Source organism: Triturus cristatus, chromosome 5_1, assembly GCF_964204655.1.
Source record: "Triturus cristatus chromosome 5_1, aTriCri1.1, whole genome shotgun sequence".
In the NCBI taxonomy this organism is placed as follows: domain Eukaryota; kingdom Metazoa; phylum Chordata; class Amphibia; order Caudata; family Salamandridae; genus Triturus; species Triturus cristatus.
The window spans coordinates 499922477-499994565 of NC_140587.1; positions in this window are offsets into that span (position 1 = coordinate 499922477).

A 72089-nucleotide genomic window follows, 5' to 3' on the forward strand; every position below is an offset into this window, starting at 1 on the left:
GGGCAGCAGCAATGTGCAACAGACCATACACACAGCAGGAGCAGCCTGACGTGTTTCAGAAACCTCCTTCCTCATAGGCTCAGTCCCACAGATTAAAACAGCATTTGGGCCACACTACATTTATTGCCTAAACTGCCTTCTGATAGGCTGCTTCAGAAGCCACAACATGATTGGCTCACAGGCCCCTCTCGAATTCTGGGATGTGTAGTGCAGCAATCTCACCCTGATGGGTACCGTGTCCTCTGGGTCCTTAATGCATAGCCCTCCAATGGGCCACAATGTGCGCGCAGTCTGAATTCCTGGCGCTGCTTGCCCCATAACTGGAAGTATTTGCTTTGAAAATCCTAGTGGTGGTGCTCCCTCCACAGCTGCGCAGCCGCGAAAATATGTTGCTATAAAGTTACCCACAGGTTGAGGAAGCACTCGGGCAGCAGCAATGCACAGCAGACCACACACGCAGCAGGAGCAGCCTGACACGGAAATCTCCTTCCTCATAGGTTCAGTCCCACAGATTAAAACAGCATTTGGGCCACACTCCATTTATTGCCTTCTGATATGCTGCTTCATAAGCCACAACATGATTGGTTCACAGGCTCCTCTGGAATTCTGGGACATGTAGAGCGGCAATCTCACCCTGATGGGTGCCGTGTCCTCTGGGTCCTTAATGCAGTCCGACTTCATGGGGCAGCAACGGATTTAGCATATCCACCGGCACACCGAGCCCCATCTGGGGGCTATGAATTTTACAGCAGCAACATTGCACACTCCATCTGGAGACAAAGGACACTATAAGGCCCATAATGCTCTGCTAGTCGCGGCAGAGTGTCCCATCCAGGGCATGCATTGAAGCATTAAAATGAGGGCGGTGTCCTATGCACCTTCAATTGCCAAAGCCTCTGAAGAGAAGTCGGGACACTTCGAAATGCGTCAGGCATCCACGGCAAATTGAACTGCTTAAATTTATCGACATTGTCTTAGTGGACTGTATACCATAAAGGCTCTTCATGAGCATGCTGCCGTTCGAGTGCTCCTTGCACGTTGGGTACTTTGGAGCTTGGATATAAACGTGGCACACCCTGCCGCGTAGGAGCACCACCCCAGGATGTGGGGGCCACAAGGTCTGTTATCAAATATGTGACGTTATCAGCAGTGCATTGCGGGTGCGCGAGTTATAGTTAACTAACTATGACGGGGGAACTTCAATGGTTTTGTATCAAAGAAATGACCAACTAACTAAAACGCACCTGAAACCTATGGTTTTTTCAGTGAATTTCTAAGGTTTTTTAAATGCTAAATCCTAACTATAATGTGCCTGAAACCTATGTTTTTTTCAGTGAATTTCAAAGGTCTTGTAAATGACAATTTTTAAATGTATAATTGTTATATTGATATTTTTGATACTGATTTCCTACATTTTTTTAAACTATTTATTTTTAGATATTTGATTTTTTAAATTACATTATAATTACATTATAAATTACATTACAAAATATACTTTCTCAGAATGAATTACTTTAGTTTAAATACTTTGCAAATAGGCAATAGACTTTTAAGTACAGTAGTTACAGTTGTTGCAATGGGCAACACAATTTCAAACACAATGCACCATTGAGCTCAATGTGAATTTCTAGTTAAATGCAATTAGTTACTTTATGGATTACTTTTCTAACCACAGGACTCAATGCTAGATTCAGTCCTTGGACATTTCCTGTAAACAGTTGAGTAAAAGCGTTTTGGTTACAGTGGTGATTTTTAAGGAATATTATTGTATTTTAAAAGTTGACACAAATGTTTTCACACAGAATCACCAATGCTATCCTATGGCAGGAAATTTACTTAGCAGGTAAGTAGTGTTATCGTCACTTTTTCTTGCTCAGTGGTGGATCCTGGATCCAGCACTGGTGCATCTCCTGTAATCAGTTGAAAGAATGCATTTAAGTCATACAGGCGATTTTTAAGGAATATGTTTAGTTTGTGAAAATAGACACTTTGAACATTTTCTGCTGAAAACCAGACAATGGATTCCTATGGAAGGGAATACAAGTTACTGGTAAGTACGGTTAGAATTACTTTTCAGGGTCAGTGCTGGGCTAAAAGATGCAGCACTGAGGTCTCTCCTGATAACAGGAATTCGTAGTTCTGCTGATTTTATAGTAATATTTTAAAGTTCCACAACTCCACACTTAGAAGAATTTTCAAGTTAAACCAGTCAATGTTACCCTATGGAAGGAAATTCACTTAGCAGGTAAGTAGTGTGATCGTCACTTTTTCTTACTTAGTGGTGGATCCTGGATCCAGCACTGGTGCATCTCCTGTAAACAGTTGAAAGAATGCGTTTAAGTCATATAGGCGATTTTTAAGGAATATTTTAGTTTGTGAAAATAGACACTGCTGAAAACCAGACAATGGATTCCTATGGAAGGAAATACAAGTTACTGGTAAGTACGGTTAGAATTACTTTTCAGGGTCAGTGCTGGGCTAAAAGATGCAGCACTAAGGTCTCTCCTGATAACAGAAATTCGTAGTTCTGCTGATTTTATAGTAAAATTTTAAAGTTCCAAAACTCCACATTTAGAAGAATTTTCAAGTGAAACCAGTCAATGTTACCCTATGGAAGGAAATTCACTTAGCAGGTAAGTAGTGTGATCGTCACTTTTTCTTGCTCAGTGGTGGATCCTCGATCCAGCGCTGGTGCATCTCCTGTAAACAGTTGAAAGAATGTGTTTAAGTCATATAGGCGATTTTTAAGGAATATTTTTAGTTTGTGGAAATAGACACTTTGAAACTTTTCTGCTGAAAACCAGACAATGGATTCCTATGGAAGGAAATACAAGTTAATGGTAAGTACAGTTAGAATTACTTTTCAGGGTCAGTGCTGGGCTAAAAGATGGAGCACTGGGTTCTCTCCTGATAACAGGGGAGTAAATCGGAATTCGTTCTTCGGATGATTTTAGGTGAAAATTTTAAGGTTCCAAAACTCCACACTTAGAAGAATTTTCAAGTGAAACAAGTCAATGTTAGCCTATAGAAGGAAATTCAAGTTACTTGTAAGTATGGTTAGAATTACTTTTCAGGATCAGTACTGGGCTCAAAGATGCAGCACTGAGTTCTCTCCTGATAACAGGTGAGTAAATCGGAATTCGTAGTACATCCAGTAAGCGCCACAGAGCTGCGTAGCAGAGAGATGTCAAAGGGGGCATGGCCTGCACCACCTCTCTGCAACGCAGTGCAGTGGCGCTTCCTGGAAGCACCTGGTGGGCTACTTGGCCCCCATGGTCCCTCAGGTTTGAAATGGAGTGGAGTGTTTTCCCTAACTTAAAACGCGCCACAGGGCGTGTTTGCACACATCACGTAAGGCCCCGTCCCCTCGCTTCACCACTGTGTAAAAGCGCCCTGTCACTGTTCTAAGTTGAGAGATTAAGTCCCCTTCAATCCTAAGGGTCCCTAGGGTCAAACTAGCCCACTAGGTACCTCCAGTAAGTGCCACAGAGCTGTGTTGCAGAGAGGTGTAAAAAGGGCGTAGCCTCTGAACACCTGTCTGCAACACAGCTACCTGGTGCATACTGGAGGTACCTGGTGGCTGGCCCACTCCGTTGGGAGCGTGGGGGGTCCCCAATCTCCCCACGATCCCAGCCGGCTCCCCGCATCCTGCGGGAGCCGGCATTGGTTTTCCACATTGGGAGCAGCTAACATGCTGCTCCCCATGTGGAAAAACAATCTGCTTTGCTATTTGGAAGAGAGAGCAGGTTTCCTTCTCTCTCTTCCAAATAGCAAAGCAGTTTGCAATGAGAGGGTGGGAGCCGCGAGGCTCCCACCTTGTCATTGCAAACGGCAGTGTCCCGGGGGTGGGCACCCCGGGACACTGCAGGAGCCGGCCCTGGGGGGTAGCGGTCCCCAGTGCCATCAAGGGCTCCAGGAGGGGGGCCGCGCGCCCCCCTCCCATCATTTGAAAAGCCCCGGGGGGTGGTGGTCCCCAAGGCTTGGGGGTCCATAACGGACCCTCAAATTTAATATTTAGTGCGCCAGGGCGTGTGGTGGGGGCTTAAGCCCCCCACAAAGGTTTTTTTATTAAAAAAAAGCCCCGGGGGTAGCGGTCCCCGGGGCTGGGGGGGCTATGAGTCCCCCGCATAATTTATAATAAAGCCCTGGGGGTGGCATTCCCCGGGGAAGGGGGGCTCCTTTGGGCCCCCCACTTAAACTGTTATTGCCCCTGGGATTTGGCTCCCCGGAGGCTAATAAGTAATACAGCGTAGGCTTTTTTTTTTCATCGGCAAGATCCGCGAACCCTGAGCGGATTTTGCCTATTTCTGTTTTTTCTTTAATTTGTAGAGGTCCTGGGGGTCCTTGAGGGACCCCCTGAGCAGGCCTAGGGGGTCAGGGTGTTTCTACCCTGCCCCCTTTTCGCGTTTTGCGCGTTTGTTTTTTAGGTTTCTTGTGCCTCGGTTCTACCGAGGCAGAAGATGGCTGCCAACACTTCCTGATTTGGAGTGTTGACAGCCAATTAGAATACAGCTTGTGCACGGCAGGGTGATCTTACGGTACAAGGATCCTCCGAGGCCATAGATATATATGTACTTTTAAATGTCATTTTCTCAGGAACTACTGAACGGATTTACACCATTTGAGCAAAAGGCACGAGTCTGAACTGAGGACTACCTCTTATCCAAATTTGGTGTGATGCAGTTCAGCGGTTCGGGCTGTAGTTGCGGCTAAATGTCCTATGTGAAATTGCATGGCGAAAATACGTTTTGGGACCCCCTTTTTTCTCAGCCCCCCCTACACGAATCATCCCGAGACTTTCAGGATAGGAGCGGACCGGAGCTGGCCAAAAGTTTTGAGAATTTCGTGAAGATTCGTCAACGGGTGCCAAAGTTATTCCAAATAGAATGTTGCAGATTTCCTATGGAAAATAGGTCCTAACTATAACTACCTACTGGCAACCGCCAATAGGTAATATATATATATATATATATATATATATATATATATATATATTCACTTAAAAAACCATAGGTTTCAAACATGTTATAGTTAGGTGGATATTTCACTCGTAAAAAACCAATGAAATTCCCCCGTTATAGTTAGTTCAGATAACTGTAACTCGCGCGCCCGCAATCCACTGCTCATGACGTCACATATTACATCACTCATGACATGGTCAGTGGCATCACTCATGACATCACTGATGACATCATCCTTGTGATAGAGTGACGGTCGCGCGAGTTATAGTTATCTGAACTAACTATAACGGGTGAATTTCATTGGTTTTTTACGAGTGAAATATCCACCTAACTATAACATGTGTGAAACCTATGGTTTTTTAAGTGAATTTGCAAGGTTTTTTAAATGCTAATTCCTAACTATAACGTGTGTGAAACCTATGGTTTATTCAGTGAATTTGTACGTTTTATTAAATGCTAATTTATTTATATATTATTTTTTTTATATATTTATTTTACAATAAACTACGTATTAAAATTTATTTTGATTTTCTTTGGTTTTCACGGGGGTGCGCACGGTGTGCGCACCCCCGTGATTTAAAAAAAAAAAAAAAAAAAAACATTTCTGCCTTCGGGGTCCTTCAGGGACCCCCTGACAAAGGCTAGGGGGTCAGGAACTCTCTACCCTGCCCCCTTTTCACGTTCGCCACCTTCCTTTTTCACTCTCGCACTGAAAGCAAACAAAATGGCGGCAGACACTTCCTGATTTCGACCGATTCGAACGTTGAATAACATGTAACCACCAATCAGAATTACGCTCGCGCACGTCAGGGTGCTCGCACGGAGCGCACGGTGCGTGCACGGTGCGCGCGTATAGATATTAATATGCTTTTCAATCCTATTTTCTCAGGAAATACTGAACAGATTTACACCAGACCTGCAAAAGGCACTTCCTTGACCTTATGGCTACCTCTCTGCCAAATTTCAAGCAATTCTGTTCAGCCGTTCGGGCTGTAGCTGCGTCTAAAGGTCCTCTGGAAAAATGCATGGGGAAAACGCGTTTTGGGACCCCCCTCTTTTCTCGGCCCCTGCTTGACGAATCACCCCGAGACTTTCAGGGTAGGAGCTGAACGGAGCGCCCCATTAGTTTTGAAAATTTCGTGAGGATTCGTCAACCGGCGCCAAAGTTATTCAAAATAGAATTTTGAGATTTCCTATGGAAACACGGTCCTAACTATAACTATCTACTGGCGACCGCCAGTAGATAATATATATATATATATATATATATATATATATATATATATATATATATATATATATATATATATATATATATATATTCACTGAAAAAACCATGGGTTTCACACACGTTACAGTTAGGAATTAGCATTTAAAAAACCTTGCAAATTCAGTGAAAAAACCATAGGTTTCACACACGTTATAGTTAGGAATTAGCATTTAAAAAACCTTGCAAATTCAGTGAAAAAACCATAGGTTTCACACACGTTATAGTTAGCTGGACATTTCACTCGTAAAAAACCAATGAAATTCCCCCGTTATAGTTAGTTAAGCTAACTATAACTCGCGCACCCGCAATCCACTGCTGATGACGTCACATATTACATCACTCATGACATGGTCAGTGACATCACTCATGACATCACTGATGACATCTCAAATGACATCACTGATGACATCATCCAGTGAATGTGTATTTTTCTGAAAATTAAATATGTTTTATATATGTATATCTCACGGACGATGGAAGAATAAATGGGTATATAAGTGTCTAAATGGATGATTTGTCTTTGAAAAATTGATTGTATAACTGACTGATTAAGTGTATCATAGTGAATACATGGCTTAGTGAGTAATGTTTAAATATGTAAATATCTGTATCAGTCTCTCACTTTGGTGCCGATCACGATCCGGTAAAAAATTCCCCCGTGCGACTCGTATCGGGTCTTTTTACCGTACGAATCGTACAAGTGCCGTACGAACTGGCAATCACGATTCGCATGGTAAAAAGTCCATACGAACCGCACTGGGAATCATTCCCCACACGTCCTCAGGTCGGAAAATGTGTCCGACACGTCCTCGGACGATTTACCTTACAAACGTGAAAAGCCAAGTCCGACCGAGGAATCACGATCCATCCCGTGCGTCCGAGGTTACAACCGTATGGAAAAAACACCGTCCGCACCGAACTCCTACAGCAACCATGGAGACATGTGCCCGCATACGCGCCCAACACTCCCCCCAGCCCCCGTACGTCCGACACGTACCCCCCGTATATGTATACCCCCACCCGTCTAGGTACACCCCAGTACGTTCCAGTCGTACCCCCACCCCAGTACGTGTCGTACCACCGTCAATGTACACCCCCCACCCCTGTACGTGTCGTACCACCGTCTATGTACACCCCAGTACGTTCCAGTCGTACCCCCACCCCAGTACGTGTCGTACCACCGTGAACCTACACCCCAGTACGTTCGAGCCCCACCCCCACCCCAGTACGTGTCATAGCCCCGTCTACCCACACCCCAGTACGTTCCAGTCGTACCCCCACCCCAGTACGTGTCGTACCACCGTGTACCTACACCCCAGTACGTTCGAGCCACACCCCCACCCCAGTACGTGTCATACCCCCCGTGTACCTACACCCCAGTACGTTCCAGTCGTACCCCCACCCCAGTACGTGTCGTACCCCCCGTGTACCTACACCCCAGTACGTTCGAGCCCCACCCCCACCCCAGTACGTGTCATACCCCCGTGTACCTACACCCCAGTACGTTCCAGTCGTACCCCCACCCCTGGACGTGTCGTACCACCGTGAACCTACACCCCAGTACGTTCGAGTCGTACCCCCACCCCAGTACGTGTCGTACCACCGTCAATGTACACCCCCCCACCCCAGTACGTGTCGTACCACCGTCCATGTACACCCCAGTACGTTCCAGTCGTACCCCCACCCCAGTACGTGTCATACCCCCCGTGTACCTACACCCCAGTACGTTCCAGTCGTACCCCCACCCCAGTACGTGTCGTACCACCGTCAATGTACACCCCCCCACCCCTGTACGTGTCGTACCACCGTCTATGTACACCCCAGTACGTTCCAGTCGTACCCCCACCCCAGTACGTGTCGTACCACCGTGTACCTACACCCCAGTACGTTCCAGTCGTACCCCCACCCCAGTACGTGTCGTACCACCGTCAATGTACACCCCCCCACCCCAGTACGTGTCGTACCACCGTCCATGTACACCCCAGTACGTTCCAGTCGTACCCCCACCCCAGTACGTGTCATACCCCCCGTGTACCTACACCCCAGTACGTTCCTGGCGCACCCCCAACACAACCTCCTAAGTACGGAGCGCACCCCATGCCCCAACATCACAACCGCATGTACGAGTCGTACAAAGCCACACACAAGGACATAATCGTACAACCAAATGGCCCATGTACACACCGTACACACGCTCAAAACGCACGTACACAACAAGGACAAAACAAAACAACACAAGAATACACCATTCGAAAGGCACACAGCCACTAAACATGGCCAACAACCACTAAAATAACACAATCACTGACCTGCAACTGTCAAAAACAAACAGAGGCCCAATACACCACCACTCCTTATAACACACCCACCCAAAATTCAAACACTGCCACACCCACCCATGGACCAATAAAAAGGGCCCACACACACAAACCATGAGCCTTTGCAACAGACTCACTGCTGCCAGACACCACAGAACCAGACTACAAGCTACACCACACCTTACACTTGCACACCTTCACACGACCACCCTCACAAACACCCTCTCATCACATTCACACACACACACAACCATCCACACCCCCCCCCAACATCCACACACCCCCCACACCCACACCATCCCCACCCACACCCCTCACCATGCCCACTACCAAGAATCCAAAGTTCAGTCACCGAGAGTTGGAGGTCCTTGTTGATCAAATCCTCAGAGTTGAGCCACAGATCTTTGGAACATTGGTCAGAAGCACCAGCCAGGCAGCCAAAACAGCCATGTGGCAGACCATCGTCGATGCTGTGAATGCCGTTGCGGACACCAGGAGGACCAAGCAGGATTGCCAGAACAGGTGGTACGATCTGCGGAGGAGGGTCAGAGCCAAGAGGCAGGAGGAACACGACCAGGCCAACGCCACCGGAGGAGGGCCCTCCCGCAGACCCGTACAGTACCATCCCTGGGAGGAGAGGGTGATGGCCATACTGCCGGTGGAGGCAGTTGAAGGAGTAGAAGGACTCCGAGACCCGGGTGAGTACACAAACAACGCACCTCACATGGGGGGAACTGCAACCACAACCAAAATTACTAACAGGCACGCAACCACCACAAGCCATAGCATGACTCAACCACACTCCATGAGCAGGCACATGCCACTGCTGCCACCATGCCCCATGCACCCAGCTGGACAATGTCAAGTCACAGGCCACAGAAGACAACAACACATGACACGGTAACCCGGATGGCGGGAGGCTGGGCACCAAAAATCACATAGTGCGACTTCAAAGCAGACAACAATGCCCTCTGCCCATATGGCCTAGGTCACAGCCAGACAAACACTGTGTCCCAACACAGGAATGACTTGCCAGCAAATGGCGGACGCCTTGCATCAACACATGGGGGTGAAGGCACTGTTTTGCACATGACAGCAGCTAATGAACAGCCAACATTGTGAAAGAGTGGCAGCACACACCACCACAGCAGCAGCGCACAGACACACAGCAGACAAAATGGGTGCCTGGAGATCAGAAACAAACTCACATCAACAGGCCAAGGGCCACTCAAAGATCTGCCAACAGTGTGTGCCCAGGAAGCTGGGCCAAGGTGACAGAGGGTGACACACGGAGGGAGGGAGAGGGGGACAGAGAGGGAGGGAGAGGGGGACAGAGGGAGGGAGAGGGGGACAGAGATGGAGGGAGAGGGGGACAGAGAGGGAGGGAGAGGGGGACAGAGAAGGAGGGAGACACAGGGAGAGCAAATCAGTCCTTTGGTGTGTGGGAATGTCTGCTCGTCAGCAGGTGGACTGCGTGCATGTAGACAAGGGTGGCCAGTGCCAGAACCCCCCCTCTTCATCATGGCAAAACGCAGGGCCATGTCATAACCTGTACACGAGCACAAGGACAGCCACCTGCATCATATAAGTGTGTGGATCCACTCCATGTGCACATGTACAGTGCTACAAGGAAGGCGCAAATGCATGGCTCGCCACACATGCACACTCCACTGCTGACTGCAGTCACACTTGACGCAGCAAGTAAGACTGTGCCACACATAGTTAAAGGGGCCAAATTGGTGCCCAAGGGACACACCCATGCACAAGTGCACTGTGAGTGGAATGCAAGACAGATCCTAATTCCAAGAGGAAATGTGCCAACTTTGTAACGGATGAAACATGGATGTTGCATGGATCAAAATTAACATTTTCTCTCTCACACACAGGTCAACGTCGTGCTGCACCCCCCAACACTGGGGGGGAACACTCACAGGACCCGGATCTGCAGGAGACCGATCCCACCGGCAGCGACCACTCTCACCACTCTGCGGACGACCCCGACCGACCTGGCCCCTCTGGTGTCCAACCACCTGCAGCACCTGCGTCAGGTACAACCGTGCCAACCACCACCCCCACTCCTGCCACATCCCAGGAGACACCCAGGATCCCTGCCCCAACACCACAATGCAGCCAGGCTCGCCAGGAGGGACACGGTGTCCCGGGCACCCAGGAGGAGGCAGGCGACAACGCCAATGCCACCCCTCAGGGGTCCCGGAGACCCGATGTTCCCACAAGTGCAGGCCAGACGCAAGTGGGCAGGGGTGGTGGGAGTGGAGGACGGCGGAGGCGCGAGCCTGACCAGTTGGCTGGGGATCCGGTATTTTCCCATGTCCGTAACATCCTGGACTCATACCGGCAGGACACCACGGGCATGGCCCAGGTTGTGTCCGTCCTCGAGGGGATCAAGGTCCAGCAGGCCCAGCAACATGCGGAGCTAATAGCCTGTCTACAGGTACACCAACGGAGGATGGAGGACAGACAGGCTGAGCAAGTGACGGCGTCCCAGGGGATTCACGCTGAACTCCGTTGGATGGCCGACACCATGGCCGACCCTCCCTGTGCCAGAAGGCGGAGAACATCACCACCCACAGGGAGGGATCATGAGGAGGAGGAGGAAACATCCGACGGAGCATCCCAGACGTCGTCACGGCCTGCTGCTGAGGTTCCCCGCAGGAAGCCGGGTCGTCCACGGAAAGGACCGTGAGGGTGGCTGCTACATCACCATCTCCCAGGACACCTGGCCTGGCACCTGGCCCACTGGAGCAACAGCATCACAGCATCAAGAGACATTCTCTGCCACATGGCCCTGCTGGTCACTGGCTGACCAATGTTGACAAAGACTGTGGCATGGACTCTGAGGATTTCCAATGGCAAGGACACCAACTCCCCTACTGAACTTTGGATTCCCTAATCCCGGAAAGCCCCTCACTTTGTCCCCCCCCCCCCAATAATAAATCACACTATTAAGAGTAGATGCCTGCTGGTAGCATTATTACCTAACATGTGTCTTGTACAGTCTAAACATGCCTGAGTCATCTGTTCACTTCAACCATCCACACCCTGGGGCCTGAGTCTGGCACAGGACACATGGGTCACAGTTTATTAGGCAAGACAGACATGGAGCACCATACACACCCGTGATGGTCAGAACCAGCTGAGGGGGTGGCCGAACAACCGTGCTGACAGACACATTGAGTACAGCAACAGTCATGCGCAGAGGTCAGGGATCCTGGCCCGTGTCCTGGGGGGCACCCAGGTATGTGTAGACAGGTGGCAGAACCATGTCCTGCAAGCTTGAGTCCGGTGGATGCAGAGAATGGGGTCATGGACAACGTTGGATGCATGGGGATGGCACATGTCACAATACCCACACAGTCATGGACATCATGCCCAATACACAGTCTCAGCACACACACACAGCTTGCATCTTGCCACTCGACACATTGACACAGAGCCACAATCAGGGAATACCATGCCAGACATGCAGGATGCACCGTGCCAACACACCAGCATTGACTGAGAAGAGGCACCTTGGAGGCATAGGGACACCTTTATTAGTCATGTTTTTGGGATTGCAGAGGCAACTTGAAGTACACATGAACACATCATGTGGAGTAACATGTGGCTCCAACACTGGCACCCCCCTTCTGCAGCACAAATGCGTGATAGCCATGGAACTGGCACACAAGCGTCGGCTAACAGCTAAACACCCACAGCTGCTCACGGAGAGCCTGCCATACACCATACATCCGCTGATGTGGAAGTCCCACGCCATGTCAAGACAATGTTAACCGTATGTGTCCGAGGGCAGTGTCACACACATTGATGCCATCATCACAATCCACTATCCCATCACTGATGACTGACAACCAGGCAGCCCATCTATTCAGGTGTACCCAGCTGCATGTCGTGTCCCATGGGGATGCCACATGTCTGCAGAGGAACCAAACCCCGACCGGGGCAGTGTGCACACATCGTGAACAACTGCCACACCCAATACACCCCAGATGCATCCCTTACCCCATGGAGACTTCCAAACGTGTCCGTGCCTGTAACGCTGAGTCAGCCCACGATGTCATGTCCATGAGGAATAGCAGTGCCACAACAATGCAACCAGCAAACGGCATGCGCAGGTACCTGGGGAAGAGAGACACACAAGAAGTCAGCCACAAAAAGCACAGCCACTTGCATGTGCAGTTACTCGACACATGTATGGATGACAACATGCTAGGTCACAATTATGACTGGGGAAATACTACCATCACTGCCACCATCACTCCAGTGACACACCCACACACACCTCTGACCCACGTGCCATACATGCAGGTGGAGACACACATCACAACGCATGCCACACGGGGACCAATGCGTGCACACTCAGACCCTGGTACTCACCACTAAGCAAAGAAGTCGCGTATGAGCCGAGTCCAGATGTCCTCTTGCGGCTCCACATCCTCCACATCACTAGCCCCATTGCCAAGCCCTTCGTCCTCCACGGGTGGATGGTCCTCGTCATGTTGATTCAGGATGAGTGGCACAGCTCTTTCAACTGCCATGTTGTGCAGCATGCAGCAGACCATGAAGATATTGCAGACCTTCGCCGGGGCATAAGGGAGTGCACCGCCGGTCTTGTGGAGGCACCGGAATCGGCTCTTCAGCATGCCAAACGTCCTCTCTATCACTCGCCTTGTCCGGCCATGGGCGGTGTTATAGCGGAGCTGGGCCGGCGTGATGGGGTTGCGGAGAGGTGTCAGCAGCCAAGGCATGTTGGGATAGCCAGCGTTCCCTACATGGGAAGCACATGGACATCGTTAGAACTGGTGTAGCGGTCGTGCTGGTCGGCTATACAGAATACAGGACAGACAGACTGTACCCACCAACAACACATGCCCGTTCGTTGCGCAGCTGCATCATCATATCAGGCATCCCGCTACGCCTCATGATGTAGGCATCGTGTGCTGATCCTGGGAAACGAGCACAGACATGTGAAATCACCATATTGGACAGACACACCACAAGGGCATTGATGGAGTGGTAGTGCTTCCGATTGCGGTACGCCACCTCCCGTGCGTGTGGTGGTACCAAACCTACATGTGTCCCATCTATGGACCCAATGACATGGGGCATCCCTCCCAGGGCATAGAATCCACGCTTGACCTCAGTCATCTGTTCAGGGGTTGGGAACTTGATGAAGTCATCCAGGTGAATCAACATGGCCTCCAAGAAATCATGCAGCACACCGCTGAACATGCTCTGGGACATGCCACCAACATGAGCTATGGTATTTTGGAAGGTACCCGTGGCCAGAAAATGTAGGGCAGCCATTACCTTCAGCTGGGGTGTCAGTGCCGTAGGATACCTGTGCTGCGGTTGCAGGTGTGGTGCCAGTCTCGCCGTCAGCTCCAGAATCAACGGTTGGGTGAAGCGGTAGAGCCGGATCCTGTCATTCTCCTGCATGGTAGCCAAGTCTGGAATTCTTCGGGCAACAGGAGGCGCTCTGCAGTAATTTGGAAGTGACAAGGAAGATTGAGTGCACTACGAGAACAACTCATGTCTACTGAGCACATGTAAATCTGGCAATACACACATGCCACATAGGGAGTCAGGCATGTGCCACATGCCCAGGACACGTATGGATGCAAGGTGACACTCCTTCCAAGACCCAGCTACACACGGTGATTGAGAACCTCCCCATGCCACGCCATGGAAATAGCTGTGTCCCAGTGCAAGTGCACTGCCCGACGCAAGACAGGAGTGACATACACCCACACATCAGCAGAAGTGTGATGCCGATTGCAGAGACTGGTAGCGGAACACTGGAGCCACAGGTCACATGACATTACACTAGTCCAGCCCACACACCTTGCCATGAAGGTGCACATGTCATGACTCCCCACACATTCCTTGTGAGTTTGCTGACATGGCCTTGTCACGCTACTCCGTGTCCCATGCATACATGTGCACCTCACATCCGATAACACATGTGGCATGGTGTTGGGAACAGTGTGCAATGACAATCTACACACAGCCACATGTTGGTTGCTGCAACGTCTGCAGCTTTTGAGGGTGCTACAACATCAACCTGATGTAAATCCCGGACACATATATGACATAGTCACATTGTGCACTGTGGGTAGTGACAAGTCATGTGTCATGACCCCTGTACCGGGCATCATGGGACACTTCCGTGTGTTGGTGTCCGTGCCATGCCAGTGACGCTCACCCCAAGTGCGCAGTCCCACATGCACACATGTCAAAGGAGTCAAGGGCATGCCTGGCACACATTGCACCCTCACACAGTACACATGTACACATCTCATCATACATCTGGTGCCTTCTCCACTCAGGAGGCATGTTCCACATCACAGCCTGTGACACCTGTGCCCCACACATGTAGTAATGCACAGACGATGCCTTGATGTCCATTCCTGGACAAGTATGTCCATCCATGGACAAGTATGTCCGCCCTATTCCTACATGTGTGTCGCCTATCACCACAGTGATGTGTAAAAACCGCCGTACTGCTGCTGAGAGGGCCTGTGCATGTTCCCAAATCACTGTGGGAGTGCTGCCGTATGTGTACCCATCGTGATGGCGAGCGTACAGGCATTTGTACGGTCCGTAGCACTACGGGTACGCATACGCGTGCAGACCCATAGTGATATAGAGCGTACATGCGTGTGTACGGTCCGTAACACTACGGGTACGCATACGCATGCAGACCCATAGTGATAGTGAGCGTACATGCGTGTGTACGGTCCGTACCACTACGGGTACGCATACGCGTGCAGACCCATAGTGATAGTGAGCGTACATGCGTGTGTACGGTCCGTACCACTACGGGTACGCATACGCGTGCAGACCCATAGTGATAGTGAGCGTACATGCGTGTGTACGGTCCGTACCACTACGGGTACGCATACGCGTGCAGACCCATAGTGATGTAGAGCGTAGGCATGCATGTACGGGCCGTTGCCATGCATTTGGGGTGCCCTAGGGCCCCGAAACGCACCGTACCTGTGTGTGATGCTCCAAATTACATAGGGGACAAGTATTAAGGCCTACATGCATGCTGGTTGTCATGGAGACCAAGTTAAAAATTCGAAATTGTTCTGGAAGGTGCACAGCAGAAGTCAGTTGGAATTCTTCTACTTTGTTGCAATGTGTTTGTGGGGCTGACATCATGCAGGAGAATGAAACCGATAGAGAACCCACAGACTGCTAGGTTTGAAGGGATTGGTGGAAACATAGGATGCAAATGTGAGTGACCAATCACTCTGTACTCCTGTGCATGAGACTGGGCAGAAGGGCACATATAAGGCAGCCAGGTCCCATGAGGGAGCACTTGCCTGCACATCTTTGCATTCGTCGACCCAGCTGCTGCTACTGATTCCCTGGAACCATGTCAAGGGCTGTGGAGAGGACACAGCCATTCACCCTGGAGGAGAACATGGCTCTGCTGGATGTGATCCTCCCACAGTACTCCATGCTGTATGGGCGACCAGGGTATCAGGTGAGTGCATAGGCCACTGCCACAGACTGTCCCTATGTTGTGACTGTGACTTCTGCCATTGCGTCCAGGTGTAACACACATGCCATGTACTGTCGGGGGGGTCCCAGGGGGGGGGTGCCTGATGTCTCCCAGCAGTGCCCTGAGACAGGAGGGGTGGGTGTGATGCACAGTGTGAGCCTTGATCATTGATTGTGACATTGCCATCATTCCACCTGTGTACCCACTGTGGCACGTACTGCTTTTCCCTCCCCAGGGGATGATGTCCCTATGACAAAGGTGCAATGCGTTGGCTGCATGACATGCCTTGTTGTAACCAGCTAATTTGTACCCATATGTCTCTCTGTGACATGTGGCTGGTGTATTGATGTGGTGTCACTTGTTCCTCCTCACAGGTAGGCGCCACTGCCAAGGAGCAGATCTGGCTGTCCGCCGTCAGTGCCATGAGGGGTGTGGATGGTCGGAGGCGGAGCCTGCCCCAGGTGAGGAAACGCTGGCAGGATATCCGGTGCTGGACGCGGAGGATTGCACGGCTCCTGCTGGGGGACTCACCTGAGAGCCACAAGAACCGCGGCCGCCGCCGTCTGAGCCACCTCCACAGGCGTGTGCTGCCGGTGGTCTTTCCAGACCTGGAGAGGCGCTTACAGGCGATGCAGCAGCCGGAAGGGGGTAGGTACATGTGTGTTTGTTGTGTGTCACCGGCATTTGTAAGGGCACAGTAGCATGAATTCCCTGGCAGGGTTCAAAGGTGCTGTGCAGATCCTGTTTGCCCCAGTATAGCGCTGTGCCCCTGCCACCCTTCCCCTCCTTGCAATGTGTTCCCTGGTCTGTGTGTAGTCACTCCTTCACAAGGTAATGTAGGCTGGCGCTTTGTCCACGAGAACAATGACTGTAGCATCATGTGTGGGGGTGGTGTGTAACAGGTTGTGGGACCTTGCCTGTGCACTGTCAAGTTCACTGCATGTGGGTTCCATGTCAGTTGGCACTGATGCTGACTCCAGACATGGGAGTTGGTCTCTCATGTGTCATGCCTTACAGCGCGCATGTCCTATGTAGTGGCCTGTGACATGATGTGCATGAGTGTGCGATACACATATTGCAGGGATGGTGACGTGTGTTGCAGTCATTACCATTCAGTAGCATGTAGTTGTGTGCCCACTACTGTCCCCTGGGGCAGCTCTTCCTCAGTGGTGTATGTGTCATCATAAACGTGGCCAATCTCAGTGTCTACAGCGTAGGTTGTGCTCTGTGCCATTGTCCCCTGTCACCATGTATATTGACGTGCTATTTTGTACAGGTGTCCACTGTGCAGCCTGACCTGATTGTCCTTCTTCATACTCACAGTTGCCAGTGCCTGTGTGTCTTGTTATACTCATCTGAGGATGGGCACTGGTACCTCATTATTTGTACAGGCGCACCTTGGCTGTTTGGCGTCCAATCTTGCTTTTTGCCTGCCCCTGTGTGTATCACCCAGACTATGAGATGTTGGTGCCACCTGTGTCTCAACAATTTTCCTCGTGTAGGGTCTTGTTGGGGCGGGCAATGCCTATGTGTCAAATCCTGATTTCCACTTGCTGGGTCTGGGCAGTGTGTGATGTGTCTGGACACACACGCAATGTGCAGTGACCGAGTCATGTTGGGCATGTTTTCAGCATTACCTATGCAGCATGTGTCTCAAGTTCATGGATATGGTCCCTGGTCATCGGTATTTTCGCCAACGCTGTGTGGTGCAGATGCAGTGCTGGATTGTCCCCAGGGCCTGGGTGCTATGTCAGACTCCGTTTCCTGTCTTTAGCTATTGTCTCATGCTCTCCATGGTATTTCAGTGGCATGGTGGCTCAACCAACTGTGTGTTTCATGCCCTACATCGGTACCCTGTTCAGTAGATGTTAGGGATCTTCCTTTTCAGGCTATGCAATGTTACCTATGTAGATTGGACTCATGTGACAGATGTGTACAGGTGTCTGATTAATTTCTGTCTCTCCACCCTGCCCACAGCATCGTCGGGGGACACAGAGGGAGACATGGACACAGACCAGGCGGAGGGACCGAGCACCAGTGCCAGCCGTGACATCGGGTCTGGCACATCGAGTGGGACAGAGGCGGAGGAGAGTGTGGCCGAGGACCTGTCGACTGGCACATCAGACTACGAAGCTGACAGGTCCGAGGAGGATGTCTCCGAGTGGGCGGAGGCTGCACCAGCAGCTGACAGCGGAACAACACCTCGCACCGCCCCCTCAGTTTCCATCAGCCGCCTCCCACTTGCTCGTGTCCCTTCCCAGCGTGCCCGGTCACAGCATGTCTCCTTCCTGCCAGGCACCGCACCCCCTGCCCCTGTCTCCACTGCTGCCGCCAATGCAGAGTCTGTGGACATCCAGCGGCAACTGCAGGTTGGTCAGGCTGCGATCCTTAATGTCCTCCATGCCCACGGCAAAACCCTCACCAACATCGAGGCTTTCTTGGAGGGCATTCATTCATCGCAGGCTGACCAACGCAACTTGCTGAGGTCCATAGACTCCACACTGACTGCAGCAGTGGGTCTCCTGCAGCGCGACCTCCCCCCACCTACCCCTGCCCCATCCACACTTCCCACTCCCATGCCTGTCCCACGTACACCCAGACGTCGGCATGCACCCACATCAACGGACACGGGCACCACACCAGCAGGGAAGGTCCACCGCACTCCTCCTGACACGCACACACAGGGTGAGGTAGGCACACCCACTGGGTCGGGGGGCAAACGTGTGACACGCAGCCATAGTGGGAGTCCGCATTCCACCCAGTCCACTCCCTCCAAATCCCCTCCCCTCAGCTCTCCTGGCCACATCTCCCCCAAGGACTCCTTCATGGCCGCTCTGTCCCTGAGCCCCACGGTTACACCACCACGCAAGCGGTCAAGGAGGTCCCCGGTCAGGGTGGTTGAGTCTCCCCCCCTGTCTCCACCCTCCCCCAGTGGCGCTGCGACCCATCCCTCTGACCCCCCCCCCTCCTTGGGGCCTGAGGTCCCTTCGGGTGCAGGGGACTCCCTGGAGGACCTTGCAAAGGAGTGTAGTGCCATCCTGGCCTCCGCCTTTGGCCCTGCCCCACCCCCTGTGGTGGAGTCCTCCATCCCTGCACCCACAACGCCGCCCCTTTGCCCTGATGTCCCTGCGGTGCCTGTTGCTTCCCCCTTCCCTGATGCCCTCACCAGTGTGGAAGACGATGCCATTTTACTGTGCAGGCAAGGTAGGGGACACGCATCCCACTGTGTCCCCCATCCAGCTGAGAATCATTGACTGCCCTATGGGCTTTGTGAAGATTGAACTGCCTGCGATCCACGGACATTGTGCTCATGCTGCATAAAGCTTAAATTTTTTTTCATTATCACACTACTGCTATGCTGGTATTGGTGTTGGTGGGGCTGCTACATGGTTTTGGGTGGTGTGTAAGGGTTTGGGTGTGTGGGATGTGTAGTAGTGTACTGCTCATTGGTGGGACCCTGGGATCTGTGTGCCATCACAAGGTGTTGGCTAACTTTCTTTGTTCATGTAAGCAGTTACTGCATGGTGCACTTGTCCCAGGGTGTATTCCTTCCTCTGTGTACCCAGCTTTCTTCCCTGCAGGGTGTTCCCATTGTTTAGCGCAGAGCTGTGTCTACATGAGCTGTGTGTGTGACGGAGCCCTTCTACTTTGGCCATGCATGCAGGGCCATGTCTCCACCTGCAACAATCGTGGCATCCTTGGTGATCACTGTACTATTGTGTGGAGTCTGTTGACATGAGTTCATGGGGACATGTTCCCTTGTAGCCAGTATGCATGTGGATAATTCTGGCCTCACACACATGTGTTACACCCCTCCTGTCTCAGGGCACTGCTGGGAGGACTCCACACACACCCCTCCTGTCTCAGGGCACTGCTGGGAGGACTCCACACACACCCCTCCTGTCTCAGGGCACTGCTGGGAGGACTCTGCACACACCCCTCCTGTCTCAGGGCACTGCTGGGAGTGATAGGCACCCACCCCTCCTGTCTCAGAGCACTGCTGGGAGGACTCCACACCCACCCCTCCTGTCTCAGGGCACTGCTGGGAGGACTCCACACACACCCCTCCTGTCTCAGGGCACTGCTGGGAGGACTCTGCACACACCCCTCCTGTCTCAGGGCACTGCTGGGAGGACTCCACACCCACCCCTCCTGTCTCAGGGCACTGCTGGGAGGACTCTGCACACACCCCTCCTGTCTCAGGGCACTGCTGGGTGGACTCTGCACACACACCTCCGATTTCAGGATATGTACGCTTGGAACATACACGGTGGGGGTTCGCTCAATGCATACGCGGGTGGGGGTACGGGTCATACTTACACTGTTGGCATGGGGGGTACGCTCCATGCATACACGGGTGGGGGTACGGGTCGTACTTACACTGTTGGGCTGGGGGGTACGCTCCTTGCATACGCGGGTGAGGGTTCGAGTCGTACTTACACTGTTGGGCTGGGGGGTACGCTCCTTGCATACGCGGGTGAGGGTTCGAGTCGTACTTACACTGTTGGCATGAGGGGTACGCTCCATGCATACGCGGGTGGGGGTACGGGTCGTACTTACACTGTTGGGCTGGGGGGTACGCTCCATGCATACGCGGGTGGGGGTACGGGTCGTACTTACACTGTTGGGCTGGGGGGTACGCTCCTTGCATACGCGGGTGAGGGTTCGAGTCATACTTACACTGTTGGCATGGGGGGTACGCTCCATGCATACGCGGGTGGGGGTACGGGTCGTACTTACACTGTTGGCATGGGGGGTACGCTCCATGCATACGCGGGTGGGGGTACGGGTCGTACTTACACTGTTGGGCTGGGGGGTACGCTCCTTGCATACGCGGGTGAGGGTTCGAGTCGTACTTACACTTTTGGCATGGGGGTACGCTCCATGCATACGCGGGTGGGGGTACGGGTCGTACTTACACTGTTGGGCTGGGGGGTACGCTCCATGCATACGCGGGTGGGGGTACGGGTCGTACTAACACTGTTGGGCTGGGGGGTACGCTCCTTGCATACGGGGTGGGGGTAGGGTCCGTACATGTCCGTCCCCACGCTATGTGATGTTTGTGCGGCCCGTACCCAGGCCTTTGCCACGCGGGTGCGATCCGTCCCGCCATTGTTGGGGTGACGTGTGTGGGCGTGGTCCGACTCGTACCCACGCTCTTCAGGCGTGGGTACGGGACGTACCTGTCTGGTTGTGTTGCCGGTTCGCGTGGTGACGGACTTCCGTTGTGGCGGTCGCTGGCTTATCAGGACACGCCCCCACCCCCTCGTGGTGACCAGGGCATGGGAGTCAGGTATGTCCAGGCCATGTGTGGTGTGTGACTTATGTGGTTGTTTTGTGGCCTGCCCTGGTCGTGCCACCCCCACCCCACCCCACTTTCCCCCCTCCCTTAGTTATTCTGACCTTCTGCGGCGTCTGCGTCGTAACCTGTAGAGGAGGTGTACTGCTATGAGGGCAGGGATGACTCGTAGGTTCGGGTCCATGTCTGTCCGTCGCGTACTGGTACTCCTTGCTCGCGTCGTCCTGTCGCGTACGGGTCCTCCTTGATCGCGTCGTCCTGTCGCGTACGGGTCCTCCTTGGTGGCGTCGTCCTGTGTGTCCGTCACGTACTGGTCCTCCTTGTTCGCGTCGTTGTCTGTCCGTCGCGTACTGGTGGTCCTTGTTCGCGTCGTCCTGATTTCCCGGCAGTTTTTGGCTGCCGCAAAATATTCACCGTGCGGGGTGACGTCGGTGCGAATCGTGATTCCTGGGTCGTGAATGGCTGGCTGCGAGCGTCCCGACGTCAGGTCGGTGCTTTCCCGGATCGCATTGGTAGGTGTTTTTTTGTTCGGTCGGGCTTTTTTACGATTCGTACGGTAATGGTGTACCCGTGCGAATCGTAATTCCTTGTTTGTGAAAATTGACGACCGGGTACGCGTCGGGCGGAGATTGTGCAGGATCGTGATCGGCACCTTTGTGTATAAGTGGCTGCATGGGTTGGTGAGTAGCTACATGGATGTTTATGTAGGATATTAGGTGGTTTTTTGAGTATCAGTCTGAGTGTCTGCATGGTTCGGTGGGGGGTATTACGTAGTGCATAGTTGCATGAATGAGTGACTCACTGTTTGCATGTGTTGAAGACAGCATGTGTGCAGGACTGTATGGGTGGATGAGTGTGTGTATGGGTGTGTTAGTGAGTGAATGACTGTCTCAATAGTGTCTTTATGAGTAACTACATATGTTTTAAACTAGTATATGTGACTATTGGTGTATATAAGTGAGTATATGTGAGAGTGAGAGATTGAAAGAGTTCCTGTATGAATAAGTATGTGTTTCTATAAGTGATTGTTTAAAAGACTAAGTATGTGTAAGTTTCCGTAGAAGTAAGTGTGGTGGTGTGTGTATAACTGTATATGCAAATAAATCTATGTTTGATTCTTTATTTTCATGAGTGAGTATGTGTGACAGTAACTCTGTGGATGAGTGGCATTGTGTAGCAGGATGTATAGGTGTATGAGTACATATGATGAGTGAGTACATGTATGAGTGACTGTACAGGACTGTTCGTGAATGAGTGTATGTGTATGTGGATCTTAGAATTACTCAAGAGGTTGTTGTAACTGGTATTGGTATGTCCATTTTTTTGAAAATTTTAGTCTCTATTTTTGAATGTGTGTATCAAAGGTTATATTAGGGTGAGAGGAGATCTGCCACTCTTTCACAAGGATGATGTCATCAGTGATGTCATTTGAGATGTCATCAGTGATGTCATGAGTGATGTCACTGACCATGTCATGAGTGATGTAATATGTGACGTCATCAGCAGTGGATTGCGGGTGCGCGAGCTATAGTTAGCTTAACTAACTATAACGGGGGAATTTCATTGGTTTTTTACGAGTGAAATGTCCAGCTAACTATAACTATAACGTGTGTGAAACCTATGGTTTCACACACGTTTCACTGAATTTGCAAGGTTTTTTAAATGCTAATTCCTAACTATAACGTGTGTGAAACCTATGGTTTTTTCACTGAATTTGCAAGGTTTTTTAAATGCTAATTCCTAACTATAACGTGTGTGAAACCCATGGTTTTTTCACTGAATTTGCAAGGTTTTTTAAATGCTAATTCCTAACTATAACGTGTGTGAAACCTATGGTTTTTTCACTGAATTTGCAAGGTTTTTTAAATGCTAATTCCTAACTATAACGTGTGTGAAACCCATGGTTTTTTCACTGAATTTGCAAGGTTTTTTAAATGCTAATTCCTAACTATAACGTGTGTGAAACCCATGGTTTTTTCAGTGAATTTGTATGTTTTTTTAAATGCTAATTCTTACCTATAACGTGTGTGAAACCCATGGTTTTTTCAGTGATTTTGTATGGTTTTTTATATACAAATTCTTATATTAAACGTGTGATTTTTTTTTTTTTTGCAAGGTTTTTTACATCTTTTTATTTATTCTTTATATTCTCTTTAAACACTATGCTTAAATTTTAAAAATTCTGCAATATATTATTTTTTCTCATTTTTTTTTTACCAAACAGGTAAGATATATTAGTATAACATAGTGATTATTTTTTTCTTTTTTTTTTTTTTTTACGTGCGCGTACGGTAAGCTTACGGTAAGCGTACGTTTTGCGTAATGTACGTAATATTTTTACTCTTTTTGCGTATGGTTACGCAATTTACGTAGACGTGCGTACTGCGTACGCGGCGCATAAGCGCATACGTTACACGCGTACGTTACGCGGAAGTGTTGGGGCGTGCCTGTTATGCGCATGCGCGCGTGCGCGTGTCTTTTATACGCGCATGCGTACTTTTACCGTAAGCGCACCGTAAGCGCTCCGTAAGCGCTCCGTAAGCGTAACGTACGCGCACGGTGGGTCATGTGATCAAGAAACAACACTTTTGATTGTTTTAAAGTACTTTCAGTTCTAGAACTCTCCTACACCACACCCATTCCCCTCATTTCTGCTTGTGATCCCTTAGGAGAAGGAGCTGAGTTGTCTTTGGGATACGATGGCAGACCAGCACTCCTCTTCTGAGAGTGAGGCTAGCAGCACCACCATCAGGCATAGAAGGAGGAAACAGAAGAGCTCTTTTATATGGGAGTATTTTACGTTTCCTGAGGGCCAGAAAAAAGTAAATGCTGCTTTAGTGACTTGCAAGCTTTGCCAGCGTGTACTTTCTAGAGGTAATCCTAACAAGAAGTATTCCTTCGGGAATCACACTATGTTACGACACCTTGAGGATGTACACCCTAGGACACATGCTCGACATACTGGAGCTAACCCTTCAGTAAGTCGACCAAGCACATCCACAGCAGCTCAGCCGAGTCCATCTTCGGCAGCTCAGCTGAGCCCTTCATCTGTGGGGGGAGATTCACCTTTTTCTGGTCCTCTGGAAACTAACCATCGATTTGCGAGGGTTACAATGCGGTGTTCAAATTGCCATGGTCTAATTGTTCGTGGGGAGACCAGTGTTCCCCTAATTAACAACAGAATAGACCAGCACATTTGTCCTACCAGCTAATATTCCCATTCTTCCTTTCCTCTGTCCCTGCATGAACACAACGGCTCTTTTAAGAGCCAACCTTACCTCTCAACTTTTTTGAATTTTTTCTTAAAAACTTTTTTTTTTTTTTACCGTAAGCGTATTTTTTTTTTTTTCTTTAAAAAAACACAAAAAAACAATTACCACATTAGAAGGTCCTTGAGGGATTAATAATGAAATACTGAAAATCTGTTTGAGGAGAAGTGGAAAAAAGGGACCATCAAATTTCTGACTTACCTGACCCACCCAAAAATTTAATTAACAATTAAAATTTTATTGAAATTGCTTGAAAAAATGGTCTTATTTTTCGAAAATTTTCTTTCTCAATCTGAAAAAAAAGAAAAAAGTATTAATATTTAATAAAACATTTTATAATACAGTACACGTATTTACATATTTTCCAAAAACAATTTTTTGCCATTTTTTTGCTGTTTTCAGAATATATTGCATTTCACTATAAATCGTGAAAGCAATTGCATTCATCACTTAACAGCGGGCAAAAAAAATACTAACAATCTCAAAGATTGTTTTAAAAAAGCCCAGAATCTCTTCTCACTTAAACATAACATTATAGAAATGCAAAATATTCAAAAAAAATATCATCTAATTACAATAACTATTTCAAAAAAACTACCGTCTGCCAATTTTGTTACAGAAGCATAATCACAAAAATAATATATCTCAAATGACTCCACAATACATCTGGTTACCTTTCCTTTAGGCCAAATGATAATTTTAAAATTCTTTTTTGATTAAATTTCCATTGGTAATCCAATAAAATTCCAAAATTTAAATTGTACAGATGTTACCGATTCTCTCTAAAATTTTGGTTTCCGAAAGATTAATTAGGAATTAAATAAGTCCACAATACAATTGGTTACCTTTCCTTTAGGCCAAATGGTAATTTTAAAAATCTTTTTATTTGAAAATTCCAATGGTAATCCAATAAAATGGTAAAATTGTTTTGTACAGATGTTGCCAATTCTCTCTAAAATTTAGGTTTCAGGAAGATTAGATAGGAATTTGCTAAATCAAAAGGCAAACATTGCTTAAAAACCAATTGACAATCATTACACATTGTCCAGCCTTTTTTACATTTTAGATAAACTGTGTAATGACCAGAAGTTACAGTTGGTCCATCATGGAAAATTATTGCAACTGTTACAAAAGTTTTTCCTGAAATTGATAATTGCTGTCCTGTAAACTTCTTTATTAAAGTATCCAATTTTGAACCATCAGCTCTACATCGTTGCATCATTAAAATTACATACTGTCCGTATTCCTTTAAAATTAACGTTGAAAACATGTCAGATTTACACTCACCGCATTCCATGCTATGATGAGCATCTTTAACTAATTTAGCAAAAGTGACTGTTTTACTCTCTGGCAATGTTAAATAAATAAACCTTTCAGAATCAACATTAGAGCCACATGTATTGAAACAGTTTTCACAACTATGTTCCCATTTATAAGAGAGACCAAACATATTTTCAATTTGTACCCCTTCTTCTTCCAGTACCTGAAGAAAATACATCAAGAATTCCTGTGCGTCTTGCTGTACATTTTGAGAAAACTGTGTACATCCTGAACATACATCTAAAAGTTTTCTAATTTCAGTAGCGCTTTCTATTTTAGTTTTATCATTACTCAGCTTTTCAAAAAGGAGACTCAACTCAGAACAGAATCTTTTTCTCTGATTTACTATTATCTGCTCTTGCAAACTTTCAAGATAAAATACAACATTCAGCACTACATTAGCGTAGCAGTTGACACCAGAGCTATTTTCAAAATGACAACCAACAACCTCTTCAACATTTCCCTTTATCTTTTTGCTTGTAATTACATCACTCTTCTTTTTTTTTCTCCTCTCTACATCCTCATTACAGATATTCTCAATTCTCCTTTTTCGAGAAACAACACGTTTTTCCAACACAGGATACTGACCTAAATCAGGAGCATAGGTTCTTCTTAATCTATTATACTCCTTTGCACAATTTGCATCAGCACTAACTTTTGAGTCATCAAAGTCTATCATAAATAAACCAGATCATGTTTTCATTCGTGACAAAGCAACATAAGCCATACCTTCTTTGAACACAGTTGAACCAATGTTCACAAAAGCACAATCTACAGTCAATCCTTGAGACTTGTGAATAGTTACAGCATATGCTAGAGAAAACGGAAACTGCTTCCTACGTACATATAAGTCTTTCACAAGCATGAAACGAACTGTACAACAACAAATGTCTATAACTTCTTCTATCTGATCAAATTTTATTTTTAAACATTCAATTCCATCTTTTTTCTGGTAATTAATAAAACCCACAACTCTTCCCATAGCTCCATTCACTAAACCTTTTTCAACATCCAAATTTCTCCTTAAAAATACTCTACAGTTCATGCAAACATATAGATTTTTTTCTAATCCAGCAGTTTTGGAAATGTTCTTCTCTAGTGAATCCAATTTATTTTTCAGTTTGCCTGTTAATGTAATAGTAATTCTTTCATGCTGAATTTTGTCCACTGCTTCCAATTTCTTAATCTCTTCCTTTTCCAATTTCAAAAGTTCCTCATTGAATATTGAGCATTCACGTAGAGTTGGCATTAAGCAGATTACACTTTTCTTTTCTGCAATGTTCTTGTATATTTTCTCTGCAACTATTTCTTCCTTTGGGAAAAAATTATGTAGCAACCGACTCTGTAATGCTTTCGTGCCAGCTTCAGTGAGTAGTCCAATTCTGATATCTTTCAGAATACTTCCATATTCTTCATCGTTTGCTTGCCTCATATTAGTAGTAAGTTCCTTGTACTCAAAGAAGGACCAAATATTTGCAGTACCAATGCTTCCCAATGACTTCTTTGTGTCTTCATGTGTCACAGTATTAAACACTGGTTGTCCTTTAACTGGAGTAAGCTGTAGAAGATCCCCAAAAACTATGACATGTTTTCCACCAAATAACACGTCATAGTCTCTCCTTAGAATTTGCTGCATTCTTAAATGCACAAAGGCAAGCATTAAGTTTGATACCATGCTCACCTCATCAATAATGAGAACTTGCATCTTCTTCAATACTCTTGAAACTTCCAAGCATGCTTCTCCAGTTAGCTTGTGGGATTGTATTTTGTTCTCATGCTCCACTGGTAACATTAGCAAACGATGTAAGGTGATTCCTTTTATGTTATATGCTGCTAACCCAGTTGGAGCAGTAACCACACAAGACAAAGTTGAATCCGTTTTTTGCTGTAGGTAGCTTCTGATGACTTTTATTAAGAAACTTTTTCCAGTTCCAGCTTGTCCGCTTACATACATCCTGATTGGTTGAAATGATGTGCATGAGCACTCTTTTTTTTCATGTAGTAATCCGTGATCAATTTTGTTTCTGATCTCTTCATAAATTTGTTGCTGCTCTTCATTCAGTTGTCTTTCCAAATTTGGTAAGTCTATTAATAATTCTTGAGCTTGATTCATAGCCGTTTCCACTTCAGTCATAGCTATTGCAGCTTCATTTTCTACGATCGGTTGTCCTAAAGGGACCTTGACTGAGTGTTCCAGAACTTTGGCTGTCTTGAGAACTGTCTCTAGCTACTTCAGCTGCAATTGTAGTTTCCTGTTCAATTTCTTCATTTAACATTTGGACATAAGTTATGAAAGCAATGCATTCTATGCTGTCTTTGCAAGCATTAAAGGAATCTTCATAGCTTTGAAATTCTCCCAGTAGTTCGTCCTCTGAACGCCATGGTTTAAACAGCTGTAAAAGAGCCAAGTAGTAAAATTCCTTTTTGTCAGTAGTGTCGCAACTCAGCTTCCTGTGATTTATCAAACTTCCTTTTGTTTGCTTCACCAAACATCCTTCCTCACCAATGACTTTATATTTTCCATTGTTGATGTCTTCTGTGGCTTTCCGTGAATAAATGTAGTTCTGCAGCACTTCATAGAGACACATGTTCTCAAGATGATGACTTCTCTTTGGGTAATATGTGTCCAACATGTTTGATTTCAAAATATCTGTACTTTCTGGGTCATTCTCGGCCAAATATTCAATTTCTCCAACAGATTTCAGTACCCGATTTCTCATTGCTGCAAGGCCTAAACTTGCCCAAATTATTCTTCTTGATTTCGAGTAGAGACTTGCAGAAGATAACCTATCTGAACATTCGTAGGATCCAATTTCTCGATGCGATAACATCTTTAAACTGAAACTGTATAGCTTTTTACTGACTGTCTTCTCGTGAGAAATCTCTTCCCACATTTCTTTCAATTCAGTTTTTTCGGATTTAGTAATGTAAGACGTTACATATCGAGCAACAGCAATGGAATTGTCAGCTACATACTGTATATCCATGTTAGCATTCCACATCGATAAAATGACTGGGTTGTAGTCATTTATATTTTTTGATTCTTCTTTTCTTTTTAGGTTGTAGGTATTCTTAGGTGATTTTCTTGTAATAGTATGTCTCACAGCTGACATAAAACTGTTTACTCTTCCTTGTGAAAGAACAGGTCTAGGAAATCCAAATCGACATTTAGTGTTGAATTTATCTTTGCTCTTGTATTTCCGTCGACAGTATTTTCCACACCGATGACTTTGGAAACGTAAAACTTGCTCCTTTAACTTTTTCTGTTCTGTGTTTTTGGTATAGCACATGTGGCATATTCTTCAATGAAAGATAACACTGCTTCATCAGTATCTGTTCCAGACTTTGGGGCATCCTTGATCCACAACAGCATATGAATATGAGGAGCACCTCTTGCTTGGTACTCTTTTCTCCAAAAGAAATCCACAACTTCTCCAAGAGGTGGATTTTTTTTATTGCAGATGAAGCACATCATGGCCTCACATCTATGATTGAAATATCTGCAAACATTAACCGGATCCAATGAGCACAGTTCTCCTGCTGTCTTGTATTCGATGTTTTTAATGTTTGAATTTGCCTCTCGTAGAAAATCCAGTAAATCATCCCAAGCGTACTCGGCACAGCTTAGGGTAAGGAACCATGTTGGAGTTCCTAAATTCCGTAACATGCATTTTAATTCACCATGGCGTTGGTACCAATATTCACTTGTCCCACGCTGACAAGCCATCAGATTGATCAGTTGTGTTTCCAAATGATCATCTCGGTGCTGCACTTTCTCCATAAAATCCTTAGCAGACACATTTTGTAAATGTACTCCACTTTTTAAAATGTGATTTACTGCATAAGATAATGCAGACAAGTCGCTTTCAAATAAAAGATGGAACAAATAAGGAATACTTTGTCGAAATCTTGGATCTTCTGCATATAGTCTTGTAGTCCAATACTCAGAAGCTGGAATCTGTTCTGGACGTTCATCGTATCGTCCTCCTTTTCCTGTAGGAAACAGCTGGGGAAAACATCGAGCTTCCAATCTCTCCTCCCATACACTCACGGGAGTTCCTTTTGCTTTCTTCATCTGAAACAGATCAATAGTGTCTCCCATAACTTCTTTTGAATGAAGAGGATGTATGCTAAAATGTTCATAAATTTTTTCTTCCTTTGACTTGTCCACTTTTTCAATTTGTCCAGTTGGTGTTTCTGTGTCTTCTTGTAAATCTTCTTCTTCTTCTATATAAATTGATTCATACCATTTGTTATTCCTTTTCAAATACAAATTTGCTCTTTGTACTTTCCGTACATCTACCAGCTCCTGCCAAATCTTCTTATTCTTTGTAGATACACCATTAACCAGAATAACTAATGGTTCACTTTCCAAAGTATCTGCATCAATAGTTTCCATATTTTTTTTCAAATCCAAGGGCAAATACACCACTCTACCTTTTAAACCTCTCAGTAAATCTGAAGGAGGTAATTTACCAGTTTTGGGCTCCATACGTACTATGGTCTGGAACGGATGAACACATTGAATGAGTATAGACTCATATGTATTTAATTCAGAAAGTTCGGCAGGAATAGCATCCAATTCTAAATTATTATGTACAGCTCTGGTCGGCATTCTATTTTCTTCCAACTTATTATAACAGTATTTACAAATACGCTGATCTTCACCCAATTCAAAACAATTTTCAAGAAATATATATGTTGCAAAATCCTTCCACTTATAATTATCTTCATTTTCACTTTTTCTGTAGAGATCAACATTCCTGGTTTGTTTTCTATAATGAGTTCTGCGGCAACAAATACAAGTAATATTTGGTCTTTCATTAGAGATTATTGCAAATTTTGTCATTTGATCATCAAATTTCTTATTTACAAAGTAACTAAACTGAATTTCATCAGTAACCTTCTCTACATCTGATACCGATCCACGGAACAGAGCCCTATTCAATTCATCTAACTTTATTGCTGGACTTTTAGCAAAATACAATCGTCTCACAAACTTTCTCATTTCAGTATGATGAACAGCCAGCATCCTAAAATGATGAAAAACACTTTTACACACTTTTCTAGATAGACAAGCCAGAGAATGTCCCTGCAAACCAGTATTCTCTCTCACTCTGCATGGATCTAGACTTTGAAGCACCTTAATCTTCTGTTTAACACTTTTTTTTACTATATTCTCTTAGAAACTCCCGAAATGTATCAATAGATTCCTGACGCACAGTGCAAATACTACTACAATTCCAAGTATACACTGGGGCTTTAGGACGTTTCCCCATAACCTCATCCGCCATCACTTGTTCCTCATCTCTTAGAACCATTTTCTCCTTCTCCATTATACAACCATTTTTCACTTCATATGCACGACCTCTGGTGTCAACTGCATGTAGCAAACTATTACTTTGAAGATAACTCTCTTCATTAAAAAAAGGTTCACTACTTGAACTATGCATCCATTCTCCTAAAAACACTTTACAAAAGTTTGTTCTTTTCACTAGTCTTTTCCTTTTGCTCTGTGATTTCAGTACATTGACCATTTTATCTAATGTACGCATCCTGTTCAAACTTAAAATGAATAGTTTCCTTTTTAATTCTAAAGCCTTTCCTACAATGGCTTCAATTTCTTTTTTTCTCTTATAAAATTTTGTTTTTTTCTTATATTTCTTCACATCCTTTATCAAATTGGACATAACTCTTCTCTGAAACATTTTTCTACGAATCTCTTTAAACGCTGTTTTTCTTTTTAAGTTAATCTTTATTGTTTCTGAAGGTATATTTGCATTAACTAAATGCTCAATTTTTTCCTGTTGTTTTCTATTTAAAACATTATTTCCAGTACAGACATTTTGTACATTTTTCCTTTTTTTGAAGATATTTGTAAAAAAATGTTTTGTCTGCTTACCAGAAGACTTTCTCTTGTTCCCAACATGAGCATCTCCAACTAACTTAGGTCCTCCAGTTGTCTTCAAATATAGATTTGTTTTGTGGTTTTTCCTTAGTCTGGATTTTGTAGGCATCTTAAATTTTGTTCACTGCTCTTCAGCAATACCTGAAAAAAACTAAAAAAAAATTTCTTTATTTTATTTAAATATATTACTATATTTTTTATGATCTTTTCAAATCTTAAAATACTATGTACCCCTTTCCTACAAGTGAAAATCACAATAAAACCATCACAAATTAAATATCTAAAAACAATTCCTGTGTGCACACAGAGTCATGGTTTGATATTAGGCAGAAAACGAAATTTCTTTGCCAATTTGAAAGCACACTTACTACTCTTTTTTTGACAAGTGATAAGTACTTTTACAGTCTGACACATTTTCAATCCACTTTTCAGATTCTGAAAACAGCACATGTCCAAACAGCTTTTTGAGACCAGGAACATGTGTAACCTGGGTGAATGACTACACTCCAGCAAAGGCAACCAGCCTTAGTGATGCTGAATGTATTTGCATTACTCACTGCAACCTCAAACCCCACTCGGTTGTGAATACTATGCATGATTCTACAGGGTAAGCAGCTTGGTGTGTGCTAAGAGTCTGCTTCTGCAGAAAAATAGCTGCCCCTTTCCTACTAATGCAAATCTAAAATTACCAGTGTAATACGCAATAAATCTCTGTCAACAATTCCTCTTTGCACACAGAGTCATGGTTAGAAATTAGGCAGAAAACGAAATTTCTTTGCCAATTTGAAAGCACACTTACTACTCTTTTTTTGGCAAGTGATAAGTACTTTTACAGTCTGACACATTTTCAATCCACTTTTCAGATTCTGAAAACAGCACATGTCCAAACAGCTTTTTGAGACCAGGAACATGTGTAACCTGGGTGAATGACTACACTCCAGCAAAGGCAACCAGCCTTATTGATGCTGAATGTATTTGCATTACTCACTGCAACCTCAAACCACACTCGGTTGTGAATACTATGCATGATTCTACAGGGTAAGCAGCTTGGTGTGTGCTAAGAGTCTGCTTCTGCAGAAAAATAGCTGCCCCTTTCCTACTAATGCAAATTTAAAATTACCAGAGTAATACGCAATAAATCTCTTTCAACAATTCCTCTTTGCACACAGAGTCATGGTTAGATATTCGGCAGAAAACGAAATTTCTTTGCCAATTTGAAAGCACACTTACTACTCTTTTTTTGGCAAGTGATAAGTACTTTTACAGTCTGACACATTTTCAATCCACTTTTCAGATTCTGAAAACAGCACATGTCCAAACAGGTTTTTGAGACCAGGAACATGTGTAACCTGGGTGAATGACTACACTCCAGCAAGGGCAACCAGCCTTAGTGATGCTGGATGTATTTGCATTACTCACTGCAACCTCAAACCCCACTCGGTTGTGAATACTATGCATGATTCTACAGGGTAAGCAGCTTGGTGTGTGCTAAGAGTCTGCTTCTGCAGAAAAATAGCTGCCCCTTTCCTACTAATGCAAATCTAAAATTACCAGAGTAATACGCAATAAATCTCTGTCAACAATTCCTCTTTGCACACAGAGTCATGGTTAGAAATTAGGCTGCAAACAATTTTTTTTTGCCAATTTGAAAGCACACTTACTACTCTTTTTTTGGCAAGTGATAAGTACTTTTACAGTCTGACACATTTTCAATCCACTTTTCAGATTCTGAAAAAAGCACATGTCCAAATAGCTTTTTGAAACCAGGAACATGTGTAACCTGGATGAATGACTACACTCCAGCAAGGGCAACCAGCCTTAGTGATGCTGAATGTATTTGCATTACTCACTTCAACCTCAAACCCCACTCGGTTGTGAATACTATGCATGATTCTACAGGATAAGCAGCTGGGTGTGTGCTAAGAATCTGCTTCTGCAGAAAAATCGCTGCCCCTTTCCTACTAATGCAAATCTAAAATTACCAGAGTAATACGCAATAAATCTCTGTCAACAATTCCTCTTTGCACACAGAGTCATGGTTTGAGATTAGGCAGAAAACGAAATTTCTTTGCCAATTTGAAAGCACACTTACTACTCATTTTTTGGCAAGTGATAAGTACTTTTACAGTCTGACACATTTTCAATCCACTTTTCAGAATCTGAAAACAGCACCTGTCCAAACAGGTTTTTGAGACCAGGAACATGTGTAACCTGGGTGAATGACTACACTGCAGCAAGGGCAACCAGCATTAGTGATGCTGAATGTATTTGCATTACTCACTGCAACCTCAAACCCCACTCGGTTGTGAATAGTATGCATGATTCTACAGGGTAAGCAGCTTGGTATGTGCTAAGAGTCTGCTTCTGCAGAAAAATAGCTGCCCCTTTCCTACTAATGCAAATCTAAAATTACCAGAGTAATACGCAATAAATCTCTGTCAACAATTCCTCTTTGCACACAGAGTCATGGTTAGAAATTAGGCAGAAAACGACATTTCTTTGCCCATTTGAAAGCACACTTACTACTCTTTTTTTGGCAAGTGATAAGTACTTTTACAGTCTGACACATTTTCAATCCACTTTTCAGATTCTGAAAAAAGCACATGTCTAAAAAGCTTTTTGAGACCAGGAACATGTGTAACCTGGGTGAATGACTACACTCCAGCAAGGGCAACCAGCCTTAGTGATGCTGAATGTATTTGCATTACTCACCGCAACCTCAAACGCCACTCGGTTGTGAATAGTATGCATGATTCTACAGGGTAAGCAGCTGGGTGTGTGCTAAGAGTCTGCTTCTGCAGAAAAATAGCTGCCCCTTTCCTACTAATGCAAATGTAAAATTACCAGAGTAATACGCAATAAATCTCTGTCAACAATTCCTCTTTGCACACAGAGTCATGGTTTGATATTAGGCAGAAAACAAAATTTCTTTGCCAATTTGAAAGCACACTTACTACTCTTTTTTTGGCAAGTGATAAGTACTTTTACAGTCTGACACATTTTCAATCCACTTTTCAGATTCTGAAAAAAGCACATGTCCAAACAGCTTTTTGAGTCCAGGAACATGTGTAACCTGGGTGAATGACTACACTCCAGCAAGGGCAACCAGCCTTAGTGATGCTGAATGTATTTGCATTACTCACTGCAACCTCAAACCCCACTCGGTTGTGAATACTATGCATGATTCTACAGGATAAGCAGCTGGGTGTGTGCTAAGAGTCTGCTTCTGCAGAAAAATAGCTGCCCCTTTCCTACTAATGCAAATCTAAAATTACCAGAGTAATACGCAATAAATCTCTTTCAACAATTCCTCTTTGCACACAGAGTCATGGTTAGATATTAGGCAGAAAACGAAATTTCTTTGCCAATTTGAAAGCACACTTACTACTCTTTTTTTGGCAAGTGATAAGTACTTTTACAGTCTGACACATTTTCAATCCACTTTTCAGATTCTGAAAAAAGCACATGTCCAAACAGCTTTTTGACACCAGGAACATGTGTAACCTGGGTGAATGACTACACTCCAGCAAAGGCAACCAACCTTAGTGATGCTGAATGTATTTGCATTACTCACTGCAACCTCAAACCCCACTCGGTTGTGAATACTATGCATGATTCTACAGGGTAAGCAGCTTGGTGTGTGCTAAGAGTCTGCTTCTGCAGAAAAATAGCTGCCCCTTTCCTACTAATGCAAATCTAAAATTACCAGAGTAATACGCAATAAATCTCTGTCAACAATTCCTCTTTGCACACAGAGTCATGGTTAGAAATTAGGCAGAAAACGAAATTTCTTTGCCAATTTGAAAGCACACTTACTACTCTTTTTTTGGCAAGTGATAAGTACTTTTACAGTCTGACACATTTTCAATCCACTTTTCAGATTCTGAAAACAGCACATGTCCAAACAGCTTTTTGAGACCAGGAACATGTGTAACCTGGGTGAATGACTACACTCCAGCAAAGGCAACCAGCCTTAGTGATGCTGAATGTATTTGCATTACTCACTGCAACCTCAAACCACACTCGGTTGTGAATACTATGCATGATTCTACAGGGTAAGCAGCTTGGTGTGTGCTAAGAGTCTGCTTCTGCAGAAAAATAGCTGCCCCTTTCCTACTAATGCAAATTTAAAATTACCAGAGTAATATGCAATAAATCTCTTTCAACAATTCCTCTTTGCACACAGAGTCATGGTTAGATATTTGGCAGAAAACGAAATTTCTTTGCCAATTTGAAAGCACACTTACTACTCTTTTTTTGGCAAGTGATAAGTACTTTTACAGTCTGACACATTTTCAATCCACTTTTCAGATTCTGAAAACAGCACATGTCCAAACAGGTTTTTGAGACCAGGAACATGTGTAACCTGGATGAATGACTACACTCCAGCAAGGGCAACCAGCCTTAGTGATGCTGGATGTATTTGCATTACTCACTGCAACCTCAAACCCCACTCGGTTGTGAATACTATGCATGATTCTACAGGGTAAGCAGCTTGGTGTGTGCTAAGAGTCTGCTTCTGCAGAAAAATAGCTGCCCCTTTCCTACTAATGCAAATCTAAAATTACCAGAGTAATACGCAATAAATCTCTGTCAACAATTCCTCTTTGCACACAGAGTCATGGTTAGAAATTAGGCTGCAAACAATTTTTTTTTGCCAATTTGAAAGCACACTTACTACTCTTTTTTTGGCAAGTGATAAGTACTTTTACAGTCTGACACATTTTCAATCCACTTTTCAGATTCTGAAAAAAGCACATGTCCAAATAGCTTTTTGAAACCAGGAACATGTGTAACCTGGATGAATGACTACACTCCAGCAAGGGCAACCAGCCTTAGTGATGCTGAATGTATTTGCATTACTCACTTCAACCTCAAACCCCACTCGGTTGTGAATACTATGCATGATTCTACAGGATAAGCAGCTGGGTGTGTGCTAAGAATCTGCTTCTGCAGAAAAATCGCTGCCCCTTTCCTACTAATGCAAATCTAAAATTACCAGAGTAATACGCAATAAATCTCTGTCAACAATTCCTCTTTGCACACAGAGTCATGGTTTGAGATTAGGCAGAAAACGAAATTTCTTTGCCAATTTGAAAGCACACTTACTACTCATTTTTTGGCAAGTGATAAGTACTTTTACAGTCTGACACATTTTCAATCCACTTTTCAGAATCTGAAAACAGCACCTGTCCAAACAGGTTTTTGAGACCAGGAACATGTGTAACCTTGGTGAATGACTACACTGCAGCAAGGGCAACCAGCATTAGTGATGCTGAATGTATTTGCATTACTCACTGCAACCTCAAACCCCACTCGGTTGTGAATAGTATGCATGATTCTACAGGGTAAGCAGCTTGGTATGTGCTAAGAGTCTGCTTCTGCAGAAAAATAGCTGCCCCTTTCCTACGAATGCAAATCTAAAATTACCAGAGTAATACGCAATAAATCTCTGTCAACAATTCCTCTTTGCACACAGAGTCATGGTTTGATATTAGGCAGAAAACAAAATTTCTTTGCCCATTTGAAAGCACACTTACTACTCTTTTTTTGGCAAGTGATAAGTACTTTTACAGTCTGACACATTTTCAATCCACTTTTCAGATTCTGAAAAAAGCACATGTCCAAAAAGCTTTTTGACACCAGGAACATGTGTAACCTGGGTGAATGACTACACTCCAGCAAGGGCAACCAGCCTTAGTGATGCTGAATGTATTTGCATTACTCACCGCAACCTCAAACGCCACTCAGTTGTGAATAGTATGCATGATTCTACAGGGTAAGCAGCTGGGTGTGTGCTAAGAGTCTGCTTCTGCAGAAAAATAGCTGCCCCTTTCCTACTAATGCAAATGTAAAATTACCAGAGTAATACGCAATAAATCTCTGTCAACAATTCCTCTTTGCACACAGAGTCATGGTTTGATATTAGGCAGAAAACAAAATTTCTTTGCCAATTTGAAAGCACACTTACTACTCTTTTTTTGGCAAGTGATAAGTACTTTTACAGTCTGACACATTTTCAATCCACTTTTCAGATTCTGAAAAAAGCACATGTCCAAACAGCTTTTTGAGTCCAGGAACATGTGTAACCTAGGTGAATGACTACACTCCAGCAAGGGCAACCAGCCTTAGTGATGCTGAATGTATTTGCATTACTCACTGCAACCTCAAACCCCACTCGGTTGTGAATACTATGCATGATTCTACAGGATAAGCAGCTGGGTGTGTGCTAAGAGTCTGCTTCTGCAGAAAAATAGCTGCCCCTTTCCTACTAATGCAAATCTAAAATTACCAGAGTAATACGCAATAAATCTCTTTCAACAATTCCTCTTTGCACACAGAGTCATGGTTAGATATTAGGCAGAAAACGAAATTTCTTTGCCAATTTGAAAGCACACTTACTACTCTTTTTTTGGCAAGTGATAAGTACTTTTACAGTCTGACACATTTTCAATCCACTTTTCAGATTCTGAAAAAAGCACATGTCCAAACAGCTTTTTGACACCAGGAACATGTGTAACCTGGGTGAATGACTACACTCCAGCAAAGGCAACCAACCTTAGTGATGCTGAATGTATTTGCATTACTCACTGCAACCTCAAACCCCACTCGGTTGTGAATACTATGCATGATTCTACAGGGTAAGCAGCTTGGTGTGTGCTAAGAGTCTGCTTCTGCAGAAAAATAGCTGCCCCTTTCCTACTAATGCAAATCTAAAATTACCAGAGTAATACGCAATAAATCTCTGTCAACAATTCCTCTTTGCACACAGAGTCATGGTTAGAAATTAGGCAGAAAACGAAATTTCTTTGCCAATTTGAAAGCACACTTACTACTCTTTTTTTGGCAAGTGATAAGTACTTTTACAGTCTGACACATTTTCAATCCACTTTTCAGATTCTGAAAACAGCACATGTCCAAACAGCTTTTTGAGACCAGGAACATGTGTAACCTGGGTGAATGACTACACTCCAGCAAAGGCAACCAGCCTTAGTGATGCTGAATGTATTTGCATTACTCACTGCAACCTCAAACCACACTCGGTTGTGAATACTATGCATGATTCTACAGGGTAAGCAGCTTGGTGTGTGCTAAGAGTCTGCTTCTGCAGAAAAATAGCTGCCCCTTTCCTACTAATGCAAATTTAAAATTACCAGAGTAATACGCAATAAATCTCTTTCAACAATTCCTCTTTGCACACAGAGTCATGGTTAGATATTAGGCAGAAAACGAAATTTCTTTGCCAATTTGAAAGCACACTTACTACTCTTTTTTTGGCAAGTGATAAGTACTTTTACAGTCTGACACATTTTCAATCCACTTTTCAGATTCTGAAAACAGCACATGTCCAAACAGGTTTTTGAGACCAGGAACATGTGTAACCTGGGTGAATGACTACACTCCAGCAAGGGCAACCAGCCTTAGTGATGCTGGATGTATTTGCATTACTCACTGCAACCTCAAACCCCACTCTGTTGTGAATACTATGCATGATTCTACAGGGTAAGCAGCTTGGTGTGTGCTAAGAGTCTGCTTCTGCAGAAAAATAGCTGCCCCTTTCCTACTAATGCAAATCTAAAATTACCAGAGTAATACGCAATAAATCTCTGTCAACAATTCCTCTTTGCACACAGAGTCATGGTTAGAAATTAGGCTGCAAACAATTTTTTTTTGCCAATTTGAAAGCACACTTACTACTCTTTTTTTGGCAAGTGATAAGTACTTTTACAGTCTGACACATTTTCAATCCACTTTTCAGATTCTGAAAAAAGCACATGTCCAAATAGCTTTTTGAAACCAGGAACATGTGTAACCTGGATGAATGACTACACTCCAGCAAGGGCAACCAGCCTTAGTGATGCTGAATGTATTTGCATTACTCACTTCAACCTCAAACCCCACTCGGTTGTGAATACTATGCATGATTCTACAGGATAAGCAGCTGGGTGTGTGCTAAGAATCTGCTTCTGCAGAAAAATCGCTGCCCCTTTCCTACTAATGCAAATCTAAAATTACCAGAGTAATACGCAATAAATCTCTGTCAACAATTCCTCTTTGCACACAGAGTCATGGTTAGAAATTAGGCTGCAAACAATTTTTTTTTGCCAATTTGAAAGCACACTTACTACTCTTTTTTTGGCAAGTGATAAGTACTTTTACAGTCTGACACATTTTCAATCCACTTTTCAGATTCTGAAAAAAGCACATGTCCAAATAGCTTTTTGAAACCAGGAACATGTGTAACCTGGATGAATGACTACACTCCAGCAAGGGCAACCAGCCTTAGTGATGCTGAATGTATTTGCATTACTCACTGCAACCTCAAACCCCACTCGGTTGTGAATACTATGCATGATTCTACAGGGTAAGCAGCTTGGTGTGTGCTAAGATTCTGCTTCTGCAGAAAAATAGCTGCCCCTTTCCTACAAATGCAAATCTAAAATTACCAGAGTAATACGCAATAAATCTCTGTCAACAATTCCTCTTTGCACACAGAGTCATGGTTTGATATTAGGCAGAAAACGAAATTTCTTTGCCAATTTGAAAGCACACTTACTACTCATTTTTTGGCAAGTGATAAGTACTTTTACAGTCTGACACATTTTCAATCCACTTTTCAGAATCTGAAAACAGCACATGTCCAAACAGGTTTTTGAGACCAGGAACATGTGTAACCTGGGTGAATGACTACACTGCAGCAAGGGCAACCAGCATTAGTGATGCTGAATGTATTTGCATTACTCACTGCAACCTCAAACCCCACTCGGTTGTGAATAGTATGCATGATTCTACAGGGTAAGCAGCTTGGTGTGTGCTAAGAGTCTGCTTCTGCAGACAAATAGCTGCCCCTTTCCTACTAATGCAAATCTAAAATTACCAGAGTAATACGCAATAAATCTCTGTCAACAATTCCTCTTTGCACACAGAGTCATGGTTAGAAATTAGGCAGAAAACGAAATTTCTTTGCCAATTTGAAAGCACACTTACTACTCATTTTTTGGCAAGTGATAAATACTTTTACAGTCTGACACATTTTCAATCCACTTTTCAGATTCTGAAAAAAGCACATGTCCAAAAAGCTTTTTGACACCAGGAACATGTGTAACCTGGGTGAATGACTACACTCCAGCAAGGGCAACCAGCCTTAGTGATGCTGAATGTATTTGCATTACTCACCGCAACATCAAACGCCACTCGGTTGTGAATAGTATGCATGATTCTACAGGGTAAGCAGCTGGGTGTGTGCTAAGAGTCTGCTTCTGCAGAAAAATAGCTGCCCCTTTCCTACTAATGCAAATGTAAAATTACCAGAGTAATACGCAATAAATCTCTGTCAACAATTCCTCTTTGCACACAGAGTCATGGTTTGATATTAGGCAGAAAACAAAATTTCTTTGCCAATTTGAAAGCACACTTACTACTCTTTTTTTGGCAAGTGATAAGTACTTTTACAGTCTGACACATTTTCAATCCACTTTTCAGATTCTGAAAAAAGCACATGTCCAAACAGCTTTTTGAGTCCAGGAACATGTGTAACCTGGGTGAATGACTACACTCCAGCAAGGGCAACCAGCCTTAGTGATGCTGAATGTATTTGCATTACTCACTGCAACCTCAAACCCCACTCGGTTGTGAATACTATGCATGATTCTACAGGATAAGCAGCTGGGTGTGTGCTAAGAGTCTGCTTCTGCAGAAAAATAGCTGCCCCTTTCCTACTAATGCAAATCTAAAATTACCAGAGTAATACGCAATAAATCTCTTTCAACAATTCCTCTTTGCACACAGAGTCATGGTTAGATATTAGGCAGAAAACGAAATTTCTTTGCCAATTTGAAAGCACACTTACTACTCTTTTTTTGGCAAGTGATAAGTACTTTTACAGTCTGACACATTTTCAATCCACTTTTCAGATTCTCAAAAAAGCACATGTCCAAACAGCTTTTTGACACCAGGAACATGTGTAACCTGGGTGAATGACTACACTCCAGCAAGGGCAACCAGCCTTAGTGATGCTGAATGTATTTGCATTACTCACTGCAACCTCAAACCCCACTCGGTTGTGAATACTATGCATGATTCTACAGGATAAGCAGCTGGGTGTGTGCTAAGAGTCTGCTTCTGCAGAAAAATAGCTGCCCCTTTCCTACTAATGCAAATCTAAAATTACCAGAGTAATACGCAATAAATCTCTGTCAACAATTCCTCTTTGCACACAGAGTCATGGTTAGAAATTAGGCAGAAAACGAAATTTCTTTGCCAATTTGAAAGCACACTTACTACTCTTTTTTTGGCAAGTGATAAGTACTTTTACAGTCTGACACATTTTCAATCCACTTTTCAGATTCTGAAAACAGCACATGTCCAAACAGCTTTTTGACACCAGGAACATGTGTAACCTGGGTGAATGACTACACTCCAGCAAAGGCAACCAACCTTAGTGATGCTGAATGTATTTGCATTACTCACTGCAACCTCAAACCCCACTCGGTTGTGAATACTATGCATGATTCTACAGGGTAAGCAGCTTGGTGTGTGCTAAGAGTCTGCTTCTGCAGAAAAATAGCTGCCCCTTTCCTACTAATGCAAATCTAAAATTACCAGAGTAATACGCAATAAATCTCTGTCAACAATTCCTCTTTGCACACAGAGTCATGGTTAGAAATTAGGCAGAAAACGAAATTTCTTTGCCAATTTGAAAGCACACTTACTACTCTTTTTTTGGCAAGTGATAAGTACTTTTACAGTCTGACACATTTTCAATCCACTTTTCAGATTCTGAAAACAGCACATGTCCAAACAGCTTTTTGAGACCAGGAACATGTGTAACCTGGGTGAATGACTACACTCCAGCAAAGGCAACCAGCCTTAGTGATGCTGAATGTATTTGCATTACTCACTGCAACCTCAAACCACACTCGGTTGTGAATACTATGCATGATTCTACAGGGTAAGCAGCTTGGTGTGTGCTAAGAGTCTGCTTCTGCAGAAAAATAGCTGCCCCTTTCCTACTAATGCAAATTTAAAATTACCAGAGTAATATGCAATAAATCTCTTTCAACAATTCCTCTTTGCACACAGAGTCATGGTTAGATATTTGGCAGAAAACGAAATTTCTTTGCCAATTTGAAAGCACACTTACTACTCTTTTTTTGGCAAGTGATAAGTACTTTTACAGTCTGACACATTTTCAATCCACTTTTCAGATTCTGAAAACAGCACATGTCCAAACAGGTTTTTGAGACCAGGAACATGTGTAACCTGGATGAATGACTACACTCCAGCAAGGGCAACCAGCCTTAGTGATGCTGGATGTATTTGCATTACTCACTGCAACCTCAAACCCCACTCGGTTGTGAATACTATGCATGATTCTACAGGGTAAGCAGCTTGGTGTGTGCTAAGAGTCTGCTTCTGCAGAAAAATAGCTGCCCCTTTCCTACTAATGCAAATCTAAAATTACCAGAGTAATACGCAATAAATCTCTGTCAACAATTCCTCTTTGCACACAGAGTCATGGTTAGAAATTAGGCTGCAAACAATTTTTTTTTGCCAATTTGAAAGCACACTTACTACTCTTTTTTTGGCAAGTGATAAGTACTTTTACAGTCTGACACATTTTCAATCCACTTTTCAGATTCTGAAAAAAGCACATGTCCAAATAGCTTTTTGAAACCAGGAACATGTGTAACCTGGATGAATGACTACACTCCAGCAAGGGCAACCAGCCTTAGTGATGCTGAATGTATTTGCATTACTCACTTCAACCTCAAACCCCACTCGGTTGTGAATACTATGCATGATTCTACAGGATAAGCAGCTGGGTGTGTGCTAAGAATCTGCTTCTGCAGAAAAATCGCTGCCCCTTTCCTACTAATGCAAATCTAAAATTACCAGAGTAATACGCAATAAATCTCTGTCAACAATTCCTCTTTGCACACAGAGTCATGGTTTGAGATTAGGCAGAAAACGAAATTTCTTTGCCAATTTGAAAGCACACTTACTACTCATTTTTTGGCAAGTGATAAGTACTTTTACAGTCTGACACATTTTCAATCCACTTTTCAGAATCTGAAAACAGCACCTGTCCAAACAGGTTTTTGAGACCAGGAACATGTGTAACCTTGGTGAATGACTACACTGCAGCAAGGGCAACCAGCATTAGTGATGCTGAATGTATTTGCATTACTCACTGCAACCTCAAACCCCACTCGGTTGTGAATAGTATGCATGATTCTACAGGGTAAGCAGCTTGGTATGTGCTAAGAGTCTGCTTCTGCAGAAAAATAGCTGCCCCTTTCCTACGAATGCAAATCTAAAATTACCAGAGTAATACGCAATAAATCTCTGTCAACAATTCCTCTTTGCACACAGAGTCATGGTTAGAAATTAGGCAGAAAACGACATTTCTTTGCCCATTTGAAAGCACACTTACTACTCTTTTTTTGGCAAGTGATAAGTACTTTTACAGTCTGACACATTTTCAATCCACTTTTCAGATTCTGAAAAAAGCACATGTCCAAAAAGCTTTTTGACACCAGGAACATGTGTAACCTGGGTGAATGACTACACTCCAGCAAGGGCAACCAGCCTTAGTGATGCTGAATGTATTTGCATTACTCACCGCAACCTCAAACGCCACTCGGTTGTGAATAGTATGCATGATTCTACAGGGTAAGCAGCTGGGTGTGTGCTAAGAGTCTGCTTCTGCAGAAAAATAGCTGCCCCTTTCCTACTAATGCAAATGTAAAATTACCAGAGTAATACGCAATAAATCTCTGTCAACAATTCCTCTTTGCACACAGAGTCATGGTTTGATATTAGGCAGAAAACAAAATTTCTTTGCCAATTTGAAAGCACACTTACTACTCTTTTTTTGGCAAGTGATAAGTACTTTTACAGTCTGACACATTTTCAATCCACTTTTCAGATTCTGAAAACAGCACATGTCCAAACAGCTTTTTGAGACCAGGAACATGTGTAACCTGGGTGAATGACTACACTCCAGCAAAGGCAACCAGCCTTAGTGATGCTGAATGTATTTGCATTACTCACTGCAACCTCAAACCACACTCGGTTGTGAATACTATGCATGATTCTACAGGGTAAGCAGCTTGGTGTGTGCTAAGAGTCTGCTTCTGCAGAAAAATAGCTGCCCCTTTCCTACTAATGCAAATTTAAAATTACCAGAGTAATACGCAATAAATCTCTTTCAACAATTCCTCTTTGCACACAGAGTCATGGTTAGATATTAGGCAGAAAACGAAATTTCTTTGCCAATTTGAAAGCACACTTACTACTCTTTTTTTGGCAAGTGATAAGTACTTTTACAGTCTGACACATTTTCAATCCACTTTTCAGATTCTGAAAACAGCACATGTCCAAACAGGTTTTTGAGACCAGGAACATGTGTAACCTGGGTGAATGACTACACTCCAGCAAGGGCAACCAGCCTTAGTGATGCTGGATGTATTTGCATTACTCACTGCAACCTCAAACCCCACTCTGTTGTGAATACTATGCATGATTCTACAGGGTAAGCAGCTTGGTGTGTGCTAAGAGTCTGCTTCTGCAGAAAAATAGCTGCCCCTTTCCTACTAATGCAAATCTAAAATTACCAGAGTAATACGCAATAAATCTCTGTCAACAATTCCTCTTTGCACACAGAGTCATGGTTAGAAATTAGGCTGCAAACAATTTTTTTTTGCCAATTTGAAAGCACACTTACTACTCTTTTTTTGGCAAGTGATAAGTACTTTTACAGTCTGACACATTTTCAATCCACTTTTCAGATTCTGAAAAAAGCACATGTCCAAATAGCTTTTTGAAACCAGGAACATGTGTAACCTGGATGAATGACTACACTCCAGCAAGGGCAACCAGCCTTAGTGATGCTGAATGTATTTGCATTACTCACTTCAACCTCAAACCCCACTCGGTTGTGAATACTATGCATGATTCTACAGGATAAGCAGCTGGGTGTGTGCTAAGAATCTGCTTCTGCAGAAAAATCGCTGCCCCTTTCCTACTAATGCAAATCTAAAATTACCAGAGTAATACGCAATAAATCTCTGTCAACAATTCCTCTTTGCACACAGAGTCATGGTTAGAAATTAGGCTGCAAACAATTTTTTTTTGCCAATTTGAAAGCACACTTACTACTCTTTTTTTGGCAAGTGATAAGTACTTTTACAGTCTGACACATTTTCAATCCACTTTTCAGATTCTGAAAAAAGCACATGTCCAAATAGCTTTTTGAAACCAGGAACATGTGTAACCTGGATGAATGACTACACTCCAGCAAGGGCAACCAGCCTTAGTGATGCTGAATGTATTTGCATTACTCACTGCAACCTCAAACCCCACTCGGTTGTGAATACTATGCATGATTCTACAGGGTAAGCAGCTTGGTGTGTGCTAAGATTCTGCTTCTGCAGAAAAATAGCTGCCCCTTTCCTACAAATGCAAATCTAAAATTACCAGAGTAATACGCAATAAATCTCTGTCAACAATTCCTCTTTGCACACAGAGTCATGGTTTGATATTAGGCAGAAAACGAAATTTCTTTGCCAATTTGAAAGCACACTTACTACTCATTTTTTGGCAAGTGATAAGTACTTTTACAGTCTGACACATTTTCAATCCACTTTTCAGAATCTGAAAACAGCACATGTCCAAACAGGTTTTTGAGACCAGGAACATGTGTAACCTGGGTGAATGACTACACTGCAGCAAGGGCAACCAGCATTAGTGATGCTGAATGTATTTGCATTACTCACTGCAACCTCAAACCCCACTCGGTTGTGAATAGTATGCATGATTCTACAGGGTAAGCAGCTTGGTGTGTGCTAAGAGTCTGCTTCTGCAGACAAATAGCTGCCCCTTTCCTACTAATGCAAATCTAAAATTACCAGAGTAATACGCAATAAATCTCTGTCAACAATTCCTCTTTGCACACAGAGTCATGGTTAGAAATTAGGCAGAAAACGAAATTTCTTTGCCAATTTGAAAGCACACTTACTACTCATTTTTTGGCAAGTGATAAATACTTTTACAGTCTGACACATTTTCAATCCACTTTTCAGATTCTGAAAAAAGCACATGTCCAAAAAGCTTTTTGACACCAGGAACATGTGTAACCTGGGTGAATGACTACACTCCAGCAAGGGCAACCAGCCTTAGTGATGCTGAATGTATTTGCATTACTCACCGCAACATCAAACGCCACTCGGTTGTGAATAGTATGCATGATTCTACAGGGTAAGCAGCTGGGTGTGTGCTAAGAGTCTGCTTCTGCAGAAAAATAGCTGCCCCTTTCCTACTAATGCAAATGTAAAATTACCAGAGTAATACGCAATAAATCTCTGTCAACAATTCCTCTTTGCACACAGAGTCATGGTTTGATATTAGGCAGAAAACAAAATTTCTTTGCCAATTTGAAAGCACACTTACTACTCTTTTTTTGGCAAGTGATAAGTACTTTTACAGTCTGACACATTTTCAATCCACTTTTCAGATTCTGAAAAAAGCACATGTCCAAACAGCTTTTTGAGTCCAGGAACATGTGTAACCTGGGTGAATGACTACACTCCAGCAAGGGCAACCAGCCTTAGTGATGCTGAATGTATTTGCATTACTCACTGCAACCTCAAACCCCACTCGGTTGTGAATACTATGCATGATTCTACAGGATAAGCAGCTGGGTGTGTGCTAAGAGTCTGCTTCTGCAGAAAAATAGCTGCCCCTTTCCTACTAATGCAAATCTAAAATTACCAGAGTAATACGCAATAAATCTCTTTCAACAATTCCTCTTTGCACACAGAGTCATGGTTAGATATTAGGCAGAAAACGAAATTTCTTTGCCAATTTGAAAGCACACTTACTACTCTTTTTTTGGCAAGTGATAAGTACTTTTACAGTCTGACACATTTTCAATCCACTTTTCAGATTCTCAAAAAAGCACATGTCCAAACAGCTTTTTGACACCAGGAACATGTGTAACCTGGGTGAATGACTACACTCCAGCAAGGGCAACCAGCCTTAGTGATGCTGAATGTATTTGCATTACTCACTGCAACCTCAAACCCCACTCGGTTGTGAATACTATGCATGATTCTACAGGATAAGCAGCTGGGTGTGTGCTAAGAGTCTGCTTCTGCAGAAAAATAGCTGCCCCTTTCCTACTAATGCAAATCTAAAATTACCAGAGTAATACGCAATAAATCTCTGTCAACAATTCCTCTTTGCACACAGAGTCATGGTTAGAAATTAGGCAGAAAACGAAATTTCTTTGCCAATTTGAAAGCACACTTACTACTCTTTTTTTGGCAAGTGATAAGTACTTTTACAGTCTGACACATTTTCAATCCACTTTTCAGATTCTGAAAACAGCACATGTCCAAACAGCTTTTTGACACCAGGAACATGTGTAACCTGGGTGAATGACTACACTCCAGCAAAGGCAACCAACCTTAGTGATGCTGAATGTATTTGCATTACTCACTGCAACCTCAAACCCCACTCGGTTGTGAATACTATGCATGATTCTACAGGGTAAGCAGCTTGGTGTGTGCTAAGAGTCTGCTTCTGCAGAAAAATAGCTGCCCCTTTCCTACTAATGCAAATCTAAAATTACCAGAGTAATACGCAATAAATCTCTGTCAACAATTCCTCTTTGCACTCAGAGTCATGGTTAGAAATTAGGCAGAAAACGAAATTTCTTTGTTAATTTGAAAGCACACTTACTACTCTTTTTTTGGCAAGTGATAAGTACTTTTACAGTCTGACACATTTTCAATCCACTTTTCAGATTCTGAAAACAGCACATGTCCAAACAGCTTTTTGAGACCAGGAACATGTGTAACCTGGGTGAATGACTACACTCCAGCAAAGGCAACCAGCCTTAGTGATGCTGAATGTATTTGCATTACTCACTGCAACCTCAAACCACACTCGGTTGTGAATACTATGCATGATTCTACAGGGTAAGCAGCTTGGTGTGTGCTAAGAGTCTGCTTCTGCAGAAAAATAGCTGCCCCTTTCCTACTAATGCAAATTTAAAATTACCAGAGTAATACGCAATAAATCTCTTTCAACAATTCCTCTTTGCACACAGAGTCATGGTTAGATATTAGGCAGAAAACGAAATTTCTTTGCCAATTTGAAAGCACACTTACTACTCTTTTTTTGGCAAGTGATAAGTACTTTTACAGTCTGACACATTTTCAATCCACTTTTCAGATTCTGAAAACAGCACACGTCCAAACAGGTTTTTGAGACCAGGAACATGTGTAACCTGGGTGAATGACTACACTTCAGCAAAGGCAACCAGCCTTAGTGATGCTGAATGTATTTGCATTACTCACTGCAACCTCAAACCACACTCGGTTGTGAATACTATGCATGATTCTACAGGGTAAGCAGCTTGGTGTGTGCTAAGAGTCTGCTTCTGCAGAAAAATAGCTGCCCCTTTCCTACTAATGCAAATTTAAAATTACCAGAGTAATATGCAATAAATCTCTTTCAACAATTCCTCTTTGCACACAGAGTCATGGTTAGATATTAGGCAGAAAACGAAATTTCTTTGTCAATTTGAAAGCACACTTACTACTCTTTTTTTGGCAAGTGATAAGTACTTTTACAGTCTGACACATTTTCAATCCACTTTTCAGATTCTGAAAACAGCACATGTCCAAACAGGTTTTTGAGACCAGGAACATGTGTAACCTGGGTGAATGACTACACTCCAGCAAGGGCAACCAGCCTTAGTGATGCTGGATGTATTTGCATTACTCACTGCAACCTCAAACCCCACTCGGTTGTGAATACTATGCATGATTCTACAGGGTAAGCAGCTTGGTGTGTGCTAAGAGTCTGCTTCTGCAGAAAAATAGCTGCCCCTTTCCTACTAATGCAAATCTAAAATTACCAGAGTAATACGCAATAAATCTCTGTCAACAATTCCTCTTTGCACACAGAGTCATGGTTAGAAATTAGGCTGCAAACGAATTTTTTTTGCCAATTTGAAAGCACACTTACTACTCTTTTTTTGGCAAGTGATAAGTACTTTTACAGTCTGACACATTTTCAATCCACTTTTCAGATTCTGAAAACAGCACATGTCCAAACAGCTTTTTGACACCAGGAACATGTGTAACCTGGGTGAATGACTACACTCCAGCAAAGGCAACCAACCTTAGTGATGCTGAATGTATTTGCATTACTCACTGCAACCTCAAACCCCACTCGGTTGTGAATACTATGCATGATTCTACAGGGTAAGCAGCTTGGTGTGTGCTAAGAGTCTGCTTCTGCAGAAAAATAGCTGCCCCTTTCCTACTAATGCAAATCTAAAATTACCAGAGTAATACGCAATAAATCTCTGTCAACAATTCCTATTTGCACACAGAGTCATGGTTAGAAATTAGGCTGCAAACGAAATTTCTTTGCCAATTTGAAAGCACCCTTACTACTCTTTTTTTGGCAAGTGATAAGTACTTTTACAGTCTGACACATTTTCAATCCACTTTTCAGATTCTGAAAACAGCACATGTCCAAACAGCTTTTTGAGACCAGGAACATGTGTAACCTGGGTGAATGACTACACTCCAGCAAAGGCAACCAGCCTTAGTGATGCTGAATGTATTTGCATTACTCACTGCAACCTCAAACCCCACTCGGTTGTGAATACTATGCATGATTCTACAGGATAAGCAGCTGGGTGTGTGCTAAGAGTCTGCTTCTGCAGAAAAATAGCTGCCCCTTTCCTACTAATGCAAATTTAAAATTACCAGAGTAATACGCAATAAATCTCTTTCAACAATTCCTCTTTGCACACAGAGTCATGGTTAGATATTAGGCAGAAAACGAAATTTCTTTGCCAATTTGAAAGCACACTTACTACTCTTTTTTTGGCAAGTGATAAGTACTTTTACAGTCTGACACATTTTCAATCCACTTTTCAGATTCTGAAAACAGCACATGTCCAAACAGCTTTTTGAGACCAGGAACATGTGTAACCTGGGTGAATGACTACACTCCAGCAAAGGCAACCAAACCTTAGTGATGCTGAATGTATTTGCATTACTCACTGCAACCTCAAACCCCACTCGGTTGTGAATACTATGCATGATTCTACAGGGTAAGCAGCTTGGTGTGTGCTAAGAGTCTGCTTCTGCAGAAAAATAGTGCCCCTTTCCTACTAATGCAAATGTAAAATTACCAGAGTAATACGCAATAAATCTCTGTCAACAATTCCTATTTGCACACAGAGTCATGGTTAGAAATTAGGCAGAAAACGAAATTTCTTTGCCAATTTGAAAGCACACTTACTACTCTTTTTTTGGCAAGTGATAAGTACTTTTACAGTCTGACACATTTTCAATCCACTTTTCAGATTCTGAAAACAGCACATGTCCAAACAGCTTTTTGAGACCAGGAACATGTGTAACCTGGGTGAATGACTACACTCCAGCAAAGGCAACCAGCCTTAGTGATGCTGAATGTATTTGCATTACTCACTGCAACCTCAAACCCCACTCGGTTGTGAATACTATGCATGATTCTACAGGGTAAGCAGCTTGGTGTGTGCTAAGAGTCTGCTTCTGCAGAAAAATAGTGCCCCTTTCCTACTAATGCAAATGTAAAATTACCAGAGTAATACGCAATAAATCTCTGTCAACAATTCCTCTTTGCACACAGAGTCATGGTTAGAAATTAGGCAGAAAACGAAATTTCTTTGCCAATTTGAAAGCACACTTACTACTCTTTTTTTGGCAAGTGATAAGTACTTTTACAGTCTGACACATTTTCAATCCACTTTTCAGATTCTGAAAACAGCACATGTCCAAACAGCTTTTTGAGACCAGGAACATGTGTAACCTGGGTGAATGACTACACTCCAGCAAAGGCAACCAGCCTTAGTGATGCTGAATGTATTTGCATTACTCACTGCAACCTCAAACCACACTCGGTTGTGAATACTATGCATGATTCTACAGGGTAAGCAGCTTGGTGTGTGCTAAGAGTCTGCTTCTGCAGAAAAATAGCTGCCCCTTTCCTACTAATGCAAATTTAAAATTACCAGAGTAATATGCAATAAATCTCTTTCAACAATTCCTCTTTGCACACAGAGTCATGGTTAGATATTAGGCAGAAAACGAAATTTCTTTGTCAATTTGAAAGCACACTTACTACTCTTTTTTTGGCAAGTGATAAGTACTTTTACAGTCTGACACATTTTCAATCCACTTTTCAGATTCTGAAAACAGCACATGTCCAAACAGGTTTTTGAGACCAGGAACATGTGTAACCTGGGTGAATGACTACACTCCAGCAAGGGCAACCAGCCTTAGTGATGCTGGATGTATTTGCATTACTCACTGCAACCTCAAACCCCACTCGGTTGTGAATACTATGCATGATTCTACAGGGTAAGCAGCTTGGTGTGTGCTAAGAGTCTGCTTCTGCAGAAAAATAGCTGCCCCTTTCCTACTAATGCAAATCTAAAATTACCAGAGTAATACGCAATAAATCTCTGTCAACAATTCCTCTTTGCACACAGAGTCATGGTTAGAAATTAGGCTGCAAACGAATTTTTTTTGCCAATTTGAAAGCACACTTACTACTCTTTTTTTGGCAAGTGATAAGTACTTTTACAGTCTGACACATTTTCAATCCACTTTTCAGATTCTGAAAACAGCACATGTCCAAACAGCTTTTTGACACCAGGAACATGTGTAACCTGGGTGAATGACTACACTCCAGCAAAGGCAACCAACCTTAGTGATGCTGAATGTATTTGCATTACTCACTGCAACCTCAAACCCCACTCGGTTGTGAATACTATGCATGATTCTACAGGGTAAGCAGCTTGGTGTGTGCTAAGAGTCTGCTTCTGCAGAAAAATAGCTGCCCCTTTCCTACTAATGCAAATCTAAAATTACCAGAGTAATACGCAATAAATCTCTGTCAACAATTCCTATTTGCACACAGAGTCATGGTTAGAAATTAGGCTGCAAACGAAATTTCTTTGCCAATTTGAAAGCACCCTTACTACTCTTTTTTTGGCAAGTGATAAGTACTTTTACAGTCTGACACATTTTCAATCCACTTTTCAGATTCTGAAAACAGCACATGTCCAAACAGCTTTTTGAGACCAGGAACATGTGTAACCTGGGTGAATGACTACACTCCAGCAAAGGCAACCAGCCTTAGTGATGCTGAATGTATTTGCATTACTCACTGCAACCTCAAACCCCACTCGGTTGTGAATACTATGCATGATTCTACAGGATAAGCAGCTGGGTGTGTGCTAAGAGTCTGCTTCTGCAGAAAAATAGCTGCCCCTTTCCTACTAATGCAAATTTAAAATTACCAGAGTAATACGCAATAAATCTCTTTCAACAATTCCTCTTTGCACACAGAGTCATGGTTAGATATTAGGCAGAAAACGAAATTTCTTTGCCAATTTGAAAGCACACTTACTACTCTTTTTTTGGCAAGTGATAAGTACTTTTACAGTCTGACACATTTTCAATCCACTTTTCAGATTCTGAAAACAGCACATGTCCAAACAGCTTTTTGAGACCAGGAACATGTGTAACCTGGGTGAATGACTACACTCCAGCAAAGGCAACCAAACCTTAGTGATGCTGAATGTATTTGCATTACTCACTGCAACCTCAAACCCCACTCGGTTGTGAATACTATGCATGATTCTACAGGGTAAGCAGCTTGGTGTGTGCTAAGAGTCTGCTTCTGCAGAAAAATAGTGCCCCTTTCCTACTAATGCAAATGTAAAATTACCAGAGTAATACGCAATAAATCTCTGTCAACAATTCCTATTTGCACACAGAGTCATGGTTAGAAATTAGGCAGAAAACGAAATTTCTTTGCCAATTTGAAAGCACACTTACTACTCTTTTTTTGGCAAGTGATAAGTACTTTTACAGTCTGACACATTTTCAATCCACTTTTCAGATTCTGAAAACAGCACATGTCCAAACAGCTTTTTGAGACCAGGAACATGTGTAACCTGGGTGAATGACTACACTCCAGCAAAGGCAACCAGCCTTAGTGATGCTGAATGTATTTGCATTACTCACTGCAACCTCAAACCCCACTCGGTTGTGAATACTATGCATGATTCTACAGGGTAAGCAGCTTGGTGTGTGCTAAGAGTCTGCTTCTGCAGAAAAATAGTGCCCCTTTCCTACTAATGCAAATGTAAAATTACCAGAGTAATACGCAATAAATCTCTGTCAACAATTCCTCTTTGCACACAGAGTCATGGTTAGAAATTAGGCAGAAAACGAAATTTCTTTGCCAATTTGAAAGCACACTTACTACTCTTTTTTTGGCAAGTGATAAGTACTTTTACAGTCTGACACATTTTCAATCCACTTTTCAGATTCTGAAAACAGCACATGTCCAAACAGCTTTTTGAGACCAGGAACATGTGTAACCTGGGTGAATGACTACACTCCAGCAAAGGCAACCAGCCTTAGTGATGTTGAATGTATTTGCATTACTCACTGCAACCTCAAACCCCACTCGGTTGTGAATACTATGCATGATTCTACAGGATAAGCAGCTGGGTGTGTGCTAAGTGTCTGCTTCTGCAGAAAAATAGCTGCCCCTTTCCTACTAATGCAAATCTAAAATTACCAGAGTAATACGCAATAAATCTCTGACATCAATTCCTCTTTGCACACAGAGTCATCTTCTCATTCTATGCAGAAAACAGTATTCCTCATTTATACCAGTACACCTTAACTTATGGTGAAAACATAGTCCATGATATTTTACATGTTCCTTACATTTAAATTTCTCCTAAAACACAAAATGATAAACACAACTTCAACAAAAGGAATTCCCATTCTATTATTCATTTCTTAATTTACCACATACATCCCCTCTCAAACTCATAACTCACCTTTAAAATTAGTTAGTTGTGAAAGAAATGTGGCACTCAAACAGCAGATTATCAGAGCCAGGATCTATGTTCTGTACACCTCTCTCCTCTCAGCAGAACCAGATAATGGCAATGTTACCCTCTCTTTTTCCACACATATACATGTTAATTTCAAATCTCAGTGCTTCCCCCTTTTTTTCAAATGTAATCACACATTTCTATTGGTTGAAAACCAACCCTTTTCCTAAAGTACCCTTCCCCCAACTTGACTTCTGCCTAGTACCCTTCCCCCAACTTGACTTCTGCCTGCTACCATAGCAACAGCTCATGGAACACTGCTGTGTGGAGTCAGGTCAGAAGTTCAGCAGACAATGTTTCATTTTCAAAGTGCAAGAGTGCTTGACTTTTCAAACCTAACAGCAAATCCATAGTAATGTTCTTTGGTAACACATTTTTCTGTACCAATACAAAACATGCCTTTATAAATTTACACATACAGCCTAGTTTTTAGTGTAGACTGGTGTGAAACAGCCAATGAGTTCTTTTTATTTAAAAAAAATATGTATGCCTCCATTTCCAAACTGTCTTTCATTTCTTTTTCCCATTCTACTGAAATACACCTCCTGAGTGCATCCAGATCTCCTTTGAAGATGTTCACAGTGTGGATTGTAGGGCACAGCTATGTCTTCTGGAGTGAAAAGTATGCAGAGAAAACAGGTATGGTGAGAGACCTTGCTTTGCCAAATGTACACATTAAATGGATTGGTCAGAGAGGGTTAAAGTGGCACCAATTGATGCCATTGGTGAAATCCTTCATGCAAATCCAACACCCTGACCTCATAATAGTGCACTGTGGTGGCAATGACCTAGGCACTTTGACTGGGGTAGGTCTGGAAATGCTTATGAAGGAGACCTTTGCACAACTGTTTTCACTTTTCCCTAAAACTGCATTTGCGTATTCTAACATATGCCAAAGGCAAAAATGGAACTGGTCCAATCATTTTTGTCCACAGATTGACAAAGCAAGAAAGCACGTCAACAAATCTGTTTCTGTTTTCCTCCGAGACTATGGTATGGGTTCCATTTACCACAACAACTTGCGTTACAACATGCAAGACATTTATAGAGGAGATGGTGTACACTTCACTGATGAAGGGAACAGAGTCTTCCTCTTGAACCTTAGACTCTGCATCGGTACTTACTTGTAGGTACCACTAAAAAATCACTTCATAAACACAACGGCTCTTTTTAGAGCCCCCTAATATCTAAACACTTAAATCTGAATTTTATTTCTTTTTTTATTTTTTTTTCTACCGTACGCGTACGGTAAGCTTACCAAACGCGTACCCCGCGATTTTTTTTTAAAATTAATAAATGTTTTTTTCGTACTTTTGTGTCCTTCTTTGACCCCCTTTCAAATGTTAGGGGGTCTGTAACTCTCTTTCTTGCCCCCTTTTCACGTTATCTCCCTTTTTTTTCTGTGTGAAACACACGAAATGGCGGCCGACACTTCCTGATTTCGTCCGATTCTAATATTTACAGTCATGTGACAACCAATCAGATTTGAGCTCGTGCACGGCACCGTACGCGTACTGTAAGCTTACGGTAAGCGCACGGAGCGCGCTTACAGATATATATATTGATTTAAATACTATTTTCTCAGGAACTACTGAACAGATTTACACCAGACCTACCAAAGGCACATCCTTGACCTGCGGACTACCTCTCGGCCAAATTACAAGTAATTCTATTCAGCCGTTCGGGCTGTAGCTGTGTCTAAAGCTCCTATGGAAAAATGCATGGGGAAAACGCGTTTTGGGACCCCCCTTTTTTCTCAGCCCCCGCTTGACGAATCACCCCGAGACTTTCAGGGTAGGAGCGGAGCGTAGCGCCCTATTAGTTTTGAAACTTTCGCAAGGATTCGTCCACCGGTGCCAAAGTTATTCAAAATAGAATTTTGAGATTTCCTATGGAAACACGGTCCTAACTATAACTACCTACTGGCGACCGCCAGTAGGTAATATATATATATATATTCACTGAAAAAACCATAGGTTTCACACATGTTATAGTTAGCTGGACATTTTACTGATAAAAAACCAATGAAATTCCCCCGTTATAGTTACTGTAGGCAACTATAACTCACGCGACCGCAATCCTCTGCTGATGCTAATACTGTATTTAGACACTTATTTGCCCATGTCTTCTTCCATTAAATTTTAGCTATACATATATTACAAATATTTTTTTTTCATAAAGACACATATGTCATCATCAGAGGATTACGGTCGCGTGAGTTATAGTTGCCTACAGTAACTATAACGGGGGAATTTCATTGGTTTTTTATCAGTAAAATGTCCAGCTAACTATAACATGTGTGAAACCTATGTTTTTTTCAGTGAATTTGCAAGGTTTTTTAAATGCTAATTCCTAACTATAACGTGTGTGAAACCTATGGTTTTTTCAGTGAATTTGTACGGTTTTTTAAATGCTAAGTTACTTTACGCCATTTGTGGCGTGCGCGCCCACTTAACGCAGTTCGTTCCGTGCGCGCAATGTGCTTCGCGCACCGTGCGCGCATTTGCAGCACGCGGTGCGCTTCACGCACCGCGTGCCCACGTTACGCTAGATGGGCCACGAACGCACGATGCGCTTCGCGCACCGTGCGCACATGGAGGACATATGATGAGCATCGTTGTGACAGGTAAAATATATGTTTTGTTTTGCTGTAATAAGCCATGCACAAATGGTGCCCTTCGGCCACCATTAGCACACGGGGTGGGGAGAATGTGGATATTTTTTTTGTTTTTTTTATTATTTATTACCGTACGCGTACGGTAAGCGTAATCGGCGAAATTTTCGAAAAAATTAAAATTGCCTTTTTTCACTTGGGGGATCGTTGGGGACTCCCTCGACATGGCTAGGTGCTTGGGAGCTGTCTAAACAGCCCCTTTACATGTTTTTGCACTTTGTTTTTCAACCCCCTGTCAGAGTGCGAGAGAGAAAATGGCGGCCGCCGCTTCCTGGTTTCGACCAATTTGAATGTTTACTAAGATCTAACGGCCAATCAGAATCGCGCTCGCGCACGTCACCGTACGCGTACGGTAAGCGCACCGTAAGCGCACCGTAAGCTGGCTCAGATATATATATTGATTTAAAGGCTATTTTCTCAGAATCTACTGAACAGATTTACACCAAACCTACAAAAGGCACTTCCTTGACCTGAGGACTACCTCTCTTCCAAATTTCATTAAATTCTGTTCAGCCGTTCGGGCTGTAGCTCTGTCTAAAGGTCCTATGGAAAAATGCATGGGAAAAACGCATTTTGGGACCCCCTTTTATCTCAGCCCCCGCTTGACGAATCCCCCCGAGACTTTCAGGGTAGGAGCGGAGCTCAACGCCCCACCTATTTTGAAAATTTTGCGAGGATTCGTCGACCGGCGCCAAAGTTATTCAAAATAGAATGTTGCAGATTTCCTATGGTAAGAGGGTCCTAACTATAACTATCTACTGGCGACCGCCAGTAGATAATATATATATATATATATATACACAATGGTTATAATTAGGCTGACATTTTACTCATACGGAACCTCAGTGATGTCACTGACAATGTCATGAGTGATGTAATTTGTGAGGTCATAAGCGGTGCATTGCGGGGGCACGAGTTATAGTTAACTATAACTGCTGAATTTCTCTGGTTGTGTACTAGTAAAATGTCAACCTAACTATAACGTCCATATAACCTTTGGTTTTTACACTGATTTTTTTAATTTTTTTTATTATATATCTAACTATAATGGCTCCTGTAACCTTCGGCTTTTTAAGTGAATTTCTATGGTTTTTGAAATGCTAAATCCTAACTATAACTTACATGTAACCTTTGGTTTTTTCAATGAATTTCCATGTTTTTTTAAGTGGCCATGGTGTTCGCAGAATGGTGTGGAAAGCATACAGGGCTGCTGACCAGCTCTCAGGAAAACCACTGTGTAGGACTTATAGAAAGTTCCTTGAGGGCTTCTTGGTCTCCAAGGTCCTTTAGCATCCAAGACAACTTACTGGCACATGCATCAACAAAGACTTTTGCGATTCCTTAATAGCGATTTTTAAGGAATCGCAATTAAGGAATTGCAAAAACCTATGCATGTAGGAATCGCTATAAAAATAGAGATTCCTTCAAATTCCTTAATTGCGACTCGCAAATTGCGACTCGCAATTAAGGAATGCTGTCCCATTCATTTCTATGGGCCTCCAGGCCAATAGGAATGAATAGGAGATTGCATGAGCAATTTGCGAGTACCAGTAGGTACTCGCAAATTGCTCATGCAATTTCAAGGGTGCAAGGGTATCAAAATGACACCCTATTGCACCCCTGAAATTGATCTCTGCACATATGTTGCACACACACAAGGGCATATGTGTGCGCAACATGAAACTTTGAAAAATGCACAAAAGTTTTTGCAAATTACCATGAAGTTCAACTTCATGGTAATTTGCTCCCCCTATTAGCGAAATCGCTTATTTTTTCACTTTCATGCATTGCATTTAAGGAATCTCAATTTGGGATTCCTTAAATGCAATCGCAATTTAAGGAATCGTAATTTAGAGATTCCTTAAATTGCGATTTTTGCTCTTGGGATGATGCATCCCAAATGCAAAAATACCGGTCGCAAAGGGGCAGATTCTGAGAATCTGACCGTTTGCGACCGGTTTTTACATTGATGCATGTGCCTGTTAATTCCCTAACCAGTAGTGTGCCAGGAGATGCGTTTGCAGATTGGTGCAATAAGGGGGTGTTGCCTCCAAAGACCTTGTAGCAAATTGACTGTGTGGGACTTGCTGGCTGTAACAGGAGGGATAGTTGACACCCAAATACCATCAATAGCCAAGGGGACTTTATCTCCTAACTACTAGTACTATGCCAGAAGGCGCGTTTGCAAAGTGGTGGAGAAATATCGTCCTTGATGTTTGCACAGGTAGTCTCTATATGATTCTATGAGTATCATTGCCAAGGACACACTGCGAATACCAGGTGTTTTTAACAAAATGTAAAACACATATGTAGAGAGATTTCAGATAAGGTTTCAGTGTAGCTATTCAGTAAGATACTAATTTAACTTTCCCCTTTGTTTTCATTTATTAAAATAGCTAAATCAAAAATGCATTTTCCTTCTTCACAGTAAACCCAGAGATCGCAATGACATCAGTAGTCACAAATTCGAATCACAAAGCGTAAAACAGATCTATACACATATTTTGCACAAAGTTTGAGTCTTGCCGTTTAGTAACATATTGGTTTAACTTTATTTTAACAACCCATTTATAAAAAACAAATATTTAAAAAAATAACTCAACATCTGAAATCATGAATAGAACATAACTACCAAACATCCATCAAACTACCAATACTCATGGAGAATTAAAAACTGCTGCAAACCTAGTGCAATGCACAATCTGTGAACATCACATGACCGGGAAAGTGAGGAATATCATTAGATGATATACTTTTCAGGAAAATAAATAAAATAAATACAAAGTATACACCCACTCCTCCTTCTTGAATCTTCTTTTCCAGAACTTTATTTTGAGCAAGTGGTAGATTTTGGCTTGAGCCTTTTTTTTTTACTTATGTGGGCGACGTTTGTGTTATATCAACTTAAAATATATCATAGAAAATGTTTCAAACTGCCGACCAAGCAGAGGTAAGATAGAGGAGTTTCTACATCAGAGGCAGCAGCAACAATTTCTGGCCAGAAAGTCCCTTCAGAGGTACAGACTATTACAACAGATATGGCTCTAGAATTTTCAAGAATGGCCACGTATTGCATGAACTGTAGTGTTGTCATAAGAGCTGGTGATCAATTGTTACAGCTATTCGCTATGCTGCTAAAAACCATACATGGTAATTCTTTCCCCCATTTTATATTTTTTGCACATTTCATAAGAGTGCAAAGTGAGCAGCAAGAAGGCAACGCAAAGCTGAAGGACCCTTGACTTCAAAAGCAGCACAACAACACTGAAACAGAGAGGCCATTCAAAGTCCAATCTCAACTTCAAGATTTGGCTCTACAGCTTTCCCCAATGACATCATACTGCATGGATTGTGGAGTCATAGTGAGTGCTGGAGAGTAGTCCATAATGGCCCTTCGCAATGCTGCAAAGAATAATAACTGTTGATTTTTTTTAGGCCCTTCATAGTTTTCAACATTAGCAGGCATTTTATTATCTTACAAAATGGATATCTAATATTGATGTGTTGTTCATGTTATTATCTTCTAATTTATTCGAACACTACTTACATATAACTTGGCATATAGCCAAGTCAAACCGTTCTCTACAAATAAATACACAGTTAACTTTTGCCATTTATCATTATTTACTTTTTCACTTTTTACATATAAGTCAACAGTCTGGGCCCGATTCACAGAACTAACTTAAGACAAAATCCTAAACTTACTACCAATTTGGTATTCACAGAAGGCACTTACTCATTTTGGTATTCACAGAAGACACTTACTCACTTCGGTATTCACAGAAGTTAGGAGTCCTAACTTTAGGACTCCTAAATGCCTTCTGTGAATACCGAAAGTCTTAAAATTAGGATTTTTCTCAGTTTAGGAGTCCTAAAGTTAGGACTCCTAACTTTACTACCACTAAAGTGAGAGAAATCCTAATTTTAAGGCTTTCAGGATTCACAGAAAGCATTTAGGAGTCCTAAAGTTAGGAGTCCTAACTTTACTACTACTAAATTGAGAAAAATCCTAATGTTAAGGTTTTCGGTATTCACAGAAGGCATTTAGGAGTCCTAAAGTTAGGAGTCCTAACTATACTACTACTAAACTGAGAAAAATCCTAATTTTAACACTTTCGGTATTCACTGAAGGCATTTAGGAGTCCTAAAGTTAGGACTCCTAACTTCTGTGAATACCGAAATGAGTAAGTGCCTTCTGTGAATACCAAAATGAGTAAGTGCTTTCTGTGAATACCAAAATGGTAGTAGATTTAGGATTTTGTCTTAAGTTAGTTCTGTGAATCGGGCCCTCTGTGTTTAAATCTGTTGTAAGTACATCGGCAACATATACAAATATACTCTGGATTTTTAGACAACACTGTGTTAAACCATTTTGTGAATGGTATACCTAGATCATTTCTCAAATACTTATTCTGCTTCTAAAACATATATTCAGCAACTCTCAAACAAAAGTTACCCTCCACATGAAGGTAGCACCATAACTCTTGAGGCTTTCTGCACTATTAATCCTCCTCAATTGAAAAGAAAAACATGTTTCAAGAAAAAAGTCCACCTTCACCATATATACGACATTTCCATCAGCCTTACTGAACACGGATCACCTTCAAGCCTTCTTTACAATAATATATACCTCTCTGCATCTTCAAATAAACTCAAAAGTCCCACTGTATATATAGCTATCCGAACCACAAGAACCATATCTCACCATCTAAGCATATGCTAAGCGTTCATATAAGTTAAAAACCACATGGACAAACACTTCCCAATATATACCTAACACGTATGATTTTTTTCTAATTAATATAGAGGCAGACAACATGTTCTCATCTTTTATTTGTGATACACCAGTGGTTCCCAAACTTTTCACTCCTAAGGACCCCCATTGAGTCACTACTGGAATCTGGGGCCCCCAACCAATTTGTATGATTTAAATCTCAAACATTAAAACTATAATTCGAAGAAAAATACCACACACGTGTGCACATCAAACAAAGACTGACTTGAATTACTAAAGATTTTAGATTTTTATATTAGAAATATTTGCAAAAATTGAAAAAACCTAATGGGAAGGTTGGTGCTGTATCTTGCGACTAACTTTTCATTGTTTGGTTTTATTTCGCCATCCGAGGCTCCTGCTACTGCCAATGCTGGGCTGGAAACCTAAAGCTGCTCTGGCGAATGTTGTCAGACCAGTCCCCGTACAGTGCACAAGTGCAGCGAGTGAGCCTGACCACTACAAAGGGGGCTTTGGGGAGCTCTCCCCCAAGAATATTTTGGGGGAAATGGTGCATTTTACAAAACATTTGTCATTTTATTTTAAATTGTATTAGCGTTTAAAGCATAGTAAACAATGACCTTACTATGCACCATGATACAACAATCTTTTGTCAATCTTCAATGGTTTACAATCTTCAATGATTCTCTCACTACTACCCTCCAACAGTGCCTCTCATCTCTCCATAGCCCCACTGTCACATGTATTTAATTTATTTTATAGCACCTGTCATACCACTGTAGGGTATAATAGCACTTTACATCACACACAAAGAGAGACCATGAATCATATGTGTGTAAATCAGTGAATAGAAAATGTTACATAAGGCAAAGGGGACTACAAGGTGTAGGATTCACATGTCATCCATACTGGTAGGTATTTTTTAAGAGTGCTTGGTCTGGAGAAGCAGAAACTCAGGATTCAGAATATAACATAGGGATTAACATTGACATGAATAATAAGGATTTATTTCTACCCAAACAAACCTTTTTAGCAGCATCAGGATAAAGAAAGACTGGGAAAAAGCATAACTTACTAACTTGTACTGTTCAGTTTGCATGCAGCTCTTTGATGGCAGTTCATAGCTCACTGTGCTAAACTACGATTGGAACTTGTGAACTGCTCAATAACAAAAGAATCTCTGTAGCAAAGGCAGGAACCCACTGAGCTATGCACAAAACAAAATACTGTTTTTTTTTTAAATGCATGGTAGACATTCTTTGTATCAGGCATATTAACCACCAGTGCTTCCTAAGATGAGTCAAAGCTGCCACTGGACAAAACCTCCATCTCTCTACAGCAGGTACATTAATCACCGGAGTTATCTTGACACTTTTATTGCTACCCAAAAACTGCTGATTATTCAAGAAACTTTGCAGTGCTTTTAAAACTGCTGCCTGGGGACCCCCTAGGAATGTGTCACGGACCCCTGGGGGTCCGTGGACCCCAGTTTGGGAACCACTGTGATACACTATTTCTGTTTAATGATGTTACTAAAAGTACTACAACTACCAGAATGAAAATAACAGATGTTTCAATTCTGCACATCATGTTTAGACCTATAAAACATTTAGGTTCTCACTGCAACTTTCCACAAGAATATAGAGCTATTTAAAATATTTAAAAAAAACAATACAAGGTAATAAAGAGGCATTAATTCATTTTTCTCTTACTTCCCAAACCACTAATCTCTAATATACCCTCTACTATATACAGGTCATCTATTATATTTTTTCACTTTACTATGATACTCCTTTTAATCAACCTCCCATATGCATCTTCATTTCTAATGAACATTTTTAAAATAATTGCAAAGTAATATACATACTAGTGAATTGAGTTTGTAGATTATATTGTTGTTTTAGCTCTTTCTGGATAGTTTTGACACTGTTAAGATTTGTAAAAACCAAGCACAAGACTGGTACACTACTTTCATACAAAGCAAGTCTAAAATGGCAACTTCTACAACTTTCCACTCTATCATCTTGAGAAAGGCAGCAAATGAAATCATGTTTTTCATTTTTAACTACTGTATCTCCACTTGTGAATGGTAAGCATCTGTTAACCCTTTCCCTCTGTTTCACGATGAAGTTCCTGTCTGTGAGTTTGCGTGATGTTTTCATGATCTTTGGGGAAAAATCGCGAAAAGAAAATAGGAGTTTAAACCTATATCTAGTTTCATTTGCCTGAAATTTAAATATTACACAACAGTTTATTGCATAGTCCCGAGTTGGAAATTAAAACATGCCATTACTTACATTGTGTCATCACATGTCAGGAACATGCTGCTTCCAAATAAGATACAGAAGCATATCCATATCTGTATACCATTTCTTTTCTTAAACAGCAGCCAATAATAAGACTTCTTCCTAAGGCACCCAACACACTACCTAATTTAATTCACATTCACGCTGACAGCATCCAATAAAAAATATATATTTTTTTTTAAACACCTCTATTTTAATTGATTTTCCTTGGGAAAACTACCTTGTTAAGCTCCAGACTTCTTCTGCCTATTATTGCTCCTTCACTTCAAAATGCTTAGAGTATGGATTGTGGGAAACAGCTATATCTATTGGGCTAAAGAGACTGCAAAAAAGAGAGGTATTGACAGGGACTTGGGCTTGCCAAACGTGCAGATTACTTGGTTTGGCCAGAAAGAATTAAAGTTTCATCAGTTGCTGGCTTTGGTTAAATTCATTGTGGATTCTGAAGCTTCTCACCTCATGATTGTGCACTGTAGTGAAAATGACCTAGGCACATTGACTGGGGTAGGGCTGGAAATCCTAATGGAGGATACCTATGCAAAACTGATGTTGTTTTGCCCTCAAACTGTCTTCGTGTACTCTGATATATGCCAAAGACAGAAATGGAAGTGGTCAAATCAATTATGACCACAGATTGACATAGCCAGGAAACATGTTAATAAAACAGTTTTTGCATTCTTTAGAGGCCATCGCATGGGCTGTATCTATAACAACAATTTGTGTTTTGACATGCATGGAGTTAATAGAAATTATGGAGTGCATTTTACAGATGAAGGCAACAGGGTGTTTCTAAGTAACCTGAAACTCTGCATCAGGACTTATGTGTAGCAGCCATATACAAACAACCAACACAACAGCACTTGTCAGAGCCACCCTAGTACCCAAAGTATTGTGAATGTATTTTCTAAAAGGTATTTTTTTCTTCAATTTTTGACAATCTTTGTGACGACGTCATGAAATCGGAAAACAAAAACAAACATTCAATGGCCACCAACACATCCAAAAATAATATGTAAAAAATCCATTCTGAACATTGCCCTACACATATTACTATATACATACTTCTTACAAAGCATTTTTAAACTTATATTATTCTACTTATTTTCAGACCTATTTTCCGTTGTTGCGGTTATTCAGAATGTTGAGATGACATTGTTAACTGTGACGATTGCGCCTTTTCCATAAAGTGAAAACACATATATGCACACATATTACAGTATTTTATATACTAGGGGTTTATTACTGGACACTTCAAATTCATGTTTTTCGATTGCATTTCTTGAACAACCATCTCTAAAATCACAATGACATTGGTAATTGTGATCCCCATGGTTACATTGCGAAAGCAAAAAGCAAAAGCAGGAATTCAATAGCCACAACCACATAAAAAAAATAACAATATATTAATTTTTAACCATCACAGTAGATAACTCAATATACAAATAACTCTATGAAAATATTTATCAGAATCTCAATATGTATATAACAGTGCATATTAATGATTCACTGATATATTTTTTTATATTTCCACCAATAATTGTGACAACGTTAATAGTGAAATATCCCCACGAGGGTACATAGGGGGCTGCATTGGCTGTTGTGACGTCATCATGAATATCACGGGTGATTAAAAAAAATCTATTTTCGACACATAACTTGAGTCACTAACACCCCCATTTCTCAAACATGGGGTCAGAGTGTCTCCACCCTGACCCCTCATGTGGGCTTACCACAAATTCTCAGCCCTGGGAACCTTTCCTGATAGATAAACACGCGGCCACAACTTTCAGTTCAGATTGTATCCAGCCAATCAGAAAATTCCCTTTGGCACCTGCATTCGCTATTCATCGTGAAACATTTGCAAAATATCCATGAAGAAACATCACTATAATTTTAAACCTATATTTCTCAACAGCTGCCAAACTAATTTACACCAAATAAGCAAAAAAGCACTTCTTTGAACCGGCATCTATCTCCCTGCCAAATTTGGTGTGAGGCCGTTTAGGGGTTAGGGCTGTAGGTGTGGCTAAATGTTCCTATGGGAATTAAAATTACAAACGCAATCTTTTTTTGTACCCTAAATTCTCAGTCCCCACTGCACGGTTCACCCCCATACTTTCCATAACAATAAAACCCTCCTTAACACTTTTTGGGAAAATTTCATGCAGATTGGTCAAACGACGCCAAAGTTATTGCCAAGTGAAAAAGATATATATATACATACATACATACATACATACATATATATATATTATATATATATATATATTATATATTCACTGAAAAAAACATAGGTTTCAGGGGCGTTATAGTTAGCTGGACTTTTCACTCGTACAAAACCATTGAAATTCCCCCGTTACAGTTAGTTCAGCTAACTATAACTCGCGCGCCCGCAATGCACTGCTGATGACGTCACATATTACATCACTCATGACATGGTCAGTGACATCACTCATGATGTCACTGATTACATCTCAAATGACATCACTGATGACATCACTGAAGACATCATCCAGTGAATGTCTGTTTTTCTGAAAATTACATATGTTTTATAATTGTATGTCTCAAGGTCGATGGAAGAATAAATGGATATATAAGTGTCTAAATGGATGATTTGTTTTTGAAAAATTGATTGTATAACTGACTGATTAAGTGTATCTTAGTGAATACATGGCTTAGTGAGTAATGTTTAAATATGTAAATATCTGTATCAGTCTCTCACTTTGTGTATAAGTGGCTGCATGGCTTGGTGAATAGCTACATGAGTGTCTATATAGGTTATTAGTTGGTTTTTTGAGTATCAGTATGAGTGTCTGAGTGTCTGTATGGTTCGGTGGGGGTATTACATAGTGCATAGGTGCATGAATGAGTGACTCACTGTTTGTATGTGTTGAAGATAGCATGTGTGCAGGACTGTATGGGTGGATGAGTGTGTGCATGGGTATGTTAGTGAGTGAATGACTGTCTCAATAGTGTCTTTATGAGTAACTACATATGTGACTATTGGTGTATATAAGTGAGTATATGTGAGAGTGAGAGATTGAAAGAGTTCCTGTATGAATAAGTTTGTGTTTCTATAAGTGATTGTTTAATAGACTAAGTATGTGTAAGTTTCTGTAGAAGTAAGTGTGGTGGTGTGTGTATAACTGTATATGCAAGTAAATGGATGTTTGATTCTTTATTAGCATGAGTGACTATGTGTGTGAGTAACTCTATGGATGAGTGGCGTTGTGTAGCAGGATGTATAGGTGTATGAGTACATATGATGAGTGAGTACATGTATGAGTGACTGTATAGGACTGTTGGTGAATGAGTCGATGTGTATGTGGATCTTAGAATTACTGAATAGGTTGTTGTAACTGATATTGGTATGTCCATTGTTTTGAAAATGTTAGTTTCTATTTTTGAATGTGTGTATGAAAGGTATATTAGGGAGAGAGGAGGTCTGCCACTCTATCACAAGGATGATGTCATCAGTGATGTCATTTGAGATGTCATTAGTGATGTCATGAGTGATGTCACTGACCATGTCATGAGTGATGTAATATGTGACGTCATCAGCAGTGCATTGCGGGCGCGCGAGTTATAGTTAGCTGAACTAACTATAAAGGGGGAATTTCAATGGTTTTGTACGAGTGAAAAGTCCAGCTAACTATAACGCCCCTGAAACCTATGGTTTTTTCAGTGAATTTCTAAGGTTTTTTAAACGCTAATTCCTAACTATAACGTGCCTGAAACCTATGGTTTTTTCAGTGAATTTCAAAGGTTTTTTAAATGCTAATTTCTATCTATGCCTACAAAGATAGGACATGTGAAGAAAGAAGAAAAAAGGCACCGAAAGGAAAAAAAGAAATGCAGAAAGAAGCAACAGAATTCCTCAAAGACGAAAAAAAGTGCAGGAAGAAGGATAACGTGCAGAAAGAACAAACAGAAGAGCAGAAAGAAGCCTTGTTGCAAAATCATCCTGTACCCTCAACTTTTTCAGATGGATACTGGTGGTAACTGAGTCAGACTAACCAGTCCTAGAGCCAGTGCTATGTTAAAAGACACTCAGAATACAGTGAAAACAGCTACATACACTAGGGAACACTATGCGTTGGTGTCCCCCTGTGATCAGCATGACCGCCTCTGTAAGCTCCTAGTATATAATGGGGCAGGGATTAAAACTACCTCTTAAAACCGCCACAGGGCGTGTTTGCACACGTCACCTCAGGTCCCGTCCCCTCACTTCCCCACTGTGTAAACACACCCTGTGGCCGTTTTAAGTTGGGAGATTAAGTCCCCTTGAATCCTGATGGTCACTAGGGTCCAACTAGACCACTAGGTACCTCCAGTAAGCGCCACAGAGCTGCGTTGCAGAGAGATGTAGAAAGGGTCACGGCCTAGACCACCTCTCTGCAACGCAGCCCAGTGTCGCTTACTGGAAGCACCTGGTGGGCTAGTTGACCCGCAGGGTCCCTCAGGATTGATGGGGAATTATTTCCCCAACTTAAAACGCGCCACAGGGCTTGTTTGCACACATCACCTCAGGCCCCGTCCCCTCACTTCCCCACTGTGTAAACACACCCTGTGGCCGTTTTAAGTTGGGAGATTAAGTCCCCTTGAATCCTGATGGTCACTAGGGTCCAACTAGACCACTAGGTACCTCCAGTAAGCGCCACAGAGCTGCGTTGCAGAGAGATGTAAAAAGTGGCACGGCCTGGACCACCGCTCTGCAACGCAGCCCAGTGGCACTTACTGGAAGCACCTGGTGGGCTTGTTAGCCCCCAGGGGCCCTCAGGATTGAAGGGGAATTATTTCCCCAACTTAAAACGCGCCATAGGGCGTGTTTGTACACGTCACCTCAGGCCCCGTCCCCTCCCTTCCCCACTGTGTAAACACGCCCTGTGGCCGTTTTTTAAGTTGGGAGATTAAGTCCCCTTGAATCCTGAGGATCCCTAGGGGCATAATAGCCCACTAGGTACGTCCAGTAGGCGCCATTGCAGAGAGGTGTAAAAAGGGGCACAGCCTGCACCACCTCTCTGCAATGCAGAGCAGTGGCGCTTACTGGAAGCACCTGGTGGGCTAGTTGGCCCCCAGGGTCCCTCAGGATTGAAAGGGAATTATTTCCCCAACTTAAAACGCGCCACAGGGCATGTTTGCACACGTCACCTCAGGCCCCGTCTCCTCCCTTCACCACTGTGTAAACGCGCCCTGTGGCCATTCTAAGTTGAGAGATTAAGTCCTCTTGAATCCTAAGGGTCCCTAGGGTCAAACTAGCCCACTAGGTACCTCCAGTAAGCGCGACAGAGCTGTGTTGCATAGAGGTGTAAAAAGGGGCGTGGCCTCAGAACACCTGTCTGCAACGCATCTCTCTGGCGCATACTGGAGATACCTGTTGGGCTAGTTGGCCCTCAGGGACCCTCAGTATTGAAGGGGAATTAATTCCCCAACTTACAACTGGCCAGGGGGTGCGTTTGCAGAGTGCTGCAAGGAGGGGGCGTGGCCTCCAGCGCGATGCCGGTCTTTTATTTATTTTATTTTTTTAAGAAGGAGGGCTGTGTGGCCCCCCTTCCTTTTCTAATTTACTGGCCCTGGGGACCCCATCCCCCAGGGCCTGCACCCTAATTTCTTTTGTTGAAAAAAAATTAATTTGGCCCTCCCAAGGCCTTAATCGGCCCCGGGGAACCCAACCCCCGGGTCATGGCCTTTTTAAAAAAAAATCTTTAGGAGGGGGCTGCGTTGCCCCCCTCCTCAGGCCACTTATGGCCCCGGGGACCCCATCCCCCGGGGCCGGCCTTTGTTTTTTATTATTTTTTAAAAATATATATTAATAGAAACACCTAGGACATGCTGAACAAACCGTATGTACCTATCACCATGACGATTTGCGTGATATTCATTAAAAGGCGACTATGCATAGAATGAATCTACATGGAATGTATTTACACCGCTAGTGAAGCTCTGACGTGTCTGACGCTCTACCGTGCCTAATTCCGGCACCCCCGCCGGTGGGTACTCTCCCAGTAGACACCCTTGTCATTTATTTATACAAACATGGGTAGCTATTGACGGGCACATTTAATATAGACGCACACCAAGCCATTCAAAGGGGATTCAACAAAAATTCAACCAAACTATGCAAGAAACCCCCCTCTCGGTTAATAAAACACACATCCACCGCCGGATGTGTAATACTTTTTATTTTACTCTCTGGAAAGGAGACAAACCTCTCTTGAGAGTCACAGCGTGCTCCTTGCTGAGCCCAATGCTGTGTTACACCCACCAGTGCCCGCCTAGTGCCTCACACCTCTGTGTTGTATTCCACCAGCTAGTGCGTATGCTATGACACTCTCTAGCCCATGTGCACTGTAACACCACCCCGTGAATATGTCATGCCACACTTGCCTTCGCACGGGTTATATTGCCCCATCTAACGTGCCTTCCTCGATGTCTATGTTATAACGCACAGCGCTATGCCATACATATTACAATCTGGGATCCATATCTTTGTCACAGTGCATAGGCAACGTTACACTCCCCAGCATATATTTTATATTACAACTTTAGAGACTAGTTAGGTTACACAACACTCCCCTGTGCATATTACACTCCAAGGCGCATATCGCATAGCACGCGCTAGTGCCTGTGCTATCTCGCGCTCTCCAATGAATCTGTCATTGCGCACAATGTATTGCATATTATATTTCACGCCCTGGTTCATCTTATATCACACTTTTTGGTGCATAGTTTATACCATATACTATATCTAGTTTTCATTTTCAACCGTGCTCTCAGGACTATGTTCTATATAACACTACCTACCCTTTTCACGGGCATTACATTTTGCGATGGGGGTGGAGGGTCAGGGGGTGTTTCTGCCAAGTGAGCTCGGAGTCACAGTCACAAACGTACTCTTCTTCCTGAATAAAAGTGAGATTATGCTGCATACTTGTTCATATTTTAAGTAGTTCGCACAGACACACATTTTAAAAACAATAAAGTTCCTAATACCCATTTTCTCAAAACAGTTAGCTTGCTGCCCCATCCACCTCCTCCCTATCCTCTGTTGTCTGAATCCATGGACTAGCCTCCTCCCTCCTGCCATGCATGGTCTGATGTGCTGCCGCTTCCCTCCATTTAGCATGATGTACCAGTCCACTCCTCCTGTCCTCAATTGCCCAATTCTATGGCCCATCATTGACCTCCTGCTTAGCCTCTGTGCTTAGCTTGCTGCCCTATTCTCCTTCCCCCTGCCCTCCGATGTCTTTGTGCATGCCCCTGCTCCATCCTTTTTGCCCACCATGTTCCATGGACCTGCCACTCCTATTTACTCTGAGTGTTCTGTTGAGCTGCCACTCCCCTCCCACCTGCTAGCATTGTCAGATGACTGGAACCTGTCCCTGCCTTCTCCACCCTCCTGTCCTCCATGGTCCATTTTACTGCCACACCCTTCTGCCCTCCCTGGTCTGTTGTGCTGCAACTGCTCCTCCTGCCTGCCCCATGCGGTCTGTTGTGAGGCCCCT